Consider the following 72,089-nt stretch of genomic DNA (forward strand, 5'->3'; position numbering starts at 1 on the left):
GATGGGCTTCCTCAAATTGCCCTAGGTCTTCGTGAGCAAGCAAGTTGGATGCACACCCACTTAGTTTCTTTTTGAGATTTCATACACTTATAGCTCTAGTGCATCTGTTGCATTGAAATCCCTACTCACTTGCATCGATATCAATTGATGAGCATCTCCATAGCCCATTAATTTGCCTAGTTGATGTCAGACTTTCTCATCCTTTTTTATCTTCTCCACAACCACCATATTCTATTCCACCTATAGTGCTATATCCATGGCTCACGCTCATGTATTGCGTGAAAGTTGAAAATGTTGAGAACACCAAAAGTATGAAACAGTTTCTTGACTAATATCGGGGCTGTGCATGATGAAACACTTTGTGTGATGAAGATGGAGCATAGCCAGACTATATTATTTTGTAGGGATAACTTTCTTTGGCCATGTTATTTTGTGAAGACAAGATTGCTTTATTAGTATGCTTGAAGTATTATTGTTTTTATGTCAATATTAAACTTTTTTTGAATCTTATGGATCTGAATATTCTTGCCACAATAAAGAAGATTGCATTGATTAATATGTTAGGTAGCATTCCACATCAAAAATTCTATTTTTATCATTTACCTACTCGAGGACGAGCAGGAATTAAGCTTGGGGATGCTTGATACGTCTCCAACGTATCTATGATCTTTATTGTTCCATGCTATTATATTATCTATTTTGGATGTTTGATATGCATTAATATGCTATTTTATATTATTTTTCGGACTAACTTATTAACCCAGAGCCAGTGCTAGTTTCTGTTTTTCCTTGTTTTTGACCTTCACGAAAAAGGAATATCAACTGGAGTCCAAACAGAATAAAACTTTACGATGATTTTTCTTGGACCAGAAGACACCTATGTGACTTGGGGAGAGGGCCAGAAGAGTCCTCAGGAGGCCACAAGCCTCTAGGGCACGCCCAGGGGGGCCCTGGCTTGTGGGCCCCTTGGGAGTCCTCCAACCCTAATTCCAGTGCTATATATTCTCAAATATTCCCCCAACATCAGAAGCATCCACCAAAATACTTTTTTGCCGCTACAAGCCTCTGTTTCCGTGAGATCCCATCTTGGGGCATTTTCCAGCACCCTGCCGGAGGGGATTCGATCACGGAGGGCCTCTACATCAACCTTGTTGCCCTTCCAATGAAGCGTGGGTACTTTACCACGGACCTAAGGGTCCATAGCTAGTAGCTAGATGGCTTCTTCTCTCTCTTTGATCTTCAATACAATGTTCTACTCGATGTTCCTGGAGTTCTATGATCAGATTATCTATGAATATTATTTGAGTCTTCTCTGAACTGTTTTATGCATGATTAAGATATCTTTGTATTTCTCTTCGAACTATCGGTTTGGTTTGGCCAACTAGATTGGTTTTTCTTGCAATGGGAGAGGTGCTTAGTTTTGGGCCCAATCTTGTGGTGTTCTCACCCAGTGACAGAAGGGGTAGCGAGGCACGTATTGCCTTGTTGCCATCGAGGATAAAAAGATGGGGTTTATATCATATTGCTTGAGTTTATCCATCTACATCATGTCATCTTACTTAAAGCGTTGCTCTATTCTTATGCACTTAATAGTCTAGATGCAGGCAAGAGTCGGCCGATGTGTGGAGTAATAGTAGTAGATGCAGGATTGTTTCGGTCTACTTGTCACGGATGTGATGCCTATATTCATGATCATCGCCTTAGATATCGTCATAACTATGCGCTTTTCTATCAATTGCTCAACAGTAATTTGTTTACCCACCATATGTTTTCTTGTAAGAGAGAAGCCTCTAGTGAAACCTATGGCCCCCAGGTCTATTTTCCATCATATATTTTCAGATCTATAAACCAAAAAAACCCAAAAATACCTTGCTGCAATTTATTTATATTTACTTTAGTTTGCTCTTTTATTTATTTTTTATACCTATCTATATTAGATCTCACTCTTGTTCGCGACCGTAAAGGGACTGACAACCCCTTTTTCGCATCGTGTGCAAGTGTTTGTTATTTTGTGCAGGTGCATATATTGGGGACTTGCGTGTGCCTCCTACTGGATTGATACCTTGGTTCTTAACTGAGAGAAATACTTATCTCTACTTTGCTGCATCACCCTTTTCTCTTCAAGGGAAAAATCAATGCAAACTCAAGAAGTAGCAAGGCATAGGTTCACTAGTGGCATCTTTCTCTCTCAAAAACAGGAGAATAGCATGGTAAACAACCTATAGTTGGGCAATTGAAAAGATTGCAATATTTATGACTATGACCATTCATGGCATAATCTCATATATGCATTACATTCATGGTAAGTAGACCCTTAATCCAATTGCATCTACTACTAATAGTCCACCCCAAAACCGCTATCCACCATGCATCTCAAGGTATTAAGTTTACAAGAAATAAAGTATCGCAATAAGAAAGATGACATAATGTAGACAAAAAGAAGTCAATCAATATAACAAAACCCCGTCGTTTTATTCTTAGTGGCAACAATACTATATATGCCCTGGCCCTTCTTGTCACTGGGTCAGAAAACCGCAAGATTGAACCCACTACAAAGTACCAGTCCCACTGAAGAAAAGACCCATCGAACTTGGACAAAGAAGATAGATAGATCCAAGATCATGCAAAGCTATTTAATTATACAACAATAAAACATCAAAAGATTCAATTAGCCAAACTCAAAATATTTAAGTGAAGTGCAAAGAGAATTCTATAAATCCATACTCAATAGATATAAGTGAAGTGCATAGAGCATTCTATAAATCAACCAAGGACCATAAAGAGTCATCCCAACCAGGATGGTAATTTTTTATTCAAAATAAAAAGAAACTACACTCCAAGAATTTACGCATATTATGTGATCAAATAAAAACTTATGTCCAACCGAGACATACCGATAGTTGTTGAAAAATATGAAGGGGATGCCAGGGCATTGATACGTCTCCATCGTATCTATAATTTTTGATCGGTCCATGCCAATATTATACAACTTTCACATACTTTTGGCAACAATTTATATGATTTATTGGACTAACATATTGATCCAGTGTCTAGTGCCAGTTCCTGTTTATTGCATGTTTTCTCATTTCATAGAATATCCATATCAAACAAAGTCCAAACATGATAAAAAATTTACGGAGATTTATTTTGGAATATATGTGAATTTTTGGAAGAAGAATAAATGAAAGACGGTGCTCGAGGGGCCCACTAGGCATCAGGACACGCCTGGGGGCAGCCGCGCCCTGGTGGGTAGTGGGCACCTCGTAAGGCGGTTGCTGCCTTTCTTTCGCCACAACAAATATAATTTGTGGATAAAAATCCCCTCAAAATTTCAGCCCAGTCGGAGTTGTGGATCTGCGAGAATTTAAGAAACGATGAAGGGCCAGAAAATAGGAACGCGAAACAGAAGAGAATAGAGAGAGAGAGAGAGAGAAAGAAAGAGATCCAATCTAGGAGGGGCTCCTACCCCTTCGCCGCCATGGCGGCCATGGACCAGAGGGGGAGCTCTCCTCCCGTCTAGGGGGAGGCCAAGGAATAATAAGAAGGAGGGGGCTCTCCCCCTCTCCCCCGGTGGCGCTGAGACGCCACCGGGGCAATCATCATGACGGCGATCTACACCAACAACTTCGCCACCATCATCACCAACTCTCTCCCCCTCTATGCAGCGGTGTAACACCTCTTCCCCCCGCTGTAATCTCTACTTAAACATGGTGCTTAATGCTATATATTATTAACCAATGATGTATGGCCATCCTATGATGTTTGACTGGATTCATTTTATCCTATGGGTTGATTGATGATCGTGATTGGTTTGAGTTGTATGTTTTATTTTGGTGTTGTCCTATGGTACCCTCCATGTCGCGCAAGCATGAGGGATTCCCATTGTGGGGTGTTGCAATACGTTCATGATTCGCTTATGGTGGGTGGCGTGAGTGACTGAAACACATACCCGAGTAGGTGGGTTGTTGCGTATGGGATAAAGAGGACTTGATACTTAATGCTATGGCTGGGTTTTACCTTAATTATCTTTAGTAGTTGTGGATGCTTGCTAGAGTTCCAATCATAAGTGCATATGATCCAAGTACGGAAAGTATGTTAGCTCATGTCTCTCCCTCATATAAAATTGCAATAATGATTACATGTTTAGTTATCGATTGCCTAGGGAAAAAATACTTCTCTTGTGTTATAAAAATCTTTCTACTAAACAACTAACTATTATTATATCACAAAGTACTCCTGGTTTTATTCTTATAAAGTATTCTAGCATCATAACTACAAAATAGTTTCATACTTGTTCTAGGTAAAGCAAATGTTTAGCGTGCATAGAGTTGTATCGGTGGTCGATTGAACTTGAAGGGAATATAAATCCTACCTTTAGCTCCGTGTTGGGTTCGACACTCTTATTTATCGAAAAAGCTACAGTTGATCCCATATACTTTTGGGTTATCAATACCATCTTCTGGCGCCGTTGCCGGGGAACAATAACGTGGGGTGAATATTCTCATGTGTGCTTGTTTGCTTTATCACTATGTAGTTTTTATTTTGTGCTCTTGTTTTCTATATTTAGTTATGGGTATTTAACACAAAATACCAAAAATATAGTTGTACATGATAAACCAATGGTGGAAGAAAACCACCCAAAATATATCATATTGTTGAAGCTTTCTACTTGGATCATCTTTGATCCCTATGTACTCGTGTTGAAAACCCAACTAGCTTAGTTGAGGGAAAATCATTAGATGAGCATGCTCATTATGTGCGACACCGCTTATGTCAAAAAGGGAAACTTTTATGGCATCATATTAATACTATGCATTTTTATGCTTGGAATTTATGCGAAAAATATGATTTTACTTGTTGTTCTGAAGACCCTAAGAAACACCTTCCCTACCAATGTGAGTTTAGTCATAATGGAATCGTATCTTCTTATGCTAAAGGTGATTATAGTTACTATGATATGGAACAAATTGAAGAACTTGTTGCTTTTAGGGGTGCTTATGAAATTGCTTCTTTGATTGAAAAGTATGATATTACTATTTACAAATCTGAAAATTCTATCATACTTAAATATTGCTATGAAAATTATGCTTCTAATGCTTATGTTAAACCATATATTGAGGACTCCTCCGCTGTCTAGGAAGAGATTAATATTTTGCAGGAAACTATGGAAGAAAAAATTGATGAAATTGTGAGCTCATTAGATGAAAAATATGAGGAGGAGAGCGAAGAACAAAAGGAGGAAGAGCGAATTGATCACCCATGCCCACCTTCTAATGAGTGTAACTCTTTATCCCATGCATTATTTAATTTCCCTTCATGCTTACCGAAGGATGAATGCTATGATGATTGCTGTGATCCCATGGATTCATTTGAAATATCACCCTTTGATGAAATTCATGCTTGTTATGCTTGTGTCCAAGATGCCAATATGAATTATGCTTATGGGGATAAACTTGATGTTGTTCCTTATGTTAAACATGAAATTGTTGCTATTGCACCCATACATGATAGTCCTATTATCTTTTTGAAATCTGCCAACTACACTATATCAGAGAAGTTTGTGCTTATTAAGGATTATATTGATGGGTTGCGTTTTACCACCACACATGATGATTTGAATGAATATAATATGTATGTGCTTGCTACTCCTACTTGCAATTATTATGAGAGAGGAACTACATCTCAACCTCTCTATGTTTCCAACATAATAAAATTGCAAGAAACTGCTTATGCTATGCATTGGACTTTACTTTGTGTTAATGAGTTGTTCTTTTATGACATGTCGATGCATAGGAAGACAGTTAAACATCGTCATTGCATGATATGTGTTGATTTGTGATCACTACTAAATTACAAATCATTGGCAATTAAAATTGGCTTTGATATACCTTCGTATCCGGGTGGATCAATTACTTGAGCATTATATGCCTAGCTTAATGGCTTTAAAGAAAGCGCTGCCAGGGAGACAACCCGGAAGTTTTAGAGAGTCATTTACTACTGTTGTGTGATTTTAAAAAAGTTTAAAAACAAAAAAATAGAGGGGAACCTTAAACTTTTCAAAAAGGAAAGAGAAAGTAAGAAAGATGAGCACCGTTGAAGTGGGAGAGCTCCTTGAACTTTGTTCATGCCCATGGAAACTTTGAAAATATTGAATTATAGAAATTTTTCAACAAAAATAATTATATCCTTGTAAAAATCCATTGTATTATAAAAATAATATGCTAAGATTTGCCTTTAGGATGTTTAGATTGCTTGTTTGGTATGTGCGGTGCAAAAACATAAATTTTGCTATAGTGCGTGAATTTACATTTTTTTTACTCGAACATGCAAAAATTCTGAATTTTCTACACGGTGCTTCTATGAATTTTTTTATTTTGTCCTAATTTTTTAGAATTTTTGGACTTACAGAAGTATGGTCAATGTTCATATTACTACATACTGTTCTGTTTTTGACAGATTCTATTTTTGTTGCATTTTTACTTGTTTCGATGAATCTGTAGATTGTATCGGTGGGTATTATCCATGGGGAAGTTATAATATAGTATCTATAATTCAATAACAAAATATTAATGGGTTTGCAACAATACTTAAGGTAGTGATTTGCATTATTATACTAACGGATCTCACGAATGTTTTGTTAAGTTTTGTGTCAATGAAGTGTTCGAAGATCGAGGAGGTTTCGATATGAGGAGAAGGAAGAAAGACAAGAGTTCAAGCCTGGGGATTCCCAATGCACCCCAAGTAAATATTCAAGGAGACTCAAGCATCTAAGCTTGGGGATGCCCTGGAAGGCATCCAATCTTTCTTCAACAAGTATCGATATGTTTCGCTTTTTGTTTTGTTCACATGATATGCGTAAATTCTTGGAGCGTTGTGTGCTTTTTATTTTTCTTTTAGTGATGCACCATGTTGGTAGGAGATAGTCCTTGGTTGGTTTATAGAATGCTCTTTGCACTTCACTTATATCATTTGAGTATGGCTTTATAGAATGCTGCATGTGCTTCACTTATATCATTTGAAGTTTGGATTGCCTATTTCTCTACATCTAGAAAACCGTCAGTTGTAGAATGCTCTTTTGGTTCACTTATATTTGTTAGAGCATGGTCTTTTGCAGAAATAATTAAACTCTCTTGCTTCACTTATACTCCCTCTGTAAACTAATATAGAGCATTTAGATCACTAAAGTAGTGATCTAAACGATCTTATATTAGTTTACGAAGGGAGTATCTATTTAGAGAGTCAACAGGAATTTGTCATTCACATGGTTAGTCATAAAATCCTACATGAAACTTGTAGATCACTGAATATGATATGTGTCGTGGGAAACCACGGCCACCTATGGGACCAAGGGCCCCTTGCTGGTTCGGCAGGGGGGATGTCATGTTGCACAAAGAGCAGAAGAGCATGGGGCAGCACGACAAAGATCACACAGGCAATTTTAACCAGGTTCGGGCCACCATGAGGCGTAAAACCCTAGTCCTGCTTTGGTGGATTGATGATGGAAGAATGGCGGTGGAGCGTAGTACACTTGCTCGGCAGGGTTGCCTCAGGGGGCCAATGGCTACGCGCGTATGAATGTGTGGGTATCCAACCTTCTTACCCTTTCTACGGTTGCCATGGGCCTCCTTTTATAGGTTAAGGGGTCACCATAATGGCAAAGTAGTTATTATGCACTGATAAGATGGCAAACAATGATATCATACCTGACCCTGCAGGATGATAGGGTGCATTAAATGCGCCGCTCAATGTCACATCATCGCTTGCCCGACAAGCCTTGCCGGGCTGCTTTGCCAGCTTCACTCCTGCTCGCTTGACACGTTGCAGGACGGGTGTCATTCGTAGGCATCTCTTGTGGAAAGAGGCTGTCGTGTGGCGAATGGCTGCCACTTAATCACCTTGTGGCTTGACACCACACTGATTGACGACGTCGGTCGAGGCGGAGTAGTTAGGTGAGGTGGTTTTGCCTCCGTGAGTCCCGGTAGGCCCTGTCGGGACGTTTTCTTCTGGGGGTGACCCCGCCCTTGCCGATCTCACCTGCCCAGCAAGGGAGGCTTTTCTCCTGGTCGTATCATGCTTCCCTTGCTTGACCTTGGTGCTCTTGATTTGCATGTTGGTCCTTTGAAGATCTTGGTCTCTTGTACTCTAGCATGGCCTCGGCTTGTCCGTGCAAGAGTCAGGGGAAATATATACCCATGTCTGTTTTTCCCGACATAAGCCCCCGGGCCTGAGCCACACGTGTTGGCACGACACATTGGGTTAGGCCCCAAACTGTGCACGAACACGTGGTAGGAGAGGGCTGCATATGCCGGTTCGCCATGGTGACTAGTCAATCCAACATCCACTTCGCGCAATTACTGCACGTCGTGAGGTCGTGGGACTGTTGCAGTTAAGGTAAAACAGTAACTTTCTGAAGCACCACGCCTCTGTTCCGCACTTCCCCCTTAAAAATAGGGAAAAGCGGAGCGACACGGTTCACCTGTCACTCACCCCACCCTTCCCTCATCTTCCTCTGCAAGCCAAATCACCGCCCCTCCTCCCTCTTTCTCTTACCCGCCGCTGCCCCTTTCACCGGACCCCCTATCCCATTCGCATAGCCACTCACAGGAATGGGGAAGAAGCCTACGGAAAAGGGGAAGCAGACGGCCACGGCGAAGGAGGTGGCCGCCGAGGGGAGCAAGAGGGCGGCGGAGTTGAATAGGAAGCGGAGGGGAGACATCGTCTTCCTTCCGTCAAATCTGGATGGCCCAGTTCTCAAGCAAGGTACGGGTATTTGGTGGGGAGGCCCGTCCAAAAAGGGCATAGGGCGCCCAATGTTCCGGCAGAGGGGAAATAAGATCCGCCAGACTACCGATTCTTTTGGGCTTATTTCATCTATGGCCTATGTCCCCCTTTCTCGGGGTTCTTCGAGGCGGTCATGACCATCTATGGATTCCACCTCCTTGACTTCACGCCAAATGCAATGGCGACCATGGCCATTTTTGCCCACTTGTGCGAGAACTTTGTCAGAGTCGCCCCCAATGTGGATCTGTTCAGGCACTATTTCGTTCCGCGAGTGGAGAACAAGGGTCATCACTCCGGGAAGATCAGCTGGATGCCACGGGTGGTAAGGAAGCTTTGGTATTACATCCCTGGTAAGTAGCGCGAGAGGTGGGACGAATGGAGAGGGTATTGGTGCTGGATTTAGGACAAGGAAGCCCTTGATTTCTGCGAGGTGCGGATGGAATGCGTCGAGCGCGGCAAGGAATGGAGCGCTTATGGCCTCACCAACGATAGGCTGCGCCTGGAAATAAATAGGATCACCCATTTGAAGACTGCCGGGTTGACCATCGAGCATGTGGGGGCAGATTTTCTCCTCCGCCGCATTTCGCCGCTGCAGCAGAAGGACATGCCCGCTTGGCTGTATGGAGATGCTGGGGACAGGGTGAGGTTTCTTCCGGGATTGGCAAACAACTTGCCAGTTTACGCCCACGCCTGGTTGTGTGACCAGTTGTTTGGCCGCTTTGAGATGTTCAAGCTCCCGGCAATAGTTATCCCTCTGAACATCAATTCAGCCCGGGACCAGATACTAAAATGGATGCCGGATTGCAATGCCCATGGAGTGGAAAGAGATTGGCATCTACCCACTCTTGATGAAGAGCTTGAGTGGTCCGGTTCTCTAGTGGAGAGGGCTACCAGGGCCGAAACCAGGATGTATAAGCGCACCTTCTCCGTGGAGGGGGCGTGTATCCTGAGGAGGATCGAGGAGGACAAAGCTGCCCGTCTTGCGAAGATGGCAAGGGCCGTGACGACCGGGAAGGGCAAGGGGAAAGAAGATGGGAGTTCTTCCCACGGTGGCAGTGAGGCGCATGCCACGGAAGAGGCTGTCGGGGAAGAACTTGCCGGTGATGCTCCTGTCGGGAATGAGTTTGCCAGGCTCAATGCCCTAGCCATAGCGGCAATGCAGCTCCAAGAGGGGGAGGAGGATATTGGTGAGGTGGCGGAGCTCGAGGTGGAATGGCTCGCGGCTAGGTCCCAATCTCCCGATCCGGTCTTGGATCAGCACCCTCGTAGGCGTACTGCTAACCGGGGGCGGTGGCTCCCAATCCAGCGCCTGCCGCCAAGAGGGTGAAGAAGACCACCACCAAGGTCACCAAGGTTGATGTGGCGTGTCGCCAATCCCCTCGCTGTGCTCGGATCAAGACTTCCCCTGCCAAGCAATTGGCGGATGTGGAAGTTGATTCCAGCTCCCACTCCGGCTCGAGTTCTTCACAGTGCTCGCCTCCCTTGGAGCCCCCGGTGCCACGCCGAGCGACAAAGTTGTCGGAGATTTCTGCCCCTCCGCCCCCGAAGAGAGGAAGGGAGCCCTCGCCTCCCATGGAGTTCAACTTGAACTCCATGCTCATTGAAGAAGAGTAAGGAAGATTTTTCCTTTCATAAATAGCTTCGGTATACTTGATTACCCTTGTTGACTAACCTTTTGTTCTACTGTTGCCGACAGGGAAGTGGAGGAGGACACAAAAACCCTCATCCACCGTCCACGGAAGAGGCTCCGACGCGTCGGGTCGCCGAAGACCATAGAGAGCCCGGCCTTGGCGAGGAGCGATGCTAAGATCCCGTGTCGAGCCCCCAGTCCAGCCCTCGGCTCGGAAGTGGAGGACCGGACTCTTCCGCTTGAGGTGATGGGGACGGCCTTCCCACTCCCTCGGCCGGAGGGGACGGTGAGACGACGTAGAGCGAGCCCCTTATGAAGGGGCATGTCTCCGCCGCCAACCGAGCCGAAGAATCCCCAACAGAGCCTTCCGTGGATGAAACCGCGCAGAGAGCTGCCGCGACTGCCGTGGTAGGGGTGAAGTACATGGCCCGGCAAGAGACGCTGTCGGGGAAACTGAGGTCCCTGCTCGACAGACTTCTCCAGGTACTCAACTTATGCTCTTTTTTCTTTCTTGCCCTGATCACTTCTCCTTGTTTCCCCATTACTTGAAACTTCTGTCTCTTCATTGTTCGCTTGTCCTCTCATCCGCAGACCCCCAAACTGAAGAGCCAAAACTACTAGAGGTGGTAGCCGACATAGGAAGGGCTACTGCGGATGAGACCATTGAGATTGCTTCTGCAGAGGGACACGACCTCGCTGCCAGGAATGCCCAGGATTCCTCGGTGGTGGTGGAGCATTTTTCGGAGGACGCCCCGGAGGAGGAAGTGGTGGTCGAGGTGAAAGTTCCTCTCCAAACCATGGGTCTGCTTCCCTCCTCCGGGATTGTTATGAAGACCCTGCCACCCCTTCAAACACGCTGGCCATGGTGTTGTCGCAGTATGGGACTAGAGCCCCCGGCCCATCTTCGACAATGGGTGTGGAGCTCAACAAAGAGTTCAACGCCTTCTGGCACTGATGTATCAGGGAGTTGGGGAGGCAGATAATTCAACCGCCGTCGCTTTGGACTTGTCCTTCCTGGAGTCCGTGGCGGCGGGTGTAAAGGAGATGCAGGCCCGACACAACTAGAAGTGGCAGATGCTCAAGGAGCGGCGTGAGTCCGCCAGCAAAGTGGACCAAAAGCTGAAGGACAAATGCTTGGAGTTGCGCGAATGGCATGATAAGCAGTTCAAGGTGCTCATGAGGCAGCAAGAGACCCTTCTGATGACAAGGGAAGACATCTTGGCCCGTGAGACCCGCCTGGCAGATCGCAAGGCACTCCTGGACGCCAGAGAGAAAGAGATCTCTCTTCGGGAGGATAAGCTCAAGGCCACCCTTCGTGCCAAGGACGATGAGTTGGAGGCTCTTGTGCAGCAGTGTACCAAAGAGATAGAAGACAAGCATGGAGCTGCACTGGATGCCCTTGTCGCTGACTCTGCTGCTCAACTAAAGAAGCTCACTGAAGATCTGGTTGCCGCGTCTGCCACCAAGACTCACTTCGACCGGCAGGTGGCTAAGCTGACCGAGGACCTTGCCGGGAGCACCAAGGAGGTGGAGGCTCTCAAAGAAGAAGCACGAAAGGCGGAGGTCCTTCTTACTGACGTGCAGGCGCAGCTCTCCTCCAAGGACCAAAACCTCGAGACTGTGAATGGCACCATCACCGATATGAAGGCCAGGATCGGCTCCTTGCAGAGCATGGTAGAGTCCAGCGAGTCTCGCCAGTAGCTGTTGTCCAAGGATTTGGATACTGCCCAGTGCCTCCAAAAAGGTGCGAAAGACAAGCTGAAGAACCAATTCGAGCAGGTTAACCTTTGGATCAAGAGCCTGATCAACATCGCCGAGCGCCTTGCTGTCCCAACTGCGGTGATGGGCATGGATGGCCCAACTATCTCGGTCAACAAGCACGAGGTTCCAAGCACCAAGCTGGGAGTATTCTTTAATGAGTTGATCAAGAAGCTGAAGGTGCATGAAGAGGGGAGGGTCGAGCATTTCGCGACCGACTCCCGGAAGCTTGCCCATGACGCCCTCTTCATGGTCTTGAGCAATATTGCATGCCGCTATCCGAACCTCGACCTTGATGACGGATTCAAGAAGCCGCCAGTGGTCGCCGATGTTACAGCTGCCAAGGAGAAAGCCGCTTCTTGGGCCGCCAGGGACCTCCACGTCCAAACGGCTTCACCCGGCCACCAAACTAAGTAATGGGATGTTGTTGCTCCTGTGTTACCCTATAACAAAACATGATGTATGCTTTGTGTTTAGGCACTATATCTTTTTCGTTTGCATGGAACTGATATTTTCTGTTGAATCTTAAATGCGCGTTTATCCCTTTGAGCTCTATATGCTTGCATTCTCATGATCAATCCCTATGTCTGTTCTGGATGCCTGCCGGTATCATATTGCCGTGATTGTCGTAAGGGTCTGGCCCTTAACATTCATCTTGGTGTGGATGCGTCTCGGCAGGTTTTTCCTAGGTAGCTCTCGACGCGGCCTCTCGTCCTGCGAGCATGGCTCAAGACAGGACGATGGTGCGATCAAAGAAACTAGCCAAGGTTCCATCACATGAGGGTTTTCACGATACGAACGCTTATTAAAGCCAAGGGATAAACGACCTCAAAAATCTAAAATGCATCAATAAGAAACAATGATGTAGACTTAGCTTTTGTTTTTAGTTCCTTTTCCCTCTGCCAGACCACGCGCACTTGGCGTACTCGCGACGTCCGGAGGAGTGGAAGCCAAACAGGCAGCTCTCTCATTCCCGGTAGGGACCGATACGCATCAAGTGTGCTTGGCGGGCAGTGGGGTATGGTGTCAGGCTCTTCTAGCCCCTCCTTTTTTCCCTTCCCATTCAAAACAGCCAGGCGGCTGCTATCGCATGGATCATGCCAACGCAGATGGCCTTGTCGGAGCACGCTTGTCGGGGCATCAACCAACGGATTCATACCAGCGTTTTACTCAAGATTTCCTGAACTGGGGTAAATACTGGACCGATCATCGCACGGTAGTCGTCGACATTGATGATGCCAGGCCCAAAGCGGCTCGACTGCTAGCCGCTGCTGACAAAGGGAAGGGGCGGAAAAGAGAGACCTTGCGCCTGCGTGCCTTGCCCCCTTTTCCCGAACAGCGCCTGAACAGTGGGCATGCCGCATGGGCCGTCGAGGGGAGCATATCACCGCCAGCAGCAATCTTCATCGTAGTCGCGGCTACGGCGGGATGTGGTGATGAATAATGCGGCTGCGGGGCGGCCCCGCTTGGTCTTCGCATCTTCGTAGGCGCCATGGACGCCAAGAGCTTCGAGCGGGTTACCACAGATAGGGCGTGCTGCTCACGCTTTCAGGTCCGCACAAGTGATCCCCCTACTTGGCGTGCCAAAGATGTCGTGGGAAACCACGGCCACCTGACCAAGGGCCCCTTGCTGGTTTGGCAGGGAGGATGTCACATTGCACAAAGCGCAGAAGAGCGTGGGGCAGCACAATAGAGATCAGACGGGCAATTTTACCCAGGTTCGGGCCGCCGTGAGGCATAAAACCCTGCTCCTGCTTTGGTGGATTGATGATGGAAGAATGGTGGTGGAGCGTAGTACACTTGCCCGGCAGGGTTGCCTCAGGGCGCCAGTGGCTACACGCGTATGAATGTGTGGGTATCCAACCTTCTAACCCTTTCTACGGTTGCCATGGGCCTCCTTTTATAGGTTAAGGGGTCAGCACAATGGCAAAGTAGTCATTATCCACTTATAAGATGGCAAACAGTGCTATCATACCTAACCCTGCAGGCTGACAGGGTGCATTAAATGCGCCGCTCAATGTCACATCATCGCTTGCCTGGCAAGCCTTGCCGGGCTGCTTTGGCAGCTTCACTCCTGCTCGCTTAACACGTTGCAGGATGGGTGTCGTTCGTAGGCATCTCTTGTGGAAAGAGGCTGCCATCTGGCGAATGGCTGCCACTTAATCACCTTGCGGCTTGACACCGCACTGATTGACGACGTCGGTCGAGGCAGAGTAGTTGGGTGAGATGGTTTTGCCTCCGTGAGTCTCGGCAGGCCCTGCCATAACGTCTTGGACATTTTCTTCCGGGGTTGACCCCGCCCACACCGAGCTTGCCTGCCGGCAAGGGAGGCTTTTCTCCTCGTGGTATCTTGCTTCCCTGGCTTGACCTTGGTCCTCTTGATCTGCATGTTGGTCCTTTGAATATCTTGGTCTCTTGTACTCTGGCATGGCCTCGGCTTGTCCGTGCATGAGTCAGGAGAAATATATACCCTTGTTTGTTTTCCCCGACAATATGTTTGATTCCTTGCAATAGTTTTGCAATATAGAGATGATAATATGTGGGAGGTACTCGTGATTATGAATCTAATGCTTTATGTGATCTAGGTGCTAGCGTTTCCACTATACCAAAATCTTTAGGTGATGTGCTAGGCCTTGTTGATATGGATGAATGTTCCCTTAATTTGCACTTAGCGGATTCAACTATTAAGAAACCATTGGGTAGAATAAATGATGTGCTTATTCTTTCTAATAGGAATTATGTGCTCGTGGATTTAATTGTGCTTGGTATTGAATGTAATTCGTCTTGTCCTATAATACTTGGTAGGCCTTTCCTACAAACCATAGGAGCTATTATCGATATGAAAGAAGGAAATATAAGATTCCAGTTCCCATTAAACAAAAGGATGGAGCACTTCCCTAGAAAGAGAATTAAACCACCATATGAATCTATTATGAGGGCCACCTATGAAATTAATGTGAAATATGATAATACTTGAAACAATGCCTTACGCCTAGCTAGGGGCGTAAAAGATTAGCGCTTGTTGGGAGGAAATCCAATAGTTATCTTGTTTTTCTTGTTTTTCTTTATGTTTTTGAGTGTAGACACAATTATGCTACTATTATGATTGTGTTCTTATCTTTTAATTAGTGCTTGTGCCAAGTAAAGCCTTTGGGGTGATTTGGTTGATTGTTGACTTGATTCTGTGAAAAAATAGAAACTTTTAAGCCCGGTACTAGAATTTTCATAATTCACTGGTACAGGATAAAATTCTGAATGTTTACACATTATTGATATAAAAATTGACCATGTTGTCCAAATTGTTCATAGTTTTCGTAGTTACAGAAGTATAGTATTTGTTCAGATCATTACAGACTATTCTATTTTAGACAGATTCTGTTTTCTGTTGCATAGTTTACTTGTTTTAATGATGCCATGGATTACAACGGGGGGTATAAGTCATGGAGAAGTTAGAATACAGTGAGTATTATGCAAGAATAAAATATTAATGGGTTCATAACAGTACCTAAGGTTTACGATTTGCTTATTATACTAACGGATCTCATGAGGTTTCTGTTGAGTTTTGTGTGCTGAAGTTTTCAAGTTTTGGGTGAGATCACGATGGATGAAGGAATAAGGAGCGGCAAGACCCTAAGCCTGGGGATTCCCAAGGAACCCAAAGGTAATATTCAAGGAGACTCAAGCATCTATGCTTGGGGATGCCCCGGTTGGCATGCCCTATTACGTGTACAATCCATCGGTATACTACTTGGAGCTATATTTTAATTCATCACATGATATGAGTTTTTCTTGGAGCGTCTTGTATGATGGTAGTCTTTGCTTTTTTTTTATTTTTAGTTTTCCACAATCATTGTTTGCTGCACACACACCTTTTTAGAGGGACACACATTTCTTCGTGATTTGTTAGAATACTCTATGTGCTTCATTTATATCTTTTGAGCTAGGCAGTTACTCTAGTGCTTCACTTATATCTTTTAGAGCATGGTGGTGGTTATATTTTAAAGAAATAGTTACACTCTCATTCTTCACTTATATATTTTTGAGGCAGTCTAATAAATAGTAATGGCAATATGCACGTGTTATGAAATTGGTCCTGATATGATAGGTATTCATGAGGGATATAATAAAAACTTTCATGTAGTTCACCGAATATGATAAGTTTGATTCCTTGCAATAGTTTTGCAATATTGAGATGGTAGTATGTGGGAGTACTAGTGAATAATTGTGGTTTATTAAGAATATTGGTGTTAAGGTTTGTGATGCCCGAAGCATGCACATATAGTCTCCTGTTATGCGATGAAGTTGGGGCATGATTTATTATTGAGTGTTCCTTATGAGTGGCGGTCGGGGACGATAGATGGTCTTTTCGTACCAATCTACCCACCCTAGGGGCATGCGTAGTAGTACTTTGCTTCGAGGGCTAATGAACTTTCACAATAAGTATGTGAATTCTTTATGACTACTATGAGTCCATGGATTATACGCACTCTCATCTTTCTGCCATTTGCTAGCCTCTCCGGTACCGTACATTGCCCTTTCTCACCTCGAGAGTTGGTGCAAACTTCGCCGATGCATCGAAACCCCGTGATATGATATGCTCTATCACACATAAGCCTCCTTATATCTTCCTCAAAACAACCACCATACCTACCTATCATGGTATTTCCATAGCCATTTTGAGATATATTGCCATGCAACTTCCACCACTCCGTTTTTATGACATACACATTCATTGTCATATTGCTTTGCATGATCATAGAGTGGACATAGTATTTGTGGCTCAGCCACCATTCATCATTATCATACATGTTACGCTAGCATCATTGCACATTCCGGTACACTACCAGAGGCATACATATAGAGTCATATTGTTCTAGTATCGAGTTGTAATATTGAGTTGTAAGTAATTAAAAGTGTGATGACCATCATTATTAGAGCATTGTCCCAATGAGGAAAGGATGATGGAGACTATGAGTCCCCCACAAGTCGGGATGAGAAACCGAAAGGAAAATAAAATAAAATAAAATAAAAAGAGAAAAAAGAGGCCAGAAAGAGCCCAACAAAAAATGAGAGAAAAAGATAGAAGGGGCAATGTTGCTATCCTTTCCACACTTGTGCTTCAGCGTAACACCATGTTTTTCGTATAGGGAGTCTCCTATGTTGTCACTTTCATATCGTAGTGGGAATTTTTCATTATAGAACTTGGCTTGTATATCCTGATGATGGGCTTCCTCAAATGCCAGAGGTCTTCATGAGCAATCAAGTTGGATGCACACCCACTTAGTTTTCAGTATGAGATTTCATACACTTATAGCTCTTAGTGCATTCGTTGCATGGCAATCCCTACTCCTCACATTGACATCAATTGACGGGCATCTCCATAGCTTGTTGATTAGCCGCGTTGATGTGAGACTATCTTCCTTTTCTAACTCCCCCTTATTGATCTCTATCACCACATTCTATTTCACCCATAGTGTGCTATGTCAATGGCTCATGCTCATGTATTGTGTGGGGTTGAAAAAGTTGAAGCACGTTAAAAAGTATGAAGCAATTGCTCGGCTTGTCATCGGGGTAGTTCATGATTAATACTTTGTGTTATGAAGACCAAGCATGACAAGATTATATGATTTTGTAGGGATATTGTTCTTTAGCATTTTTATTTTTAAAGGCATGATTGTTTGTTAGTATGTCTGAGTATTGATGTCTTTATATCAAATTATAGACTATTGATTTGAATCATTCAGATCTTAATATTCATACGTAAAAGAAAGATTACATGATAAACATGTTAGGTAGAATTCCATCAAAAGTTCTATTTTTATCGTTTACCTACTCAAGGACGAGCAAGAACTAAGCTTGGGGATGCTTGAGTACGTCTCCAATGCATCTATAATTTCTTATTGTTCCATGCTATTATAGTATAAACCTTGGATTCTTTATATGTTATTTTATATCATTTTTGGGACTAACCTATTAACCCAGTGCCTGGTGCTAGTTGTTATATTTTGCTTGTTCTTGGTTTTCCAAAAAATCAATATCAAATGGATTCCAAGCGCTACGAAACTTATTGATGATTTTTTTCTGAACAAGAGAGACCCTAGAAGCTTAGTGAGTAGACCAGACGACAATCGAGGAGATAGCAAGGCAACATGGCGTGCCATGTTGCATTGTGGGCCCCATGAGGCTTCATTTGACCTAATTCCACTTCTATGAATTCTCAAATATTGGGAAACCAACAGAGAGCCACCCAAAACCCTTTTTCCGCTACCGCAAGTTTCTGTTCTTCCGGGATCCCATCTGGAGGCCTTTTCCGGTGCTCTATCAGAGGGGGAATCAATCACGGAGGGCTTCTACATCGTCCTTTCTTCCTTTCGGTGATGCATGAGTAGTTCACCACAGACCTACAGGTCCATCGGTGGTAGCTAGATGGTCTTTTCTCTCTCTTTGATCTTCAATATAATGTTCTCCTGGATGTTCTTTGATTTCTATTTGATGTAATCTTATTTGCGGTGTGTTTGTTGGGATCCGATGAATTGTGTGTTTATGATCTGAATATTCATGCGAAGTAACTGAGTCTTTTCTGAACTTAATTATGCATGATTGTTATAGCTTTTATCTTTGGTTTGGCCAACTAGATTGATTTATCTTTAGTGCGATATTGATGAATCTTGCGGTGCTCCATATCCGAGTGATACAAAGGGACAAGACACGTATTTGTATTGTTTCCATTAAGGTTAAAACGATGGGGTTATTCATATTGATTGTGTTTACTTTGTCTACATCATGTCATTTTGCTTAAGGCGTTACTCTGTTTTCATACTTAATACCATAGATGCATGCTCGATGGCGGCCGATTGGTGGAGTAATAGTAGTAGATGCAGACAGAAGTCGGTCTACTTGTCTCGGACATGATGCCTATATTCATGATCATTGCCTTGGATATCGTCATAACTACGCGCTTTCTATCAATTGCCCAACAGTAGTTTGTTCACCCACACTATATGTTGTGTGTTTAAGAGAGAAGCCTTTAGTGAAAACTATGGCCCCAGGGTCTACTTTTATCATATTACAAAAACCTAAATTCCGTTGCTGCAATTTTTTGTTTTTTATCTTGTTTTGCAATTTATCTATCTACCACTAAAAGATTTGATCATTTCAAGTAATGAGTTCAAGGGGATTGACAACCCTCTTGCCCGTTTGGGTGCAAGTATTTGCTTTTGTGTGTGCAGGTGCTGTTCGCGAGGCTTTGTGTGATTCTCATATTGGTTCGATAAACTTGGTTCTCACCAAGGGGATACTTATATCTATTGTACCGCATCTCCCCTCCTCTTCATGGAAAACCCCAATGTAGCTCACAAGTAGCAGCTTTTCCCCATGAAATTAGTTTTCTTGCAGAGAAAGAAGAGCCCCAATGGACCTTCACAGCTCCCTCACGGGTCCCTCATGCGGGTGGGGCCAATGACACCCCGGGAGACCATGTGCACCCACAGGCACCGCCTTACGACGATTCCTTTATCCAAAATCAGATATTTTCCGTACAAAAATTCAAAAAAAAATCAGCTCAGTCCGGCTTTGTGAATTTTTGATGTGTTTTTCCAAAAACTATAGGAACAGGAACTGGACTTTGGTACTGGATTGATAGGTTAGTTCAAATAAATATTGTGCCAAAACATAAATAAATGATGTAAATATAGTATGAATACTTCAGAAATTATAGATACGTTGGAGACATATCAGTGAGTGACATAGCATGACATGCCTACTAGATGGAAAGAACGATAATGACCTTTGGACATTGCGGTCTGGCTAGATGGCGTGTTTTGTCATGTTTACCTGGCCTTTGGACGCTGCAGCCATGCCAGTTGGTGTATGTGGTTGCACGCTCTTGGCGACTGCGCTCCCCTAGGACTAATCATCTATTCGGTTTGCTTTGCCTCCTTCTGCTCATGTGGTTTTAGGTGGGGGTTCTCGGTTCCAATGCCTCAGGTCATTTGACATGGGTGGTCGGTCGAGCATTGTATCGATCCGATTATTGGGTTGCCCTGGCAAGACAACGAAGCACATGGCCAACAATCGTTGTTGTTGCCGTTGCAAATATACAAGGCAATTACAAACTCAATATTAATATAATCACTTACATGCAATTCACCAGAAACATCATTCAAATGGTTCACCTAATTTCTTGATTGTTGTTTTTCTGTCGCATTTACAAGATGAGGAAAGGCCGAAGCATGAAAAAAATCTTAGAGTCCATTCCCCTGCTCAAGCAAACAGCTTATGTGTTGCCAAAAAATCCATGGCATTGATCATCGTCAAGGCAAATATAAATGTGGTATAAACATAATCATTTGCAGATGGTTGAAAAAACAACCCTTCAAATTGTTTTATTCACTTTCGGGTAGTTTGTCTCTTCACCAATGGCACAACGGTTCATTATAAAAAAAACTTGACCAAGAGAGATTAGTGCCTTGTTTTTTGAAACAAGGAGCACCCCACAATCGGTTTGTATTAATTACCATAACAAATTTTTACGTTTGTTATTAGCACTTGTGGCTTGTTTTTAATTAACAAGGAATAACCCTTCCACTAGAAAACCAAGAAACAACCAAGGAACACACCCTATGGAGCAGGTGTAGTGGGACTAAACATCACATATGATATAAATAGTGAAATTTATAGTAAAAACAATAGTTGCATGCATATATGTGTACATGTATAACATAATAATACAATGACCTGAATGTAAAGTTCCAACAAGCATGCACATTTTGACCTTATTCCAGGATGCATTTGATATACTTCATTTTAGCTGAATTTATTTATGAAGCTGATTATATGTGCACTAATTTCCTTTGGTTTTTCTTCATTAATGAAATGTGCGACATCCTTCATTATCACCACATCATCCAGTAATGGAACAAACTTTTTGAAGCCTCCTTTGTTTATGAAATTTTGTGCGTCTGCAGTATTGTATGTTAGATCCAAATCACCAACAATGAACTTGGTTGGCACCTTTATCTCAGCTCCGGTCCATGGTGAAGTTAGATCCCATGTTCTGCACAGAAACAAACCAAATATGGTTGTTTAGACCAAAACATTGTGTGGTGTCACTGAGTCATCCTAGAAATACTTTTTGTGACTATTTCTTTGGGAGATCTAGAGTAATTATGTCTCTACGAGTGTATTGTGGATGACGTACACCATTGATTTATAATAAAACTTAACAATGTGGCATTGTTACCAAAAAAATAGAAAAGTATAAAGTTTTGCGCAAGTAAATGACAATATTAATATATCATGTGTCCTAAATTACAACGTTTGCTCCATTATAGCAAAGGTGAATTTGCTTGTGAGACAATCTTTACAAACTTATGATAAATATTTCTTGGGACACCTTTTGGAGAAACCTTCTCTTATTCATTTAATCACCTCTAAATGAATTAATTATTGTTTTTGAAAAAGCAGAATTTATAGTATTGTGTATATTATTAGTTTTCTTATCTAGAACAGAATTCAAACATAATTGTGTATGTATGTACGTCATTTCAAATATTGATGATATATCTAATTAGAAATCCAACCCCTCTTTCTCCCAAAAAAAACCCTATACCTATAAAAAATATCATTATGCAAAACATTTAAAGCCTTGAATCATATTTTAAGTTCAGATCCACATATTTACGTTAAGGTAATAGTTATAATTATAATTATTCATAAAGTTAAAATCTAAAGGGAAAAGATTCCAAGGTAAGCAACTTATAATTACTTATTCAAAGCACGGTAGTAGTTCAATCCCCCGGTGAAACCAGACTTGTCAAACTCGGTCGTGTAGTACTTGATGTCCTCCTCCGTGATCCAACTCGGCAAGGGCACCTCCTCATCTGGTGAGCCCCATCCGCTCTTCGGGATGAAAAGTGGGCCAGGAGTTCGATAAGCGAAAAACTTTCTTAGCACCAACTCTGTACCAAGGCGCCTAAATTCTGCTTCAACTGCTCCAGGCTCCTATAAATTAGATTTACAAGTAGCTCAATCATAATTTTTAATGCAACTCCAGAGACAATATGAGAGTTGAAAATGAAATGACTTTAGTTAGTGCATCTTTGATTCATGTGATTCTCAAAAGCTAGCAATAGAATAAAACGTAGTATCACATTGTTATGTCATGTTGAATTCTACATGGCTAGAGAACTATAAGAATATAAAACAAAGAGTGTTTGGCAATATATAGATAATTAAAGGAAGTGTAATAAGTTGTTTGAGTCGATGGAAAGTTTCTCTAAAACATAATGCAATGCCATCCTTAGGATTTTTTGTTGGGGATTCCATGAATCCTAGGATTTAAACAACATACATGTGAAAATTCCTAAGGATCAAAATCCTCCTAATATCCTATGAATATCCTTTGAGGCAAAGATCCATTATAGCCTCGCCACACCAGAGAAGATGCCACATACGTGATAGGGGAATAAAACATTGCGTTCCTTTGTCACAAAATTACACAAGAGTCAACCAATCTTATGGAATGGTAGATTGATAGAAACAAGAAGTAGTAAATAGAATGGTAACTTGGAGAGTACCTTCATCACTAGCATGAAAACACTTTTAGCTAAGGAGGAATTTAATTATTTTTACATTGTACAACATGTATCTGTCTGATTCAATTATTAACTAAATTTTAGAACAAGTGTCAGAGTTTCATACGGTCAGTGCCGTCGGGAGGATGGAGAGATTGTTCGAAGGAGCGCATGCGGTATAATTGGAATGTAAGATGTTACAATGAGAGGATTTGCCCAGGTTCGGGGCCTCTGGAAAGGAGGTAATACCCTACTCCTGCCTTGGTTGTCTTTATTTCCAACGGTGGTCGACAGAGATCTAAAGGATCGCTGGCGAGATCTTCTCTTGTGGTTATAACTCACCCTGCTGGTGGCTCAGGGTGGCATCCATCCTAGGGTTTTTTCTCTCTTCTTTTTTCCCACTGCGCCTATCCTTAACCTTCGCCTTGTATACCGACATGGCTAGGGTTACATTTCTTAACTTGAGATGGGTCCAGGGTTGACTACTCGAATGGCCTCGTGTCACGATGTCATCAACATTCAAAATGTCATGGTGTCGCTTCAGGGCCGACGGTCAAGCCCATGTGCCTCTATAAAGCCTGGGTAGCTAGGGCGAGTGAGCATAGGAAGCCTTGCCCTTATTCCGATGCTTTTGTTTCTTCCGAGCCAGTGGTGGCTTAGTTTTCAGTGGGCGAAGAATGACCAGCCGGGGGTTTGGAGTAGATGACTCTGACAGGTACCGATGAAGATAGGGCGGGCCTTCGTCCTCCCTCCCCACAAGGCACAGTGCTGGTGTTCTAGGATTCCCTCCCTCTATGATGTTTCTTGAACAGAACAATGTCGTTGTCGAGGGGAACATGGAGGCCTCCAATTCTTCCATGGCCATGCCCTCCGATCGCCTCGCCGTGGACGAGGTGGAGAAGGAGGATTTGGGTATCTTATCTTACACGCTGGCAAACCTGAATTCAAGAGTTGTGCCTATGTCAAGGGAGGCCACCTGGCGGCCTAGAAGGAGAGGCATCTCTCTGGGCTTTCCTCGATAGTGTCCTTTGAGTAAAGTTTCTTCACATGGTCTTTAGAGCATTTGGTTCCACACGAGTGTCAGCCTCTCAGGTGTTCATCGCCTTCACCGAATGGCTTGCCTGATTTGGGGGCCAAAGCTGCCCAGGACGCCATTCCATTGTGTGTCGCACTCAAGCGCATTCAGCACATGAAGGATCTCCTCGCATATGTTGAAGCATAAGAGATCAAGGAGTACTCTCATTGTGGAGCTGATGCTCCAGAGGGCAAGGTGAGCATGGCCTCGTCACCCTTCCCAGATGGGTCACCTAGCATAATCCACCGGGCGAGGATGCCATGGACGACAGCTGCCGACGAGTAGAATACAGTGTATTCAGTTGGCTCCCAGCTGGGGGAATCTAGCTAATGGCCCATTTTTGGGCATATCATTAATTCCTTTAGAGTATTGAGTGGCGTTTGGTAGGCCGACGAAGTCTGCCCCCAACTGGTGTCCTGTGGGTAACACCCTCACTTCTTGTCCGAGAACCGTGTCCTAAACCATGATGCATGAAGTCTCTCATGGGAGGGGTTCATCTTTCGACCCACGGGGTGCACCTCGTTATAACCCTTCACTCAGTGTGCCCGTAGAGTTGAGGACCCAATGGTCATCTGTCAGAACCCTATATGAACTGAAAAGCCAACCTCATGTGGCTATATAGGGTTGTGCAAAAGATGAACATCATTCCCATTGTGAAAATGAGGCCTTCCTCCTTTGGGATGCCCAAGTGGTCATTTTCCTTGCCATAGTGTAACACCCCGGATATGATTTACCTAATATGTACTCCAACTCTTGCCGTTTCCGGCCTTAAGTTATTTTATTTTCTCGGGTTCGGGTTTTTGTCTCCGTGTGTTGTTGTCGTTGTCATGCATCTCATATCACGTCATCATGTGCATTGCATTTGCATACGTGTTCGTCTCATGCATTTGAGCATTTTCCCCGTTGTCCGTTTTGCATTCCGGTGCTCCGTTCTCCTCCGGTGGTCATTTCTACCTTTCTTTCGTGTGTGGGGATTAAACATTTCCGGATTGGACCAAGACTTGCCAAGCGGCTTTGGTTTACTACCGGTAGACCGCATGTCAAGTTTCGTACCATTTGGACTTCGTTTGATGCTCCAACGGTTAACCGAGGGACCGAGAAGGCCTTGTGTGTTTTGCAGCCCAACACCCCTCCAATTTGGCCCAAAACCCATCAAAACCCTCTCCATCATCTAGAGCGTTCGATCACGATCGCGTGGCCCAAAACCGCACTCCATTTGGAGCTTCCTAGCTCCTCCTACCTATAAAACTAGCACCCCCTCCGAAATTCTCCTTCTCCTTCCCCCGAAACCCTAGTCCCCTTCGTCTCCACGCGCCGGCGGACATTTTTCCGTCCGGCCGGACATGTCCGCCGCCCTTACCGCGCCATGTGTCGCTCCCTGACTGGGCGAGCCGCCGTGCCCACTTCGCCGCCCCACCGGCCCGTCGAAGCCCGCCGCAGGCCCTCCCGGCCCGTGCCCCGATCTGCTCTGCCCCGCGCCTCGCGCCTCCAGCCGCCGCCGTCTTCGTCGGGTCCGGCCGCCGCGCCGCCTCCCGGCCCGCTCCGCCGCCAAGCCGAGCCGTCGTCCCGCTCCGTCCCCAGCCGCGCCTCGCCGCCCCGCCGACGTCCTCCTCCTTCGGCCGGCGAGCCCTCCGAACCTCGCGCCGCTACAGTGCCCTCCAGATCCAAATCGGGATCGGTTGACCTTTTGCCCCGAAACCCTAACTTTTTGCATTTTTCATCATGCTATAACTCCGCATCCGTAGCTCCGTTTTGGGCATATAGCATATCAAAATGTTCACCTCAGAGAGTACATCATTTCATCTCATTGCCTCATTTTCATTTGAGTTCATCTTGATACCCGAAATGCTGTTGGAACAATGCTATTTGAGATACTTGTCAGATCTACTGCTCCAATTAGCTATTTGTCATTTTTGCCATAATTATTGTGTGCATGATATGCCCCTGAGCTCTTCATGTGTTTTGTTATATGTTTTGCCATCTATCCAGAGGTGCAACCCATGTATTTTTGTGATGTTTGTGGTGACTAGCACAAGCTTGCAAAGTAGAGCATTTGTTAACGCTGATTTCAGGGACTTAATAATTCCACTAAGTCCTAGATCTGTTTATCTCAATATGCCATATGTTCATGTTGTTTCCTAGTGATCCGTGCCTCTTTTGAGGATGATCAGTAAGGATGTTTTGTTATTCTTGTAGTGCTCTATCCATCCATGTCTTTGTTTGCAATTATGGAGCACCCTAGCTTGAGTCAATCGAGCTCTACTTTTACTATTTCGTGAATCTGGGCAGATTGTCTACTTGTTAGCGATTTTGCCGAGGATGTTGTAGTTGATCCGTGCATGCTATGTTATTATTCTTGCCATGTCTAGCTTGTATAATGTGTATTCTTGATGGGTGTATGCTTAGATTGTCATGACTTGCTCTGTAGTAAGTGTATCGAGCTCGTAAACATGCCTACTTGATATCTGTTTTTGCATGTTCCAGTTTTTCACTAAGTCTAAGAACTGCTTATGTTTTTGCCATGTTCTCATGCTTGCAAATGTATTTTCTGATCCCTTTTGGCTCAAGGTCACTAAGGGACTTTTGTTAAGCTCTTTGAATAGCTCCATGCCATGCTTTACTTTGCTATGTTCAGTACCTGTAGCATATATTTTTTCATGCTCTAAAGTGTGCTACCTGATCTGAAATTCCAGACAAGTATTGATTTCACTAAGTCTGAAATCTGTTTACCAAATGCATTTTTGCCATGCTTGTTTGAACCTGTTAATGGATGAATTGACCATAGCTCAGTGTTCATCTTTTGTTAAGCATCATGAATGGATACCTGCCATGTATTTTGTTGCCATGTTTGAGTGCTGTACCATGTTCATCTTGTTGCATTTAGATGGCTACTTGCTGTAAATCGCAGAGCGGTGCCATATTTGAATTGCTTGCCATTTCCAAACCGTGACTCCGATTCCGGCGTTCTTTATATCGTTTTCAAGCGAAATCATCTCACCTTTCCAGTGGCACACTTGGATTTCCATGTTGAGGCCAGGTTCATTCATTCCTTGTCAAATCTTGCATATGCATCACATATCGCATCCCGCATAGCATACCATATTTGCATCATGTTGTTTGAGCTTTGCACGTGGTTGATTGTGTTCCGTTTGCTTGTTTTGTCTTGTTTGGATAGAGCCGGGAGACGAGTTCGCTAACGAGGAGCCCGTTGAGTTTGCTTTCGAGGATCCGGTCAACTCTGATAACTTTGCAGGCAAGATGATCATACCCTCGAAATCACTACTATCTTTGCTTTGCTAGATGCTCGCTCTTTTGCTATGCCTATGCTATGATGCCTACCACTTGCTTATCATGCCTCCCTATCTGCCATGTCAAACCTCTAACCCACCATGTCCTAGCAAACCATTGATTGGCTATGTTACCGCTTTGCTCAGCCCCTCTTATAGCGTTGCTAGTTGCAGGTGAAGATTGGAGGCCGTTCCTTGTTGGAACATTATTTACTTGTTGGGATATCATTATATTATCTTGTTATCTTAATGCATCTATATACTTGGTAAAGGGTTGAAGGCTCGGCCTCTCGCCTAGTGTTTTGTTCCACTCTTGCCGCCCTAGTTTCCGTCATATCGGTGTTATGTTCCCGGATTTTGCGTTCCTTACGTGGTTGGGTGATAATGGGAACCCCTTGATAGTTCGCCTTGAATAAAGATTTTCCAGCAATGCCCAACCTTGGTTTTACCATTTGCCACCTAGCCTCTTTTTCCCTTGGGTTTCTGGAGCCCGAGGGTCATCTTATTTAAACCCCCCCGGGCCAGTGCTCCTCTGAGTGTTGGTCCAAACTAGAGTCCTGTGCAGTGCCCCCTCAGGGAAACTCGAGGTTTGGTTTTAGTTGTATGGAGAGCTCATCTGAGTGTGCCCTGAGAACGAGATATGTGCAGCTCCTATCAGGATTTGTCGGCACATTCGGGCGGTGTTGCTGGATTTGTTTTAACTTGTCGAAGTGTCTTGAGGAATCGGGATGCCGAGTCTGATCGGAATGTCTCAGGAGAAAGTCTATTCCTTCATTGATCGTGAGAGCTTGTCATGGGCTAAGTTGGGACTCCCCTGCAGGGATTTGAACTTTCGAAAGCCATGCCCGCGGTTATGGGCAGATGGGAATTTGTTAATGTCTGGTTGTAGATAACTTGAACCTTAACTTAATTAAAATGAATCAACTGTGTGAGTTACCGTGATGGTCTCTTCTCGGCGGAGTCTGGGAAGTGAACACGGTGTTGGAGTAATGCTTGCCGCAGGTTGCTCTCTAGTTACTCGTTCGCGCTTTGCCTTTCTCTTCTTGCTCTCTTTTGCGAACAGGTTAGCCACCATATATGCTAGTCGCTTGCTGCAGCTCCACATATTTACATTGCCTTACCTATAAGGTTAAATAGTCTTGATCGCGAGGGTGCAAGATTGCTGAGTCCCTGTGGCTCACAGATTACTTCCAAAACAGATGCAGGGCCCGATGACTCCGTTCCAGATGACGCGCTTGAGCTCAAGTGGGAGTTCGACGAGGACTCACGCCGTTACTATGTGTCTTTCCCTGACGATTAGTAGTGGTGCCCAGTGCCCAGTTGGGGCGATCGGGACCGTGTCGCATGTTGGGGTTATCTTTTATTTTGGCGCCGTAGTCGGGCCATGAGTGTTTGATTGATGTAATGCTATTTATGTACTTTGATTGACGTGGCGAGTGTAAGCCAACTATGTATCTCCCCTTTTATTATCTATATTACATGGGATGTTGTGAAGATTGCCTAACTTGCGACATTGCTTTCAATGCGGTTATGCCTCTAAGTCATGCCTCGACACGTGGGAGATATAGCCGCATCGAGGGCGTTACAAGTTGGTAATCAGAGCCTTCCCCGCCCTTAGGAGCCCCCGCTGCTTGATCGTTTTTAGTGGCCGAGTTGAGTCTAGAAAAATGTTTTGAGTCATTTAGGAATTATATATCGGAGAGCTAGGAATTCTTTTTACTCCCCAGTCTCCTCATCGCTCTGGTAAGGCATCCTGACGTAGAGTTTTGACTATTCTCTTCTCAAATTTCACTAAAAAAAATTTAGGATCACGCGGGTATCTTGGAATCGTTCCGATGGTTTTGTGATGAGAACATTGTACTTGGTGCCTCCTGTCTTTAGGGGTTGTGGCAGTGTCCCAGGGAGTTGAGCTCCGAGGTGTTGTCGTCACAATTTTATCGTTGCAGTTCTGGAATACCTGAGTTTAGTACGCCGACATCGAAAATCTCTTTTATGCAGTTCGTTGGTGAGATAACCTCGACGCCACTCAGTACTGGGGCGGGAGTTCGGGAGTATTGTCATAATTTGTATAACGGATACTTTTCGAAGGTTGAGGTAGATGGTTTCCGAAATTTTTCTCGGTTATGTGTTGAAGGATGGATACAGCTGGATGTAGGAATTGCTAGATTTGGGTGAGATATTATGCTTCCCCTGTGTCCCCAACACCTGATTGCATAACCGGAAAGGTTCGGGAGTTTCATAGGTGGGAATTCTTGTAGCTCTAGTTCTTCTTCCACGGATATTTGGTTTGAGATTGGGATTTCTTACCAAGTATTCGTTCTTGATCCGTACCTTGTTGATTTATTCCTCTACCTAAATTCTAAGTGGCTTCTCAATTTATGGATATGTGACCATTTCAAGTGGAATGCATTCGTTCATTTTGTTCGGATGTGAAGACTATATGTTGCAATTCCAACCCGTTTGATTCAGCTTCATTTTATCTGGCAATGTGCTAACGGTTGTCACCCTCTTCAGGATGGCTCCCGCTAAAAGCAGCAATCAGAATCAGAATCAGGATCCGCCACCACCTCCACCTCCTCCGGAGGCATGGCAAGCTGTGATGGCCACAACCAATGCAAACACGCAGTTGATCATGCAAATTCTTCAAGAGCGCAATCAAGCGAACCAAGGCAACCAAGGCAACAATCAGAATCACTTTGCTACACTCAACCAGTTCCTTGCTAACGGGCCAAAGACTTTCAGCAATTGTGTTGAGGCAACTGATGCTGACAATTGGCTCGTGGATCTGTGCAAGCATTTTGAGTGCAGTAACGTCAGGCCTGAGGACTTTGTCAAGTTCGCTTCTTTCCAACTCAAAGACCAAGCTGCAGAATGGTTCCAGCAATACAAGGATTCCAGAGGAGGCCGTGTGATTACCTGAGATGAATTCCGTCAAGACTTCAAAGCTCATCATATCCCTCAGAGCGTGGTTGAAAGCAAGCGTGAGGAATTCTGCAACCTGAAGCAAGGCTCTTTGTCTGTCTATGACTACAACAAATTGTTTCAGAAGCTCGCCCACTTTGCTAAGCAGGACGTCCATGACGAGAAGAGCATGATGTACCAGTTCAGGGGTGGTCTCAGAGAAGAAATCCAGCTAGCTCTTATTCTCTTTGAGCCCTTGAGGTACGATGAGTTCTGCAACATGGCATTGAAGCAAGAGGCTGCTCAACTGAGGTGTGATGCTTTCAAGAAGCGAGTCAGAGATGCTACTCCTTCTTTCTCTACTCAAGTGGCCAAGCAGCAGAAGTTTTGGCTTCCTTCCCCTCCGTTTCATCAGCCGTATCAGAAGAGCAAAGGTGGCAGTGGATCTTCCCACCCACCCAACCCTGGCTTTCAGAACAAGACTTCGTCTCAAGCTTCAAGATCGAGTGCTCCGTATCACCGTCCGCTTTCTGAGGTCACGTGCAACAAGTGCCAACAGAAGGGTTACTATGCCAACAAATGCTTCAACCAGAGGTGTGTCCCTCCTCCTCCTCCTGTGAGATCGGCAAGTACAGCTGTGGTCAAGCATAACCCCAAGCACTCTAAGGTCAACTTGCTGAATGCAGCTCAAGCAGAGGACTCGTCAGATGTCATCATGGGTAACCTTCCTGTTAACGATATTCCTGCAAAAGTTCTTTTTGACACTGGTGCATCGCATTGTTTCATTTCCAAATTTTTTGCATCGAATTATGAGTGCGATTATCAGTATCTGCAAAATTCTTTGCAAATCGTGTCACCGGGCAAGCAAATGACAGCTAATTTCTGCGTCTCGGATATTACTATCACGTTGGGCGACTACAAATTTCTAGCTTCCCCTATTGTTCTAGGCGACTCGGATATTGATCTTATTCTCGGAATGGACTGGCTTTCTAAGCACAAGGCGCATCTTGATTGTGCAGCCAGGCAGATTCAATTGACTCATTCGTCTGAGGATGTAATTGTCTTTGCCGCTCGTGATGATACCATCCGCCTGTTTTCTCTCAATGAGAAGGGTGAACTGGATGCCATCTCGCAAATTCCAGTCGTTTGCGAATATCAAGACGTCTTTCCAGAAGAGCTTCCAGGAATGCCTCCGCACCGGCCAGTTGAATTCGTCATCGATCTTGAGCCTGGCACGGAACCGGTGTGCAAACATCCTTACAAGCTCGGACCTGAAGAGTTGAAGGAGCGGAAGAAGCAACTCGATATTCAAGAGAGAATGGGTCTCATCCGACCTAGTTCTTCTCCGTGGGGTTGTGGTGTTCTTTTTGTGAAGAAGAAGGATGGAACGGACTGACTTTGTGTTGACTACCGTCCATTGAACAAGAAGACTATCAAGAACAAGTACCCATTTCCCAATATCAACGAGCTGTTCAAACAACTCAAAGGTGCCCAAGTATTCTCCAAGCTTGATCTCCGTATAGGTTATCACCAGATTCAAATCTGTGAGCAAGATATTCCCAAGACGGCTTTGAGGACAAGCTTTGGTTCATATGAATACACTGTCATGTCTTTTGGCCTCGTCAACGCTCCTCCAACTTTCTCTCGCATGATGAACTTCATCTTCAACGCCTACACCAATGACTTCGTTTTGGTCTATCTCGACGACATTCTGGTCTTTTCGAAGAACAAGGAAGATCATGCCAAGCACTTGCGTTTGGTTCTCGATAAGCTCAGGGAACACCAGTTCTACACCAAGTTCTCCAAGTGCGAATTTTGGTTCGATGAGGTTCTTTATCTTGGTCATATCATCTCTGCCAAGGGCATTGCGGTGCATCCTGAGAAGGTGTCTGCAATTGTTAATTGGGAACCACCTCAGAACGTGAAGCAACTCCGTAGCTTCCTCGGTCTCGCAAGCTACTGTCGAAGATTCGTTGAAAACTTTTCTAAGATCGCGAAGCCTCTGTCAAATCTTCTCCATAAGCACGTCAAGTACGTTTGGTCTCCAGAGTGTGACATTGCTTTCAATACTTTGAAAGGGAAATTGATCACTGCTCCAGTTCTGACTCCTCTTGATGAATCCAAACCGTACGAGGTCTTTTGCGATGCCTCTCTCCAAGGTCTCGCGCAGTGTTGATGCAAGAGAATAAAGTTGTGGCTTATACCTCTCGCCAGTTGAAGCCCAATGAGAAGAACTACCCCACTCATGACCTCGAGTTGGCGGCAGTTGTGCATGCTCTTTTGACTCGAAGACATCTCTTATTAGGAAGAAAAGTGGACATTTTCACTGATCACAAGAGTCTCAAGTACATCTTCACTCAGCCTAATCTCAACCTCAGGCAAACTCGATGGGTCGAAATGATTCAAGAGTATAATCCGAGTATCGAGTATACTTCAGGCAAGGCCAATGTGATTGCTGACGCATTGAGCAGGAAGGCTTATTGCAACAGTCTGATTCTCAAGCCTTATCTACCCGAGCTTTGTGAAGCTTTCCGCAAACTTAATCTGCAAGTTGTTCCTCAAGGTTTCCTCACCAACCTTCAAGTCTCTCCTACCTTGGAAGACCAGATTCGCCAAGCCCAGCTTCTTGATGCTATGGTGAAAAAGGTGAAGGTTGGGATTGCCAAGAGTCAACCCAAGTATAAGTGCTACCGCCTTGATGACAAGGACACTCTCTTCTTCGATGATCGTATTGTTGTGCCCAAAGGTGACCTTCGTAAAGTGATCATGAACGAGGCTCACAATTCTCTCCTCTCCATCCACCCTGGAAGCACGAAGATGTATCAGGACCTCAAGCAGGCTTATTGGTGGACTCGAATGAAGCGCGAGATTGCTCAGTTCGTGAATGAATGTGATGTCTGCAGAAGAGTGAAGGCAGAACACCAAAGGCCAGCTGGTCTCCTCCAACCTCTTGCCATTCTAGAATGGAAGTTTGACCACATTGAGATGGACTTCGTGACTGGGTTTTCAAAGTCCAAACGTGGCAATGATGCTATATTCGTTGGCATCGACAAACTCACTAAAGTGGCTCACTTTCTGCCTATCAAAGAGTCTATCACTGCAGCTCAATTGGCGGAGCTCTATACCTCTCGAATTGTCTCTCTGCACGGTATTTCGCAAGTGATCTCTTCAAACCGTGACAGCATCTTTACCTCCAAGTTTTGTGATTCTTTTCAGAAGGCCATGGGCACCAACATCCGCTTCAGCACAGCTTTCCATCCGCAAACTAGCGGTCAAGTCGAGCGTGTCAACCAGATTCTTGAAGATATGCTCAGGGCTTGTGTGATCTCATTCGGCATGAAATGGGAGGATTGTCTTCCATATGCTGAATTCTCCTACAACAACAGTTTTCAAGCAAGTTCGGGCAAGGCCCCATTTGAAATTCTGTATGGCAGGAAGTGTCGTACCCCTCTCAACTGGGCTGAAACCGGTGAACGTCAACTTCTGAAAAATGACTTAATCACAAAGGTAGAGATAATGTGCAAAGTCATTCGAGATAACCTCAAAGCAGTCCAATCCCGCCAGAAGAGTTACTATGATAATAAGCACCGTGATTTGGCTTTCGAGATCGGAGATCATGTTTACCTCCGCGTCTCTCCAATGAAAGGTACTCATCGCTTCGGTATCAAAGAGAAGCTTGCCCCTAGATACGTGGGACCTTTCAAGATCGTCAGCAAGAGAGGCGATCTCGCCTATCAACTTGAGCTTTCTTCAAACTTTGCAAATATGAATGACGTGTTCCATGTCTCTCAGCTTCGAAAGTGCTTCAAGACTCCTGAACGCACCGTCAACTTCGAAGACATTGAGCTCCAATAAGATCTCTCTTATCATGAGCACCCCGTTGCTATTCTTGAAGAGACTTAACGCAAGACTCGCAACAAGTCAATCAAATTCCTCAAAGTCAAGTGGTCACACCATTCCGACCGTGAAGCCACCTGGGAACGCGAGGATCACCTCCGTTCTGAGTACCCGGCGTTCTTTCAGTCCTAGATCTCGAGACAAGATCCTTTCATAGTGGTGGAGTGTTGTAACAACCCGGATATGATTTACCGAATATGTACTCCAACTCTTGTTGTTTCCGGCCTTAAGTTATTTTATTTTCTCGGGTTCGAGTTTTTGTCTCCGTGTGTTGTTGTCATTGTCATGCATCTCATATAATGTCATCATGTGCATTGCATTTGCATATGTGTTCGTCTCATGCATTCGAGCATTTTCCCCGTTGTCCGTTTTGCATTCCGGCGCTCCGTTCTCCTCTGGTGGTCATTTCTACCTTTCTTTCGTGTGTGGGGATTAAACATTTCCGAATTGGACCGAGACTTGCCAAGCGGCCTTAGTTTACTACCGATAGACCGCCTGTCAAGTTTCGTACCATCTGGACTTCGTTTGATGCTCCAACGGTTAACCGAGGGACCGAGAAGGCCTCGTGTGTGTTGCAGCCCAACACCCCTCCAATTTGGCCCAAAACCCACCAAAACACTCTCCATCATCTAGAGCGTTCGATCACGATCGCGTGGCCGAAAACCGTACTCCATTTGGAGCTTCCTAACTCCTCCTACCTATAAAACTAGCACCCCCTCCGAAATTCTCCTTCTCCTTCCTCTGAAACCCTAGTCCCCTTCGTCTCCACGCGCCGGCGGACATTTTTCCGTCCGGCCGGACATGTCCGCCGCCCTTACCGCGCCACGTGTCGCTCCCTGACTGAGCGAGCCACCGCGCCCACTTCGCCGCCCCACCGGCCCGCCGAAGCCCGCCACAGGCCCTCCCGGCCCGCGCCCCGATCTGCTCCGAAATGCTGTTGGAAGAATGCTATTTGAGATACTTGTCAGATCTGCTGCTCCAATTAGCTATTTGTCATTTTTGCCATAATTATTGTGTGCATGATATGCCCCTGAGCTCTTCATGTGTTTTGTTATATGTTTTGCCATTTATCTAGAGGTACAACCCATGTATTTTTGTGATGTGTGTGGTGACTAGCACAAACTTGCAAAGTAGAGCATTTGTTAATGCTGATTTCAGGGAATTAGTAATTCCACTAAGTCCTTGATCTGTTTATCTCTATATGCCATATGTTCATATTGTTTCCTAGTGATCCGTGCCTCTTTTGAGGATGATCAGTAAGGATGTTTTGTTATTCTTGTAGTGCTTTATCCATCCATGTCTTTGTTTGCAATTATGGAGCACTCTAACTTGAGTCAATCGAGCTCTACTTTTACTATTTCGTGAATCTGGGCAGATTGTCTACTTGTTAGCAATTTTGCCGAGGATGTTGTAGTTGATCCGTACATGCTATGTTATTGTTCTTGCCATGTCTAGCTTGTATAATGTGTATTCTTGATGGGTGTATGCTTAGATTGTCATGACTTGCTCTATAGTGAGTGCATCGAGCTCGTAAACATGCCTACTTGATATCTGTTTTTGCATGTTCCAGTTTTTCACTAAGTCTGAGAACTGCTTATGTTTTTGCCATGTTCTCATGCTTGCAAATGTATTTTCTGATCCCTTTTGGCTCGAGGTCACTAAGGGACTTTTGTTAAGCTCTTTGAGTAGCTCCATGCCATGATTTACTTTGCTATGTTCATTACCTGTAGCATATATTTTTTCATGCTCTAAAGTGTGCTACCTGATCTGAAATTCCAGACAAGTGTTGATTTCACTAAGTCTGAAATCTGTTTACCAAATGCATTTTTGCCATACTTGTTTGAACCTGTTAATGGATGAATTGATCGTAGCTCAGTGTTCATCTTTTGTTAAGAATCATGAATGGATCCCTGCCATGTATTTTGTTGCCATGTTTGAGTGCTGTAGCATGTTCATCTTGTTGCATTTAGATGGCTACTTGCTGTAAATTGCAGAGCGGTGCCATATTTGAATTGCTTCCCGTTTCCAAACCGTGACTCCGATTCCGGCGTTCTTTATATCGTTTTCAAGCGAAATCATCTCACCTTTTTAGTGGAACACTTGGATTTCCAAGTTGAGGCCAGGTTCATTCATTCCTTGTCAAATCTTGCATATGCATCACATATCGCACCCCGCATAGCATACCATGTTTGCATCATGTTGTTTGAGCTTTGCACGTGGTTGATTGTGTTCCGTTTGCTTGTTTTGTCTTGTTTGGGTAGAGCCGGGAGACGAGTTCGCTAACGAGGAGCCCGTTGAGTTTGCTTTCGAGGATCCGGTCAACTCTGACAACTTTGCAGGCAAGATGATCATACCCTCAAAATCACTACTATCTTTGCTTTGCTAGATGCTCGCTCTTTTGCTATGCCTATGCTACGATGCCTACCACTTGCTTATCATGCCTCCCTATCTGCCATGTCAAACCTCTAACCCACCATGTCCTAGCAAACCGTTGATTGGTTATGTTACCGCTTTGCTCAGCCCCTCTTATAGCGTTGCTAATTGCAGGTGAAGATTGGAGGCCGTTCCTTGTTGGAACATTATTTACTTGTTGGGATATCATTATATTATCTTGTTATCTTAATGCATCTATATACTTGGTAAAGGGTGGAAGGCTCGGCCTCTCGCCTAGTGTTTTGTTCCACTCTTGCCGCCCTAGTTTTCGTCATATCGGTGTTATGTTCCCAGATTTTGCGTTCCTTATGCGGTTGGGTGGTAATGGGAACCCCTTGATAGTTCGCCTTGAATAAAGATTTTCCAGCAATGCCCAACCTTGGTTTTACCATTTGCCACCTAGCCTCTTTTTCCCTTAGGTTTCCGGAGCCCGAGGGTCATCTTATTTAAACCCCCCCCCCGGGCCAGTGCTCCTCTGAGTGTTGGTCCAAACTAGAGTCCTGTGCAGTGCCTTCTCAGGGAAACTCGAGGTTTGGTTTTAGTTGTATGGAGAGCTCATCTGAGTGTGCCCTAAGAACGAGATATGTGCAGCTCCTATCGGGATTTGTCGGCACATTCGGGCGGTGTTGCTGGATTTGTTTTAACTTGTCGAAGTGTCTTGAGGAACCGGGATGCCGAGTCTGATCGGAATGTCTTGGGAGAAGGTATATTCCTTCATTGACCGTGAGAGCTTGTCATGGGCTAAGTTGGGACTCCCCTGCAGGGATTTAAACTTTCGAAAGCCATGCCCGCGGTTATGGGCAGATGGGAATTTGTTAATGTCCAGTTGTAGATAACTTGAATCTTAACTTAATTAAAATGAATCAACTGTGTGAGTTACCGTGATGGTCTCTTCTTGGCGGAGTCCGGAAAGTGAACACGGTGTTGGAGTAATGCTTGCCGTAGGTTGCTCTCTAGTTACTCGTTCGCGCTTTGCCTCTCTCTTCTCGTTCTCTTTTGCGAACAGGTTAGCCACCATATATGCTAGTCACTTGCTGCAGCTCCACATATTTACCTTGCCTTATCTATAAGCTTAAATAGTCTTGATCGCGAGGGTGCGAGATTGCTGAGTCCCTGTGGCTCACAGATTACTTCCAAAACAGATGCAGAGCCCGATGACTTCGTTCCAGATGACGCGCTTGAGCTCAAGTGGGAGTTCGACGAGGACTCACGCCGTTACTATGTTTCTTTCCCTGACGATCAGTAGTGGTGCCCAGTTGGGGCGATCGGGACCGTGTCGCATGTTGGGGTTATCTTTTATTTTGGCGCTGTAGTCGGGTCATGAGTGTTTGATTGATGTAATGATATTTATGTATTTTGATTGACGTGGCGAGTGTAAGCCAACTATGTATCTCCCCTTTTATTATTTATATTACATGGGATGTTGTGAAGATTGTCTAACTTGCGACATTGCTTTTAATGCGATTATGCCTCTAAATCGTGCCTCGACAAGTGAGTGATATAGCCGCATCGAGGACGTTACACATTGCTAGAATGATGGCGCACTCGAAGAATCCTTCACCGCATGATACACCATTTGCGGGCCTTGGCCAACTTAGGTTTCATGTGTTTCACTGCATCACATTACCAAAGGACGAATATGTAGCTTCTCAAGCTGGACGCCAATGGGAAAACACCAAGTGGTAGCGTGTTTCTCATTAGCCTGATCTTTTCACTCGAGGTAGACATCTCAACCACCGCAAGAATTGCACCAGAGTGGGCCCATGCACCAGGAGCTCAGGGCTCGAGAGTTTGCCATTCTATTGGTCCTCGGTGCTATGTCGACCCTTACCGATGGACCAAATCCTTCTTAGGAGATCATCCGCGGGAGGCATTAGACCTCTTTATCACCATTCCGGGTGAACGTTCCGGCTAGACCCCCCTCCTCACGCTGGCTAAGAAGATGACAATCTTATGTTCTCTGCCTAGAGCTTGGCCTGTGAAGTCTGCACGCCTCGCCCACCGTATGATGAGGGATATGTTAGGGCTTTGGGGACCACATTTCTCCTTTTGGGGCTTGTCGAACATTTTGACGGAAGAAGTCCGAACGCTGCCTCGCACGGGCCTTCTCCCAGGAGCGGCGGACCGCAAGCCGAACGACCATCTCCTTCTCGGGGCCGCATGGGATGAGTTCAGGGTCAGGATCTAAAAGTGAAGGAGTCGGATCCGGTGGCAGCCATGCCGGAGATGGTTGGAGATCGTCGAACAGGAGCTTGGGTGGCAGAGGGGAGTGGAGTGAAGTGAAGTGGCTAGGGTTTGGTCCGGCCAGGGGTGGGGAGGAATATATGTGAGGTCGAGTGGACCAGCGTAAATTGGGTCCAACATGGTGGACGTGCCCGGACGTTCCATATCCTCTTCATATTTGAGCTGAATATGTGGGGTGTCAGTTAGTCTGGATGTTTGAGACCTGTTGAAGAGTTCATTTGGATCGAATTTTCATGACCGGTCAGTAACCGGACCGTATACGCAGACGTTTGAGGCATCCGACTGCATATGCTACGAGGGGTGCTGGATTGCTTGATGGTACGAAGATTGAACAATAAGTGTTGTATGTGGAGCAGTTTCGTTCAATTTATGTTTATATATGGTCCTTGTTTGCTTTTTTACTTTGGTTCTACTGATCTGTTACTTCTGTATAGATCGTTGGTTGTCGGTGATTGTGCTAGGAGCATCCTTAATTGGGTCATCCGTCGGGGATTGTGCCGCATGCTGTACTATTCTCTTATCTAATGATGAATATATACAGCTCTTCTGCATGGTTAAATAAAAAATACTAATAAAACTAGACTTTTGCATGGTATCTAGTACAGTACATACCTGGAAGCGGCAGACGTAGTAGTCATCTCCGTACAGAGCCCTGAAGGCGTCCACGGGCTTCACCGCCGGGTTCCGAGGGTTGAAGGCGACGCTCAAGGCGACCAGTGCCTTCACCCTATCCGGCCGGAACAGGCAGAGGCTCCAGGCTATCAAGGCGCCCCAGTCGTGCGCCACCACGAAGACCTGCTTCTGGCCGAGGGAGTCGACGAGCGCGACGAGGTCGCCGACGACATGCAGCGCGGTGTACTGGTCCGGGCCGCCGGAGGGCGCGTCGGAGTCACCGTAGCCGCGCATGTCGGGCGCGACGGCGCGGTAGCCCGCCGCGGCCAGCGCGGGCATCTGGTGCCGCCAGGTGTACCACAGCTCCGGGAACCCGTGCAGCAGCAGCACCACGGGCGCGCCCGCCGGCCCGGCCTCCGCGACGTGCAGGCGCACCCCGTTCACGTCGACGTTGCGGTGCGTGATCACGCCGTCGGAGGCCATCTCTGGGCTCGGGAGCGGTGCCGGACTGACGACGGAGCAACGCAGGAGCAGCAGAGCTTGTTGAGGCAAGGCTTTGGTGGTGGGTTGTGGCTGGACGCGACGGGCCGGGCCGCGCTATAAGGCGTGTGGGTGGATCGCACGCGGGGGTACTTGTTAAGAGGGCGACATAGAGCGAGGGGGTTGCGTGCCCGAGCATTGCACGACATCTCGCATCCTCCTGCGGGTTCCTTTCCTGGTGCATGCACCGGCACCCGGCTCAGGAAATTTTGCTACAGGCTGCCAGGGTAGGTATGCATGTGTATCTTTGTTGGCATGCACCTTATTTGATAGTGATGTTTCCGTTAATTTCAATGGAAATCTCCGGACGCCCGGCACTCGATCACTTGATATTGTGATAGTGGTTTTTCGTCAATTTCAATGGAAAATCTCCGTACGCCCCAAACGTGTGGATCGCTGTGGTCTTACAGTGTGACTTGAATTCTTGAACCCAATTCAGTCTTTAAAGTGACACGTGCACGAATCGAGAATCACCGGCCAATTCTCGACCGAACGTTCGTGTTCCGTTTGCACCTGCACTTGTACACGAGTGCGATTTTGTTTTCCACTCGGCACACAAACAGCATTATTAGAACACAAGATGGCACTTGCTCTAAAAGAAAGAAAAAAAAGATGACACGCTCGCCTATTTCATTCCAAGTAGTCCCTCTCATCGCAAATCTGTCTTACAGCGCACCTTTCTTTTCCAACATCATTGAAGGCTTACAAATGTACACCTCTATTTGTCTGCAAACACGTCTCAACATGTCCATGGATTGTCAAGTCGGTGCCGATCGTTCAATGGTAGCCATAAATATAGCCTACTCATTTGTTTCTCTTTTTTTTCTCCAAGTCATCTTTCTTGAAAATAATCAAAAATAAATACTACAATGCAATAATAATTCAAATATAAATATTACAATCCAGACATCATGTTTCAAAATAACATAGCTTAAACTAAAAAAACATTTATTCGCCCACATGTTCTAATTGTTTCCGTGAAGCACCGACAAATGCATCATGTCACATCCCAAAATTTTCAAATTATGATGCGAGCATGTCATTCATAAGCATGCCATGATTTCAATGCATTTTCGGGTTTGGGGATAAATTTGGCTATTCTATAAACCCTAATTTAATTATAGAATTATTTAAATGGTCCATATCGAGTCCATTTGCAGAAATGAATTTCCAAACATGCGTTGGGTCTGGAAATATTTTCCTATAAACTATAATAGCCCTACTGTCTTTGTGCATGTTTCTGAATTTTTAGAATTTGAATTCGTATTGTTTAAACAGAATTTGAATGGGTATTATGTAAACCCAAATGCAAATTATAGGTCAGATCTGTAAGAAAAAGGAAATGGCTACTGTAGCCATTCACTGGGATTAACGGTGCAGACCAGCTGGCCACCTCACCCAATTCATATTAGCATGGCCGAACCGGTACGCGCAGCGCGGTTAAGTCATGCACAGATGATGTGTATCGCCTGCTGCGAGCGCTAGCAACGGGCAGACAAATCAATCGTGCTACACGCGCTTGCAAGCTAGCCGATTTGAAACGTTTTCGGACAGGGTTTTCTTTTATTTTTTATTTTTTTTATTACTGATTAGCAAATATGTCCGTGTGTTGCAATGGGAAAGTAAATATTTTTTTATCCAAGCAATTATTCTCATTTCGATTCAACTTTGGTTCTGAATCGTAATAATGATGGCGTGCACCTACGGCCAAGCTCAGATAGCAATCAGTCGGTGTCGTTCAACATTACGGAGGACGCATCTATTAATTAAGTCTATTTAAGAAAGTCTATATGTGACACCGTCACATGCCAGCGGATAAAACACAAATTAAGATCTTATATATCGATTCCAATAATAACGTCCATGACTATCACAAGAATTGTTTGGATATTTTCAAAATAAATCTTCATCTACTTCTGATGTTCATAAGTTTTATAAGTGTATGTATTTGCTACAAAATTTATTTGTGTATTCACTATAAAAAGAATTGTGTAGTCCATTGATAAGTACGTGTGCGAATTTCATCAAAAAGATTACGTACGTAGGGTCTTCGATCATAGGACATGTACAGAGAGAGAAGCTGCAGGAAGTACAACATGCCTATGGATTGTAATTGATTCGTGTTATCGTTTCCCTCACTCTGTCCTTGCTAAGTAGCACAAAGCAATGTGTGTTGCACGTTCATTTGCAATACGAATCGATGCCTGTACGAAGTAATGACGGATCATGCGCCAATTATTTGGGTTGCACCTCAAATAGCATTTCGTTTAATTAATTAATAGATAAAAATAACATCATATTCAGATTCTACACAGTTTTCTAATCAAATTTTATATAAAACATGTTGAAATTAGAGTTGGGGTTTAAAAGATATGATTATTTTGAAAAATATTTATTCCAGATGTACTGCAGGTTGATTGACCCAAATATTAGGGGGTTTTACCTAAAAATTTAGAAAATGCTTGGTCTTCTGTTTTCTTTTCTTTTTTCCTTTTATATTTTTTATATTATTTATTTTTCAAGTTAAAAAATTAAATAAAGTTCAGAATCCCCAAAATATGTTTTAAATTTATGAAAAAATACATTTTGAATTTTTTGTGTTTTCCCAAAAATACGGGAAAACCAAACGGGCTAGCCCACACCATGTTGTGAGCGATAACTCAATCGGGCGCAGGGGGGATCGCTCGCGCCGGGTGAGCCCCAGACGGTCTGGCCCAGCAGCGCGGGAGGCCACGACCTGTTATTTATTTATTAGTTACTCAAAAAATTATTTACGTATTATTCTGTTTTCTGTTCATCATACTTTAAAATATTGTGCATACAAAAAAAATCTTTAAAAAAAATTTGAAAAATATTGCACAAGCATTTGAAAAAATGTTGAATAAGTATTAAATTTTGTTGAACAAGTATTTGCAAATTTTGAGTAAGTATTAAAAAATTTGAACAAGTATTTGAAAAATATTGAATACAGATTAGAAAGTGTTGAGCGAGTATTTGAAAAATGTTGAATAAGTATTAAAAATGTTGAACAAGTATTTGAAAAAATGTTGAATAAGTATCAAAAATGTTGAACAAGTATTTGAAAAAAGTTTCAAATACTTATTCAACATTTTTCAGTTGCTTATTCAACATTTTTCAGTTGCTTATTCAACATTTGTATACAAAAATGTTGATCATTTATTAATATTTTTTTTGAAATATACAAAAAAGTAGAGTGAAAAAAACAAACATAAGAAAAAAAAACAAAAAATGGAGAAGAAAAAAGAAAACCAAACAAAAAAAGAGAAGAAAAAATAAAATAAAATAAAAAAGAAAGAAAGAAAACAAAGTGCAAAAAAGAATGAAGAAAATTGAGAAGAAAAAGGAAAGAAAAAAAGAAAAAAGAAAAACAGGAAAAATATAGAAAATTGGCTGAAAACCAGATCTTCACTTCAACTATGTTTGCGCCGAGCTACTTAGCAAGAACCCAATGCTAGCGTAGTGGTCAGGAGCGAGGCGCATCATCCCGGAGACTAGCATTCAATCCGTGAGTCCTCCACCTTTTTCTCTGTTGTTTTTAAGTGGAGGAGAAGAAAATGGGTTGACCCATTTCGTACGACGGAGCATGATTCCTTGAAAAAGCAAGAAATAGCTCTTGCGTAGGCAAAACGTACAAATTTGACCTTAGATTGAAACTATTTCACAAATTAAACTGTTCTTAAAAGTATTTCATCCGGCTGATCTCTAATGTGCAGCGCCTGACATTAAGGCGCTGCACTCTACTGTGCAACGCCTAACATTTAGGCGCCACACTGTGTAGCGCCTGACATTAAGGCGCTGCACTCTACTGTGCAACGCCTAATACTTAGGCGCCACACTGTGCAGCGCCTAACTCTAAGGAGTTGCACTACACTGTGCAGCGCCTGGCTGTAAGGAGTTGCACAGTAGAGTGCAGCGCTGTTGGGGAACGTAGCAGAAATTCAAAATTTTCTACGCATCACCAAGATCAATCTATGGAGTAATCTAGCAACAAGGGGAAGGAGAGTGCATCTACATACCCTTGTAGATCGCTAAGCGGAAGCGTTCAAGTGAACGGGGTTGATGGAGTCGTACTCGTCGTGATCCAAATCACCTATGATCCTAGTGCCGAACGGACGGCACCTCCGTGTTCAACACACGTACAGTCCGGTGACGTCTCCTACGCCTTGATCCAGCAAGGGGAGAAGAAGAGGTTGGGGAAGACTTCGTCCAGCAGCAGCACGATGGCGTGGTGGTGGTGGAGGAGCGTGGTACTCCAGCAGGGCTTCGCCAAGCACCGCAAGAGACGAGGAGGGAGAGGGGTAGGGCTGCGCCAAGGAGATGTTCTCGTGTGTATGGCAGCCCAAAACCCCCACTATATATAGGGGAAAGGGAAGGGCTGCGCCCCCACCTAGGTTTCCACCCCTAGGGGTGGCGGCCAGCCCTAGATCCCATCTAGAGGGCGGCCAAGGGGGGAGAGAGGGGGGGCGCACCACTAGGTGGGCCTTAGGCCCATCTGAGCCTAGGGTTTCCCCCTTTTCCCTTCTCTCTTCGCCTTGGGCCCTGGTGGGGGGGCGCACCAGCCCACCTGGGGCTGGTCCCCTCTCACACTTGGCCCACGCAGCTCGATAGCCCCACCTGGTGGACCCCTGGGACCCTCCCGGTGGTCCCGGTACGTTATCGATAGCACCCGAAACTTTTCCGGTGACCAAAACAGGACTTCCCACATATAAATCTTTACCTCCGGACCATTCCGGAACTCCTCGTGATGTCCGGGATCTCATCCGAGACTCCAAACAACATTCGGTAACCACGTATATCTATTCCCTATAACCCTAGCGTCATCGAACCTTAAGTGTGTAGACCCTACGGGTTCGGGAGTCATGCAGACATGGCCGAGACAACTCTCCGGTCAATAACCAACAGCGGGATCTGGATACCCATGTTGGCTCCCACATGCTCCACGATGATCTCATCGGATGAACCACGATGTCAAGGACTTAATCAATCCCGTATATAATTCCCTTTGTCTAGCGGTACGATACTTGCCCGAGATTCGATCGTCGGTATTCCGATACCTTGTTCAATCTCGTTACTGGCAAGTCTCTTTACTCGTTCCGTAACACATCATCCCGTGATCAACTCCTTGGTCACATTGTGCACATTATGATGATGTCCTACCGAGTGGGCCCAGAGATACCTCTCCGTTTACACGGAGTGACAAATCCCAGTCTCGATTCGTGCCAACCCAACAGACACTTTCGGAGATACCTGTAGTGTACTTTTATAGCCACCCAGTTATGTTGTGACGTTTGGCACACCCAAAGCACTCCTACGGTATCCGGGAGTTGCACAATCTCATGGTCTAAGAAAATGATACTTGACATTAGAAAAGCTTTAGCATACGAACTACACGATCTTTGTGCTAGGCTTAGGATTGGGTCTTGTCCATCACATCATTCTCCTAATGATGTGATTCCGTTATCAACGACATCCAATGTCCATGGTCAGGAAACCATAACCATTTATTGATCAACGAGCTAGTCAACTAGAGGCTTACTAGGGACATGGTGTTGTCTATGTATCCACACATGTATCTGAGTTTCCTATCAATACAATTCTAGCATGGATAATAAAAAATTATCATGAACAAGGAAATATAATAATAACCAATTTATTATTGCCTCTAGGGCATATTTTCAACAAGCGCCTTGTTGTTGGGCGCTGCACAAAAGGGTCAGCAGTGTGAAATATTTTTTAAAACAGTTTAGTTTGTGAAATACTTTCGTTTTAAGATCAAATTTGCCAATTTTGCCTCTCGCGCACTACATCAGGGTCGTTGCGGGGGATACACATCAACTCCCCTAAATCTTCAGCGAGAGGAGGCTATCGTCTCGCTTAAAGCAAGAAATAGCTTTCGACTGAAGCAACTCGCAATCCATCAATTACAACCGCCTATGTGGCTACTCCGGTGTGTTGGGAAACATAATAGAAAACAAAAACATTCGTGCCTATGAATAAAACCCAGGACACACTATGACAATGCCCGATTCTGCACTAGTGGTGATTTTAGTGTGCTTCAATCTCGACGGGCCATCGTACGGTATCCTGCCTTTTTCTCTGTTGTTTTTAAGTGGAGGAGAAGAAAATGGGTTGACTCATTTCATACGACGGAGCAAGATTCCTTGAGAAAGCAAGAAATAGCTCTCGCGCACTACATCAGGGTCGTTGCGGGGGATACACATCAACTCCCCTAAATCTTCAGCGAGAGGAGGCTATCGTCTCGCTTAAAGCAAGAAATAGCTTTCGACTGAAGCAACTCGCAATCCATCAATTACAACCGCCTATGTGGCTACTCCGGTGTGTTGGGAAACATAATAGAAAACAAAAACATTCGTGCCTATGAATAAAACCCAGGACACACTATGACAATGCCCGATTCTGCACTAGTGGTGATTTTAGTGTGCTTCAATCTCGACGGGCCATCGTACGGTATCCTGCCTTTTTCTCTGTTGTTTTTAAGTGGAGGAGAAGAAAATGGGTTGACTCATTTCATACGACGGAGCAAGATTCCTTGAGAAAGCAAGAAATAGCTCTCGCGCACTACATCAGGGTCGTTGCGGGGGATACACATCAACTCCCCTAAATCTTCAGCGAGAGGAGGCTATCGTCTCGCTTAAAGCAAGAAATAGCTTTCGACTGAAGCAACTCGCAATCCTCAATTACAACCGCCTAAGTGGCTACTCCGGCGTGTTGGGAAACATGATAGAAAACAAAAACATTCATGCCTATGAATAAAACCTAGGACCAACTATGACAATGCCCGATTCTGCACTAGTGGTGATTTTAGTGTGCTTCAATCTCGACGGGCCATCGTACGGTAACCTGCCAGAATTTGAAGCACCAAGAAATTATGGGAGGTCATGACTATTTGTGTGATCATGCACACCATGATCATAGAGGATGAACGTGAGGACAAAATCTTCGTCCAAGGGTTCCAATTTCAGGATGAAAATATTGTGACTGAGCATGGAGTACCCGCAACGTTTGCATCATTCACCCAATTTTATCATGAACTGCGTGATTGGACAACTAACATTCAACTTCAAAATGATTTGATTAAGCATACATGGACTCACCTTGGCAACCTATCGATGTGACAGCTCTTTTTCTTTTTTAATATATTTATGATTTTTTTATTTGGTTTGTAAACTACGAGATTTTTATTTGATTTAAAGTATGTGATTTAAACTTTGGGCAATGTTTAGATTTGTATGCAAAAAAAGTGCGTAAAAATATGGACGCATACTGGCCGCGCGGATGAAATGTATCGGTCGGTCAGGCACACTGGCCTGCAAACACATGGACGAGGCCGGACGCCGCCCCTATGGCCAACCCAAACAGACAAAAACCAGATCAAATCCGCGCCGTGCGTTGGAGTTGCCCTTACGCGCTCCCATAGTCGTGTCTTGGTTTCATATGAAATTCTTCCGTGACATTGGGGGGATATCATAGAAAACTAACATTCAAAGAAAAATCATGAAAATCACATTTGAAAATTTCTAAAAATAATTCTGGAAAAAATACGGGATGTTAGCGTGATGTTTTATTATCACGCAAAAATTTCAAATTGAAACACATTATGAGATGTCACCCGAACATGCCGTATATTATCGAGATTTTGTTGAAACTTAAAAAAAAATCATGCGGTTTTTATCGATTTTCACCGAACGTTGGTTTCATAGTATGATATTCTCCCTCGTGACGTTTGAGTCTGATGACCGAGAGCACACCTTTGACCAGAGAAGGAGGTGCGATGGCATCAAAAGTTGCAAAGCTGAACGAGTCCCAAAGCGGTGCTCTGCCCCCTCCTGCATCTCTCCCGATGAACACGAAACAGCACCGAGCACGAACAAAATTTCCAGGATCGCACTGCTCGGGAGAAGAGCGGCAGAAGCAGCAGATCGCTAGAATCTTTACCCCTCCCGCAGCAACAGTAAATGGTACGCCCTCTCTCTCTTTCCCTCTGCACAGCCATAACCGCATGTATAGCCTTTGGCTCTATCTGAACAACCGCAGCAGCGATCGCAGCCACGCATGCACTGCCAAGAAATAAAGGAGGAGATCGACTGAAACAGCCACCGAGCCCATCTTTTCTCTCGAGGATATGCTCGAGAAGGACCAAGGATTTGGGCGCAGTCAAACATACCTTTCGTCGAATGCCAGATGACAAAAACATGTGATGTTGGTACCATGAAGTACTCCTCCAAATTTGATTACTTCAAATTTGATTAATATCGATTTCATTTGAAGAAATACTAGATGGACCAATGCATTTAGAAATACATTACTTGTACACTATTTGATTTAGGCTCCCGCTGGCTGGCATAGTTTCGTGGCTGGAGCTCGTGCCACGCCGGGCTGCCAAAAGGATCTAGGAGACCTCAACCTGGCATTACTGACGGACAAAACAGAGGACTAGGGACATAACTGTAGTTACTTCTTTTTCTACAGGGGAGGCTAGATTGCAAAGTGGAGTAGGCTCGTACGACTAGCACGCTGTAGAAAATCGTACTAATCCTGAAATTGTCGCAGACCCTAAACTAGGGTTCAAAATCCTCACCCGATCACTCCTTAATCCAGAGTCGACACTGGCAAAATTGAACAGAAGCAGGCAATTGCCCATGTCATGAGGCCAACTCCACCGCACGACCTCAAACGGACGTCCGGTTTGCCCGAATTTTGTTCATTTGGGGCGGCAATGGATTCACCCATGTCCGCGTCTGTCCAATGGGTCGCGGATGCGCCCAGCGCGCGGCTGCACCCTAAATCTTGTCCGTATTAGACGTGTTTAAAGAAACATAAAAACTTAATAAAATGACTTTAAAAAATAAATAAACGCAGTTTAAAAAACTTAAAACTTAAGTTACGGTTCATGGCCACAAAACGGCCCAGTTTCACGTTTAACTTGACATGATTAAATATAAAAAGGAAAATAATAAAGGGCCGCAGCTAGCGCCCTCCTGCCCGTGCCCATCGATGCCGTCGCCGTCTTCAGTGGCCGCCGACGTCGTCGTCGTCGCTGACGAGGTCCATGTAGGCCGGCGGCGTCCAGAGGTGGGCCGACGGTGCGTGGTAGACGGGGGCGGGCTGGACGGCGGGAGGTGCCTACACGACCTCCTCCCGTGGCGACGCCTCCCGCTCCGGTGACCGCGGCGGAGTGGCGCACCAGTTGACGCCCACGGCGGCGGCCATCTCCGGTGCAGTGCAGGACCAGACCCACCCCTGGCCCACCAGACCCGGATGGAACGCGGCCACCGGCTCCTCCTCCATTGCCTCCTCCGCGGCTACCATCTCCAGCTCGGGGATGGCTACCTCGCCGGCGGCGGAGCGGGCCATCATCTCCTTCAGGCCCTCCCATTGCCGCTCATCGTGCGTGTACATAGAGTCCTCCATCACACGCGCCATGAGACGGGCCTCCTCTTCCTCTGTCATGCGAGGAGGTGGTGGTGGAGATGGCGACGGCGACGGCGACGGCGGGGCGTACCTGTCGTCGTAGTACAGGTCATCGGGAAGGAGGCGGCAGCGGCGCTCGATCTCTTCACGGCGCGCACGACCTCTCGCCGGGATCGGCACACGATTGGCGGACAGGTGCCAGTTGTTGGGGAGGTGGACGTCGCTCCAGGGAAGCGGCGTCCTCGTCTCCCAATAACGGCGGCACACCGACGCGCGAATGTAGTGCCGGTCGCGCTCGCCGGCGAACGTGGGGGCGATGGAGAAAGCGGGCGGCGCGGGGGGGCCGGCGTGCTGGTGATGTGGCCTCCTTCACGGAGCCGGCACGGCGCCCCGACGAGGAGCCGGCCTCGCGGTCGTGCTTCCCCTTACGGTTCCAGAAGCCCATGGCTTCGAGATGGCCGGCCGGCGAGCTCGAGGACAAGGAAAGGCTAGGGTTTAGCGTTGTCGGGTTTCGAGGAGGCCGCGGGATGGAGTGAGGCAGTGTGGACGACGACCGGTCCACGGGTTCCTCATTTAAGAAGGACGGCGACCTTCCACTGGGCCGATGACAGGTGAGACCGGCCACCCGTGCGCATTGATGTTGGCGGATGGAAGGTAGGTGGCCGCCCCGCCAGGCGGACGAGTGGCGCGTCCGTTCGGTATCCGTGGCGATCCAAACCCGACACAAAGATACGCTCGAAATGGATCGGCCCGGACACAAAACGGATCAGATGAATCTGGGCCGTCACGCGCTGGGCTGCCTCGTTTGTCTGTTTTACCCAAACGGATGGGACCGGACAGAATGAGGTCGCACGGTGGAGTTGTCCTGATCAAGTGACACATGCATTGGAAAACAAAGACCGGAAGACACCTTGCGTTGCGTGATCACCATGCTTTCATTTTTGTTAAATTGTTGTGGGAGGGGTAGTACTAGTAGAAGGTCGAACTGAGAATTAAAGTAAGAGTAAGAAGCATCATTGCATAGAAAAGTTGCTGTAAAAAGGCCACGGATTCGTGATGAAAAATATTACAGGATGAAACCGGAAGAAAGAACGGGACATCGACGTAACCTTTTCATTCTTCCGGATTCTTGTTGAACTATCCAAAATAAATTCTTGCGACGCTGAGATTTTTCCGACATGAGCACTAAAAGTCTAAAAAACTAGTCCACAAAATGTCTTCACCCATAATTTTACATGCATTGCATACTCCACAAATCGCCTCAAGTGCAAAGCCTGCAACACGTACCGTAGACAAAATGCTTTCCCACGGTGATCGATTGCAGTTTCTTCGGATCTCCTAGTAATTCTGATGCGACGCCATTGCTAAAGAACGACCTTGCTTGAAGATGGTCGAAGCAATCATGGCCTGACGCCGCTCCAGCTCCCCAAGTTGTCTCCGGGTCCGGGCAAGTGGTAGCTCCCAACATTCCCTTCAAGATTGCACAACGGCAAGCCAAGCCCACCGGCCTCGCCTCCGGTCACCTCCGACGACTGCGACGCCGCGGGCTGCTGCGGTAAGGCGCCGGGGGACTGCGCTGCTGCGGCTGCTCCCTGCGCCTCTGTGGCTGCGGTGGCCGTGCCGGCCTCCTCTGCCTCCCCCTCCAGCGGTAGGCGCTCGTAGACGGCATTGGCGAACGACGCGGCCATGAGGAACACGGGCCCCGCGGCGACGAGCTGGCCGACCACGCTGCCGCCGACGACCTGCCCCTGCCAGCCGGCGAGGTACACGGCGAGGCTGCTGGCAGCCGGGGGTGCCGGCGGCGGCAGCACCGTGCCCGTCAGCGACAGGATCTCGAACTGCCCCTGCAGGGTGGCAACGAGGCCGCCAGGCGACGACGACGACGGCGCGCCGGGCTGACGAAGCGCGACGTTGGTGACGACCCCGGCGCCGCTGAGCACGCAGACGCCGCGCCGGCGGCGGCGCGCGTACTCGGCTAGGCACTCGACGATGTCGGCGCCGTCGGCGACCTCGAGGATGTGGGAGTGGAACGCGTTGGGGCTGTCCCACATCACGATGATGGGCGGCTTGGGCTTGTTCTTGGACCCCGGCGGCCTCCCCCGCGGGCGCCGCATCGGCCGCGCGGGCCCCCCGCCGCCGTCCGCCAGCACCATGGCCGATGAGGAGGGCTGCTGCTGGTCGGCGCCGCCCCCGTGTTGCCCGGCCCCGGCGCCGGAGGCGGGGCTCCTGACCGGCGACGCCATGGAGTGATGCTCCGCCTTGACATGCGCGATGGGGGAGAACGGCGTCGACTGCTGCTGCTGCGCGAGGAGGAGGTCGAGGTAGTGCGACGCGCCCCGGGGCTCGCCGGCGCCAGGGTCCATCCCGGCCATGGCGCTCCCATCGGCGCGCTCCCACCCGTTGCTCGCCGCCAGCTTCTTGATCTCTTGAGCCTCCGCCTGGTATTTCTGGCCAGCGCGGCGCGACGCCGCACAAGCAAAAGCGATAGTGTACCGTGGCCGTAGGCGGTGGAGTTTGGAGCCGAGACAGTGGCACCGATGAGGACATATTCAGCGCTAGACCAGGGCATTGACCGGGCGGGCAGGGCCGGGTTTCAGGCCAGGCCTTGCAAAGGCCGACAACAAAATGCCAAGCCCAGCCCGTAGCCATGGAAATGGCTATTTTGGTAATACAAATTAATAAAAAAAAATCAGGATTAAATCATGTAACTTTATTCAAGCATGAAAACCATTAAGGTGATTCTAGAAAAAACCATTAAGGCAAAATGCTTTGGATCGAAGATCCAAAAAAGAAAAAACTACTAGCTCTGTTCACTAATGTAAGATGGTTTGTCAAATGTCTTACATTAGTGAATAGAGCGTGTACAAAATAATTTCTCAAATTAGAAATTACAATAAAATCTCCTGCATGCATCTTCTTGGAAATAATTTTTGGAATACAAAATCTCCTGCCTTCAACAAAGACACTGCAATTAAACTAGAGTATTAACATAGTCGCTTGTACACGAACTTGATTATTGACAAAAGTACCAGAAAGCCCCTGATTCGCCCCAAAAAGATGGAAAATCATGAACAGTAAACATATTTGGTTGAGGATGAGCCCTTGAAAGTGCAGCCTGTAGATTGTTAAGGGATTGGCTAGGGGTAAGTCGACTAAAAATTCTATTTGGGCAGTCGACTTGTCGAGATTGCTTCTTCAACCTCCAGCTCTCGCCTTCTTCTTCTTCCCCAACTATTGAATGTACCATCGGCTGGATCACTACCACCCGTGGCCAGTGGCGCTCCCGCGTCGGCCTTGTCACCCCACCCTTCCCTCAATCTCCTCCCCCCGTCATGCTACCGTCGTGCCCGACGAAGAGAATTAGGTTAAAGTTTCGGCCATGGCTATTTTCTCTCTCTTTTAAGTACCTAATTGCCTATTTTTATGTAAAACCCTCCTAAATCATGCCGGCTAGGTTTTTTTAGGCTCTTAGGTCGGCTACAACTAGAAAGTGAGGCTCAAGCCCAGCTCTAACATGGAGCTTTTGGGCCGGCATTGGTTTATTCAACGCTATCAAGGGCCGCTGTCATTCCTTCCTAAGGAAAATTACAAATCATAATTAATTTTTGAGTTGTTGATTGTTTTTCAAGATAGAGGCAAATCAATATCAGATGTATTAGTCGCTATTTGAAATGTAAACTTTAAATTTCATTGACAGATCTAAGTGGTATGTGGAGAAGATTCTCAAAGAAAAAAAGTGGTATGTGGGGTTTCGTTTTGACTGGGTTTGATATGAATATGGGTATCAGGGGTTTGGACTGAAGGAAATATGCCCTAGAGGCAATAATAAAGTTGTTATTTTATATTTCCTTGTTCATGATAAAGGTTTATTATTCATACTAGAATTGTATTGATCGGAAACCTAGATACATGTGTGAATACATAAACAAACACCGTGTCCCTAGTGAGCCCCTACTTGACTAGCTCGTTGATCAAAGATGGTTAAGGTTTCCTAACCATGGACATGAATTGTCATTTGATAACGGGATCACATCATTAGGAGAATGATGTGATGGACAAGACCCATCCGTTAGCTTAGCATAATGATCGTTCAGTTTTATTGATATTGCTTTTTTCATGTCAAATACATATTCCTTTGACTATGAGATTATGCAACTTCCGGATACCAGAGGAATGCCTTATGTGCTATCAAACGTCACAACGTAACTGGGTGATTATAAAGATGCTCTACAGGTATCTCCGAAGGTGTTTGTTGAGTTGGCATAGATCGAGATTAGGATTTGTCACTTCGAGTATCAGAGAGGTATCTTTGGGCCCTCTCGGTAATACACATCATAAGCCTGCAAGAAAATGACTAAGGAGTTAGTCACGAGGTGATGTATTACGGAACGAGTAAATAAACTTGCAGGTAACGAGATTGAACTAGATATGAAGATACCGACGGTCGAATCTCGGGCAAGTAACATATCGATGGACAAAGGGAATTACGTATGTTGTCATAACGGTTCGACCGATAAAGATCATCGTAGAATATTTAGGAGCCAATATCGGCATCCAGGTTTAGGTATTGGTTATTGACCGGAGAGGTGTCTTGGTCATGTCTACATAGTTCTCAAACCCGTAGGGTCCGCACGCTTAACGTTCGATGACGATATAGTATTATATGAGTTATGTGATTTGGTGACCGAATATTGTTCGGAGTACCATATGAGATCACGGACATGATGAGGAGTCTCGAAATGGTCGAGAGGTAAAGATTGATATATAGGACGATGGTATTTGTGAAGAAAATATGCCCTAGAGGCAATAATAATGTTATTATTTTATTTCCTTATATCATGATAAATGTTTATTATTCATGCTAGAATTGTATTATCCGGAAACATAATACTTGTGTGAATACATAGACAAACCAAACGTCACCAGTATGCCTCTACTTGACTAGCTCATTAATCAAAGATGGTTATGTTTCCTAACCATAGACATGTGTTGTCATTTGATTAACGGGATCACATTATTAGGAGAATGATGTGATTGACATGACCCATTCCATTAGCTTAGCACCCGATCGTTTAGTATGTTGCTATTGCTTTCTTCATGACTTATACATGTTCCTATGACTATGAGATTATGCAACTCCCGTTTGCCATAGGAACACTTTGTGTGCTACCAAACGTCACAACGTAACTGGGTGATTATAAAGGAGCTCTACAGGTGTCTCCAAAGGTACATGTTGGGTTGGTGTATTTCGAGATTAGGATTTGTCACTCCAATTGTCGGAGAGGTATCTCTGGGCCCTCTCGGTAATGCACATCACATAAGCCTTGCAAGCATTTCAACTAATGAGTTAGTTGCGAGATGATGTATTACGGAACGAGTAAAGAGACTTGCCGGCAACGAGATTGAACTAGATATTGGATACCGACGATCGAATCTCGGGCAAGTAAAATACCGATGACAAAGGGAACAACGTATGTTGTTATGCGGTCTGACCGATAAAGATCTTCGTAGAATACGTAGGAGCCAATATGAGCATCCAGGTTCCGCTATTGGTTATTGACCAGAGACGTGTCTCGGTCATGTCTACATTGTTCTCGAACCCGTAGGGTCCGCACGCTTAAGGTTTCGATGACAGTTATATTATGAGTTTATGATTTTTGATGTACCGAAGTTAGTTCGGAGTCCCGGATGTGATCACGGACATAACGAGGAGTCTCGAAATGGTCGAGACATAAAGATTGATATATTAGACGGCTATATTCGGACACCGGAAGTGTTCCGGGTGATTTCGGAGAAAACTGGAGAGCCGGAGGGTTACGGGAACCCTACCGGGAGAAGTAATGGGCCATATGGGCCTTAGTGGAGAGAGAGAGGGGCAGCCAGGGTGGGCCACGCGCCTGCTCCCCCCTGGTCCGAATTGGACTAGGAGAGGGGGGGGCGCCCCCCTTTCCTTCTCCCTCCCCACTTCCTTCCCCCTCCTAGGAGTCCTACTCCTACTAGGAGGAGGACTCCTCCTGGCGCGCCAATAGGGGCCGGCCGCCCTCCTCCCCTTGCTCCTTTATATACGGGGGCAGGGGGCACCCCTAGACACACAAGTTGATCCATGTGATCATATTCTTAGCCGTGTGCGGTGCCCCCTTCCACCATAATCCTCGATAATATTGTAGCGCTGCTTAGGCGAAGCCCTACGACGGTAGTACATCAAGATCGTCACCACGCCGTCGTGCTGACGGAACTCTACCCCGACACTTTGCTGGATCGGAGTCCGGGGATCGTCATCGAGCTGAACGTGTGCTAAAACTCGGAGGTGCCGTAGTTTCGGTGCTTGATCGGTCGGGCCGTGAAGACGTACGACTACATCAACCACGTTGTGCTAACGCTTCCGCTGTCGGTCTACAAGGGTACGTAGATCACACTCTCCCCTCTCGTTGCTATGCATCACCATGATCTTGCGTGTGCGTAGGAAAATTTTGAAATTACTACGTTCCCCAACAGTGGCATCCGAGCCTAGGTTTTATGTGTTGATGTTATATGCACGAGTAGAACACAAGTGAGTTGTGGGCGATATAAGTCATACTTCTTACGAGCATGTCATACTTTGGTTCGGCGGTATTGTTGGACGAAGCGGTCCGGACCGACATTACGCGTACGCTTACGCGAGACCGGTTCTCCCGACGTGCTTTGCACAAAGGTGGCTAGCGGGTGACAGTTTCTCCAAGTTTAGTTGAACCGAGTGTGGCTACGCCCGGTCCTTGCGAAGGTTAAAACAACACCAACTTGACAAACTATCGTTGTGGTTTTGATGCGTAGGTAAGATTGGTTCTTGCTTAAGCCCGTAGCAGCCACGTAAAACTTGCAACAACAAAGTAGAGGACGTCTAACTTGTTTTTGTAGGGCATGTTGTGATGTGATATGGTCAAGACATGATGCTAAATTTTATTGTATGAGATGATCATGTTTTGTAACCAAGTTATCGGCAACTGGCAGGAGCCATATGGTTGTCGCTTTATTGTATGCAATGCAATTGCGATGTAATGCTTTACTTTATCACTAAGCGGTAGCGATTGTCGTGGAAGCATAAGATTGGCGAGACGACAACGAGGCTACGATGGTGATCAAGGTGTCGCGCCGGTGACGATGGTGATCACGATGGTGCTTCGAAGATGGAGATCACAAGCACAAGATGATGATGACCATATCATATCACTTATATTGATTGCATGTGATGCTTATCTTTTATGCATCTTATCTTGCTTTGATTGACGGTAGCATTTTAAGATGATCTCTCACTAATTATCAAGAAGTGTTCTCCCTGAGTATGCACCGTTGCGAAAGTTCTTCGTGCTGAGACACCACGTGATGATCGGGTGTGATAGGCTCTACGTTCAAATACAACGGGTGCAAAACAGTTGCACACGCAGAATACTCAGGTTATACTTGACGAGCCAAGCATATACAGATATGGCCTCGTAACATGGAGACCGAAAGGTCGAGCGTGAATCATATAGTAGATATGATCAACATAGCGATGTTCACCAATTAAACTACTCCATCTCACGTGATGATCGGACATGGTTTAGTTGATTTGGATCACGTAATCACTTAGAGGATTAGAGGGATGTCTATCTAAGTGGGAGTTCTTTAGTAATATGATTAATTGAACCTAAATTTATCATGAACTTAGTACCTGATAGTATCTTGCTTGTTTATGTTTGATTGTAGATAGATGGCTCGTGCTGTTGTTCCGTTGAATTTTAATGCGTTCCTTGAGAAAGCAAAGTTGAAAGATGATGGTAGCAATTACACGGACTGGGTCCGTAACTTGAGGATTATCCTCATTGCTGCACAGAAGAATTACGTCCTGGAAGCACCGCTGGGTGCCAGGCCTGCTGCTGGAGCAACACCAGATGTTATGAACGTCTGGCAGAGCAAAGCTGATGACTACTCGATAGTTCAGTGTGCCATGCTTTACGGCTTAGAATCGGGACTTCAACGAAGTTTTGAACGTCATGGAGCATATGAGATGTTCCAGGAGTTGAAGTTAATATTTCAAGCAAATGCCCGGATTGAGAGATATGAAGTCTCCAATAAGTTCTATAGCTGCAAGATGGAGGAGAACAGTTCGGTCAGTGAGCATATACTCAAAATGTCTGGGTATAATAATCACTTGATTCAATTGGGAGTTAATCTTCCAGATGATTGCGTCATTGACAGAATTCTCCAATCACTGCCACCAAGCTACAAGAGCTTCGTGATGAACTATAATATGCAAGGGATGAATAAGACTATTCCCGAGCTCTTCGCAATGCTGAAAGCTGCGGAGGTAGAAATCAAGAAGGAGCATCAAGTGTTGATGGTCAATAAGACTACTAGTTTCAAGAAAAAGGGCAAAGGGAAGAAGAAGGGGAACTTCAAAAAGAACAGCAAGCAAGTTGCTACTCAAGAGAAGAAACCCAAACCTGGACCTAAGCCTGAAACTGAGTACTTCTACTGCAAGCAGACTGGTCACTGGAAGCGGAACTGCCCCAAGTATTTGGCAGATAAGAAGGGTGGCAAGGTGAACAAAGGTATATGTGATATACATGTTATTGATGTGTACCTTACTAATGCTCGCAGTAGCACCTGGGTATTTGATACTGGTTCTGTTGCTAACATTTGCAACTCAAAACAGGGACTACATATTAAGCGAAGATTGGCTAAGGACGAGGTGACGATGCGCGTGGGAAATGGTTCCAAAGTCGATGTGATCGCGGTCGGCACGCTACCTCTACGTCTACCTTCGGGATTAGTATTAGACCTAAATAATTGTTATTTGGTGCCAGCGTTAAGCATGAACATTACATCTGGATCTTGTTTGATGCGAGACGGTTATTCATTTAAATCAGAGAATAATGGTTGTTCTATTTATATAAGTAATATCTTTTATGGTCATGCACCCTTAAAGAGTGGTCTATTCTTATTAAATCTCGATAGTAGTGACACACATATTCATAATGTTGAAACCAAAAGATGCAGAGTTGATAATGATAGTGCAACTTATTTGTGGCACTGCCGTTTGGGTCATATCGGTGTAAAGCGCATGAAGAAACTCCATACTAATGGGCTTTTGGAACCACTTGATTATGAATCACTTGGTACTTGCGAACCGTGCCTTATGGGTAAGATGAAAAAACACCGTTCTCCGGTACTATGGAGAGAGCAACAGATTTGTTGGAAATCATACATACAGATGTATATGGTCCGATGAATGTTGAGGCTCGTGGCGGATATCGTTATTTTCTCACCTTCACAGATGACTTAAGCAGATATGGGTATATCTACTTAATGAAACATAAGTCTGAAACATTTGAAAAGTTCAAAGAATTTCAGAGTGAAGTTGAAAATCATCGTAACAATAAAATAAAATTCCTGTGATCTGATCGTGGAGGAGAATATTTGAGTTACGAGTTTGGTGTACATTTGAAACAATGCGGAATAGTTTCGCAACTCACGCCACCCGGAACACCACAGTGTAATGATGTGTCCGAACGTCGTAATCGTACTTTACTAGATATGGTGCGATCTATGATGTCTCTTATTGATTTACTGCTATCGTTTTGGGGTTATGCTCTAGAGACGGCCGCATTCACGTTAAATAGGGCACCATCAAAATCCGTTAAGACGACACCTTATGAACTATGGTTTGGCAAGAAACCAAAGTTGTCGTTTCTGAAAGTTTGGGGTTGCGATGCTTATGTGAAAAAGCTTCAACCTGATAAGCTCGAACCCAAATCGGAGAAATTTGTCTTCATAGGATATCCAAAGGAAACTATTGAATACACCTTCTATCACAGATCCGAAGGCAAAACTTTTGTTGTTAAATTCGGAAACTTTCTAGAGAAGGAGTTTCTCTCGAAAGAAGTGAGTGGGAGGAAAGTAGAACTTGATGAGGTACCTATACCTGCTCCATTATTGGAAAGTAGTACATCACAGAAACCAGTTTCTGTGACACCTACACCAATTAGTGAGGAAGCTAATGATGTGAGGAAGCTAATGATGATGATCATGAACTTCAAACAAGACTACTGAACCTCGTAGATCAACCAGAGTGAGATCCGCACCAGAGTGGTACGGTAATCCTGTTCTGGAAGTCATGCTACTAGATCATGATGAACCTACGAACTATGAAGAAGCGATGGTGAGCCCAGATTCCGCAAAATGGCTTGAAGCCATGAAATCTGAGATGGGATCCATGTATGAGAACAAAGTATGGACTTTGGTTGACTTGCCCATGATCGGCAAGCAATTGAGAATAAATGGATCTTCAAGAAGAAGACTGACGCTGACGGTAATGTTACTGTCTACAAAGCTCGACTTGTCGCAAAAGGTTTTCGACAAGTTCAAGGGATTGACTACGATGAGACCTTCTCACCCGTAGCGATGCTTAAGTCTGTCCGAATCATGTTAGCAATTGCCGCGTTTTATGATTATGAAATTTGGCAGATGGATGTCAAAACTGCATTCCTGAATGGATTTCTGGAAGAAGAGTTGTATATGATGCAACCGGGTTTTGTCGATCCAAAGGGAGCTAACAAAGTGTGCAAGCTCCAGCGATCCATTTATGGACTGGTGCAAGCCTCTCGGAGTTGGAATAAACGCTTTGATAGTGTGATCAAAGCATTTGGTTTTATACAGACTTTTGGAGAAGCCTGTATTTACAAGAAAGTGAGTGGGAGCTCTGTAGCATTTCTGATATTATATGTGGATGACATATTACTAATTGAATGATATAGAATTTCTGGATAGCATAAAGGGATACTTGAATAAGAGTTTTTCAATGATTTCAATGAAAGACCTCGGTGAAGCTGCTTACATATTGGGCATTAAGATCTATAGAGACAGATCAAGACGCTTAATTGGACTTTCACAAAGCACATACCTTGACAAAGTTTTCAAAAAGTTCAAAATGGATCAAGCAAAGAAAGGATTCTTGCCTGTGTTACAAGGTGTGAAATTGAGTAAGACTCAATGCCCAACCAATGCAGAAGATAGAGAGAAAATGAAAGATGTTCCCTATGCTTCAGCCATAGGCTCTATCATGTATGCAATGCTGTGTACCAGACCTGATGTGTGTCTTGCTATAAGTCTAGCAGGCAGGTACCAAAGTAATCCAGGAGTGGATCACTGGACAGCGGTTAAGAACATCCTGAAATACCTGAAAAGGACTAAGGGTATGTTTCTCATATATGGAGGTGACAAAGAGCTCATCGTAAATGGTTACGTTGATGCAAGCTTTGACACTGATCCGGACGATTCTAAATCGCAAACCGGATACGTATTTACATTAAACGGTGGAGCTGTCAGTTGGTGCAGTTCTAAACAAAGCGTTGTGGCGGGATCTACATGTGAAGCGGAGTACATAGCTGCTTCGGAAGCAGCAAACGAAGGAGTCTGGATGAAGGAGTTCATATCCGATCTAGGAGTCATACCTAGTGCATCGGGTCCAATGAAAATCTTTTGTGACAATACTGGTGCAATTGCCTTGGCAAAGGAATCCAAATTTCACAAGAGAACCAAGCACATCAAGATACGCTTCAATTCCATCCGGGATCTAGTCCAGGTGGGAGACATAGAGATTTGCAAGATACATACGGATCTGAATGTAGCAGACCCGTTGACTAAGCCTCTTCCACGAGCAAAACATGATCAGCACCAAAGCTCCATGGGTGTTAGAATCATTACTGTGTAATCTAGATTATTGACTCTAGTGCAAGTGGGAGACTGAAGGAAATATGCCCTAGAGGCAATAATAATGTTATTATTTTATTTCCTTATATCATGATAAATGTTTATTATTCATGCTAGAATTGTATTATCCGGAAACATAATACTTGTGTGAATACATAGACAAACCAAACGTCACTAGTATGCCTCTACTTGACTAGCTCATTAATCAAAGATGGTTATGTTTCCTAACCATAGACATGTGTTGTCATTTGATTAATGGGATCACATTATTAGGAGAATGATCTGATTGACATGACCCATTCCATTAGCTTAGCACCCGATCATTTAGTATGTTGCTATTGCTTTCTTCATGACTTATACATGTTCCTATGACTATGAGATTATGCAACTCCCGTTTGCCGGAGGAACACTTTGTGTGCTACCAAACGTCACAACGTAACTGGGTGATTATAAAGGAGCTCTACAGGTGTCTCCAAAGGTACATGTTGGGTTGGCGTATTTCGAGATTAGGATTTGTCACTCCGATTGTCGGAGAGGTATCTCTGGGCCCTCTCGGTAATGCACATCACATAAGCCTTGCAAGCATTTCAACTAATGAGTTAGTTGCGAGATGATGTATTACGAAACGAGTAAAGAGACTTGCCGGTAACGAGATTGAACTAGGTATTGAGATACCGACGATCGAATCTCGGGCAAGTGAAATACCGATGACAAAGGGAACAACGTATGTTGTTATGCGGTCTGACCGATAAAGATCTTCGTAGAATATGTAGGAGCCAATATGAGCATCCAGGTTCCGCTATTGGTTATTGACTGGAGACGTGTCTCGGTCATGTCTACATTGTTCTCGAACCCGTAGGGTCCGCACGCTTAAGGTTTCGATGACAGTTATATTATGAGTTTATGAGTTTTGATGTACCGAAGTTAGTTCGGAGTCCCGGATGTGATCAAGGACATAACGAGGAGTCTCGAAATGGTCGAGACATAAAGATTAATATATTAGACGGCTATATTCGGACACCGGAAGTGTTCCGGGTGATTTCAGAGAAAACCGGAGAGCCGGAGGGTTACCGGAACCCTACCGGGAGAAGTAATGGGCCATATGGGCCTTAGTGGAGAGAGAGAGGGGCAGCCAGGGTGGGCCGCGCGCCTCCTCCCCCCTGGTCTGAATTGGACTAGGAGAGGGGGGGCGGCGCCCCCCTTTCCTTCTCCCTCCCCACTTCCTTCCGAATTAGGAGAGGGGGTCCGAATTGGACTCCTACTAGGAGGAGGACTCCTCCTGGCGCGCCAATAGGGGCTGACCGGCCTCCTCCCCTTGCTCCTTTATATACGGGGGCAGGGGGCACCCCTAGACACACAAGTTGATCCATGTGATCATATTCTTAGCCGTGTGTGGTGCCCCCTTCCACCATAATCCTCGATAATATTGTAGCGGTGCTTAGGCGAAGCCCTGCGACGGTAGTACATCAAGATCGTCACCACGCCGTCGTGCTGACGGAAGTCTACCCCGACACTTTGCTGGATCGGAGTCCGGGGATCTTCGTCGAGCTGAACATGTGCTAAAACTCGGAGGTGCCGTAGTTTCGGTGCTTGATCGGTCGGGCCGTGAAGACGTACGGCTACATCAACCGCGTTGTGCTAACGCTTCCGCTGTCGGTCTACAAGGGTACGTAGATCACACTCTCCCCTCTCGTTGCTATGCATCACCATGATCTTGCGTGTGCGTTGGAAAATTTTGAAATTACTACATTGCCCAACAATTTGGACACCGGAAGTGTTTCCGAGGGTACCAGGTACTTATCGGGTCACCGGAAAGGAGTTTCGGGCACCCCCGGCAAAGATATGGGCCTTATGGGCCAAGTGAGGGAACACACCAGCCATGGTGCGCCCCTATAGAGGCCAGCCCTATGAGGAGGAGAAGGAAAGAGGGGAGGGCAAGGAAAGTGTGGATTAGGATTCCTACTTCCTTCCCTCTCCCCTCTCTTTCCTTCCACCTCTGTTATATATGGTAGGGGGGCGGGTTGGGAGGGACTCCAAGTAGGATTCCTCCTACTTGCATGCCTTCTATGGCTGCTCCTCCCTCCCTCCCACCTATATATATATGAGGTGGGGGCGCCTAGCACATAAAAGACAATTTCCTAGCCGTGTGCGGCGCCCCCCACCACCGTTTACACCCTCAGTCATATCTTCGTAGTGCTTAGGCAAAGCCCTGCGAGGAGCACTTCACCATCACTGTCACCATGCCATCGTGCTGACGAAACTCATCTACTACCTTAACGTCTTGCTGGATCAAGAAGGCGGGGGACGTCGCCGAGCTGAATGTGTGCAGAACTCGGAGGTGTCGTGCGTTCGGTACTTGATCGGTCGGAGCTAGAAGAAGTTTGACTGCATCGACCGCGTTGTCAAATGCTTCCGCTTACGGTCTACAAGGGTACGTAGACACGCCCTCCCCCTCATTGCTATGCATCTCCATGGATAGATCATTACATGTGCGTAGGAATTTTTTTGTTTTCCATGCAACGTTTCCCAATAGTGGCATCAGAGCCAGGTCTATGCGTAGATGATATGCACGTGTAGAACACGAAGAGTTGTGGGTGGTGATAGTTGATACGTCTCCAACGTATCTATAATTTTTTATTGTTCCATGCTATATTATATTCTGTTTTGGGCATCATTGGGCTTTATTATACACTTTTATATTATTTTTGGGACTAACCTATTAACCGTAGGCCCAGCCCAGAATTGTTGTTTTTTTTTGCCTATTTTAGGGTTTCGCAGAAAAAATATATCAAACGGAGTCCAAACAGAATGAAACCTTCGGGAACGTGATTTTCGGAATGAACATGATCCAGAGGACTTGGACCTTACGTCAAGACATCAACCAGGAGGCCACGAGGTAGTGGGGCACGCCTACCCCCCAGGCGCACCATCCACCCTCGTGGGCCCCCTGTTGCTCCACCGACGTACTCCTTCCTCCTATATATACCTATGTATCCCCAAACAACCAGATACGGAGCCAAAACCCTAATTCCACCGCTGTAACTTTCTGTATCCACGAGATCCCATCTTAGGGCCTGTTCCGGAGCTCTGCCGGAGGGGGCATCGATCACGGAGGGCTTCTACATCAACACCATAGCCTTTCTGATGAAGTGTGAGTAGTTTACTTCAGACCTACGGGTCCATAGTTAGTAGCTATATGGCTTCTTCTCTCTTTTTGGATCTCAATACAATGTTATCCCCCTCTCTTGTGGAGATCTATTCGATGTAATCTTTTTTCTGCGGTGTGTTTGTTGAGATCGATGAATTGTGGGTTTATGATCAAGTCTATCTATGAATAATATTTGGATCTTCTCTGAATTGTTTTATGTATTCCGAAAATCACGTTCCTGAAGGTTTCATTCCGTTTGGACTCCGTTTGATATTCCTTTTCTTCGAAACCCTAAAACAGGCAAAAAACAGCGATTCTAGGCTGGGCCTCCAGTTAATAGGTTAGTCCCAAAATTAATATAAAAGTGGATAATAAAGCCCAATAATGTCCAAAACAGTAGATAATATAGCATGGAGCAATCAAAAATTATAGATACGTTGGAGACGTATCAAGCATCCCCAAGCTTAATTCCTGCTTGTCCTCGAGTAGGTAAATGATAAAAACAGAATTTTTGATGCGGAGTGCTACTTGGCATAATTTTAATGTAATTCTTCTTAATTGTGGTATGAATACTCAGATCTGAAAGATTCAAGACAAAAGTTCATATTGACATAAAAATAATAATACTTCAAGCATACTAACAAAGCAATTATGTCTTCTCAAAATAACATGGCTAAAGAAAGCTATCCCAACAAAATCATATAGTCTGGCTATGCTCTATATTCACCACACAAAATATTTAAATCATGCACAACCCGATGACAAGCCAAGCAATTGTTTCATACTTTTGAAATTCTCAAAAAAAATCAATTTTCACGCAATACATGAGCGTGAGCCATGGATATAGCACTATAGGTGGAATAGAGTGGTGGTTGTGGAGATGACAAAAAGGGAGAAGATAGTCTCACATCAACTAGGCGTATCATCGGGCTATGGAGATGCCCATCAATAGATATCAATGTGAGTGAGTAGGGATTGCCATGCAACGGATGCACTAGAGCTATAAGTATATGAAAGCTCAAAAAGAAACTAAGTGGGTGTGCATCCAACTTGCTTGCTCATGAAGACCTAGGGCATTTTGAGGAAGCCCATCATTGGAATATACAAGCCAAGTTATATAATGAAAAATTCCCACTAGTATATGAAAGTGACAACATGAGAGACTCTCTACTATGAAGATCATGGTGCTACTTTGAAGCACAAGTGTGGTAAAAGGATAGTAACATTGTCCCTTCTCTCTTTTTCTCTCATTTTTTTATTTTTTTATTTGGGCCTTTTCTCTTTTTATGGCCTCTTTTCTTTCTCTTTTTTTATTTGGGCTTCTTTGGCCTCTTTTATTTATTTTTCGTCCGGAGTCTCATCCCGACTTGTGGGGGAATCATAGTCTCCATCATCCTTTCCTCACTGGGACAATGCTCTAATAATGATGATCATCACACTTTTATTTTTCTTACAACTCAACAATTACAACTCGATACTCAGAACAAAATATGACTCTATATGAATGCCTCCGGCGGTGTACCGGGATATGCAATGATGCATGAGTGACATGTATGAAAGAATTATGAATGGTGGCTTTGCCACAAATACGATGTCAACTACATGATCATGCTAAGCAATATGACAATGATGGAGTGTGTCATAAACGGAACAGTGGAAAGTTGCATGGCAATATATCTCGGAATGGCTATGGAAATGCCATAATAGGTAGGTATGGTGGCTGTTTTGAGGAAGGTATATGGTGGGTGTATGATACCGGCGAAAGGTGCGCGGTATTAGTGAGGCTAGCAAAGGTGGAAGGGTGAGAGTGCGTATAATCCATGGACTCAACATTAGTCATAAAGAACTCATATACTTATTGCAAAAATCTACAAGTTATCAAAGCAAAGTATTACGCGCATGCTCCTAGGGGGATAGATTGGTAGGAAAAGACCATCGCTCGTCCCCGACCGCCACTCATAAGGAAGACAATCAATAAATAAATCATGCTCCGACTTCATCACATAACGGTTCACCATACGTGCATGCTACGTGAATCACAAACTTCAACACAAGTATTTCTCAAATTCACAACTACTCAACTAGCATGACTTTAATATCATCATCTCCATATCTCAAAACAATTATCAAGTATCAAACTTATCATAGTATTCAACACACTCATAAGAAAGTTTTATTATTAATCTTGCATAGCAAGCATATTAGGATTTTAAGCAAATTACCATGCTATTAAGACTCTCAAAATAATCTAAGTGAAGCATGAGAGATCAATAGTTTCTATAAAACAAATCCACCATTGTGCTCTAAAAGATATAAGTGAAGCACTAGAGCAAAATTATATAACTCAAAAGATATAAGCGAAGCACATAGAGTATTCTAACAAATTCCAAATCATATATGGCTCTCTCAAAAGGTGTGTACAGAAAGGATGATTGTGGTAAACTAACAAGAAAAGACTCAAATCATACAAGACGCTCCAAGCAAAACACATATCATGTGGTAAATAAAAATATAGCTCCAAGTAAAGTTACCGATAGAAGTAGACGAAAGAGGGGATGCCTTCCGGGGCATCCCCAAGCTTTGGCTTTTAGGTGTCCTTAGATTATCTTGGGGGTGCCATGGGCATCCCCAAGCTTAGGCTCTTGCCACTCCTTGTTCCATAATCCATCAAATCTTTACCCAAAACTTGAAAACTTCACAACACAAAACTTAAAGTAGAAAATCTCGTGAGCTCCGTTAGCGAAAGAAAACAAAAGACCACTTCAAGTTACTGTAATGAACTCATTATTTATTTATATGGGTGTTATACCTACTGTATTCCAACTTCTCTATGGTTTATAAACTATTTTACTAGCCATAGATTCATCAAAATAAGCAAACAACACACGAAAAACAGAATCTGTCAAAAACATAACAGTCTGTAGTAATCTGTAGCTAGTGCAAGATCTGAACCCCAAAAATTCTAAAATAAATTGCTGGACGTGAGGAATTTATCTATTAACCATCTGCAAAAATAATTAACTAAATATCACTTTCCAAATAAAAATGACAGCAGTTCTCGTGAGCGCTAAAGTTTCTGTTTTTTACAGCAAGTTCACCAAGACTTTCCCCAAGTCTTCCCAGCGGTTCTACTTGGAACAAACACTAATTAAACACAAAACACAACCAAAACAGAGGCTAGATAATTTATTTATTACTAAACAGGAGCAAAAAGCAAGGAATAAAAATAAAATTGGTTTGTCTCCCAACAAGCGCTATCGTTTAACGCCCCTAGCTAGGCATAACAAGCAAGAATAGATCTAGGTATTGCCATCTTTGGTAGGCAATCCATAAGTAGCTCTCATAATAGATTCATAAGGTAATTTAATTTTTCTTTCTTGGAAAGTGTTCCATGCCTTTCCTTAATGGAAATTGGAATCTAATATTTCCTTCCTTCATATCAATAATTGCACCAATCGTTCTAAGGAAAGGTCTACCAAGAATAATAGGACATGAAGGATTGCAATCTATGTCAAGAACGATAAAATCTCCGAGCACATAATTATTATCTGCAACAATAAGAACATCATTAATTCTTCCCATAGGTTTCTTAATAGTGGAATCCGCAAGGTGCAAGTTTAGAGAGCAATCATCAAAATCACGGAAACCTAACAAATCACACGAAGTCTTTGGAATCGTGGAAACACTAGCAGCCAAATCACATAAAGCATAGCATTCATGATCTTTAATTTTAATTTTAATAGTCGGTTCCCACTCATCATAAAGTTTTCTAGGGATTGAAACTTCCAATTCAAGTTTTTCTTCATAAGATTGCATCAAGGCATCAACGATATGTTTAGTAAATGCTTTATTTTGACTATAAGCGTGAGGAGAATTTAGCACGGATTGCAACAAGGAAATACAATCAATCAAAGAGCAATTTTCATAGTTAAATTCCTTGAAATCCATAATAGTGGGTTTAGCAACATCTAGGGTTTTAATTTCTTCAATCCCACTTTTATCAAATTTAGCATCAAGATCAAAAGATTCAGAATTCTTGGAACGCCTTCTAGGTAAAGGTGGATCATATTCAGTCCCATCATTATCAAGATTCATATTGAAAAACAAAGATTTAATAGGGGACACATCAATAACTTTTAGATATTCATCATTATTTTCATAGGAACTAGAAGAACACGCTTTTATAAAGGCGTCTTTCTTAGCACGCATCCTAGCGGTTCTTTCTTTGCACTCGTCAATGGAAATTCTCATGGATTTGAGAGACTAATTGTATCATGCTTAGGTGGAATAGATATAAGTTTCAAAGAATCAACATCAAGAGCAATTCTATCAACGTTCCTAGCCAAATCATCAATCTTAAGCCATTTTTCCTCAATCATAGCATTAAAATTCTTTTGCGAAGTAATAAATTCTTTAATATTAGATTCAAAATAAGAGGGCATCTTATTATAATTTCCATAAGAATTGTTGTAGAATTACCATAATTATTAGAGGGATTACTAGGATAAGGCCTAGGATTGAAATTTCCTCTATACGCGTTGTTACCAAAATTGTTCCTACCAACAACTTTCACATCCATAGATTCATTATTATTCTCAATCAAAGTAGACAAGGGCATATCATTAGGATTAGAAGAAACACTCTTATTAGCAAATAATTTCATAAGTTCATCCATCTTTCCACTCAAAACATTAATTTCTTCTATCGCATGCACCTTTTTATTAGTAGATCTTTCAGTATGCCATTGAGAATAATTAACCATAATATTATCTAGGTGTTTAGTAGCTTCTCCTAAAGTGATTTCCATAAAAGTGCCTCCCGTGGCTGAATCTAAAAGATTTCTAGAAGCAAAATTCAATCCGGCATAAAAGTTTTGTAGAATCATCCACAAATTTAAACCATGAGTGGGGCAATTACGTATCATTAATTTCTTTCTCTCCCAAGCTTGTGCAATATGTTCATGATCAAGTTGCTTAAAATTCATAATATCGTTTCTAAGAGAGATGATCTTAGCGGGAGGAAAATACTTAGATATAAAAGCATCTTTGCACTTATTCCATGAATCAATACTATTTTTAGGCAAAGACGAAAACCAAGCTTTAGCACGATCTCTAAGCGAAAAAGGAAATAGCTTCAATTTAACAATATCATTATCCACATCTTTCTTCTTTTGCATGTCACACAAATCAACGAAGCTATTTATATGGGTAGCGGCATCTTCACTAGGAAGGCCGGAGAACGGATCTTTCATAACAAGATTCAGCAAAGCAGCATTAATTTCACAAGATTCAGCATCGGTAAGAGGAGCAATCGGAGTGCTAATAAAATCATTGTTGTTGGTATTGGTGAAGTCACAAAATTTAGTATTATCTTGAGCCATCGTGACAAGCAAGTAAACTAACACACAAGCAAACAAAAAGCAAGCGAACAAAAAGAGGCAAATAGAGAGGGAGGATAGAGAGAGGGGGGGGGCAAATAAAACGGTAAGAGTGAAGTGGGGGGAGAGGAAAACGAGAGGCAAATGGCAAATAATGTAATGCGGGAGATAAGGGTATGTGATGGGTACTTGGTATGTTGACTTTTGCGTAGACCTCCCCGGCAACGGCGCCAGAAATCCTTCTTGCTACCTCTTTTAGCACTACGTTGGTTTTCCCCGAAGAGGAAGGAATGATGCAGCAAAGTAGCATAAGTATTTCCCTCAGTTTTTGAGAACCAAGGTATCAATCCAGTAGGAGGCTACGCGCGAGTCCCTTGCACCTGCACAAAACAAATAAATCCTCGCAACCAACGCAAATAGGGGTTGTCAATCCCTATAGTGCCACTTACGAGAGTGAGATCTGATAGATATTATAAGATAATATTTTTGGTATTTTTATGATAAAGATGCAAAGTAAAATAAAGGCAAAGTAAATAACTAAGTAGTAGGAGATTGATATGATAAATATAGACCCGGGGGCCATAGGTTTCACTAGTGGCTTCTCTCGAGAGCATAAGTATTCTACGGTGGGTGAACAAATTACTATTGAGAAATTGACAGAATTGAGCATAGTTATGAGAATATCTAGGTATGATCATGTATATAGGCATCACGTCTGAGACAAGTAGACCGACTCCTGCCTGCATCTACTACTATTACTCCACTCATCGACCGCTATCCAGCATGCATCTAGAGTATTAAGTTAAAAACAAAGTAACGCCTTAAGCCAAATGACATGATGTCGAGGGATAGACTCATGCAATATGAAGAAAACCCCACCTTCTTATCCTCGATGGCAACAATACAATACGTGCCTTGCTGCCCTTACTGTCACCGGGAAAGGACACCGCAAGATTGAACCCAAAGCTAAGCACTTCTCCCATTGCAAGAAAGATCAATCTAGTAGGCCAAACCAAACTGATAATTCGAAGAGACTTTCAAAGATAACCAATCATACATAAAAGAATTCAGAGAAGATTCAAATATTATTCGTAGATAGACTTGATCATAAACCCACAATTCATCGATCTCAACAAACACACCGCAAAAAGAAGATTACATCGAATAGATCTCCACAAGAGAGGGGGAGAACATTGTATTGAGATCCAAAAAGAGAGAAGAAGCCATCTAGCTAATAACTATGGACCCGTAGGTCTGAAGTAAACTACTCACACTTCATCGGAGAGGCTATGGTGTTGATGTAGAAGCCCTCCGTGATCGATGCCCCCTCCGGCGGAGCTCCGGAACAGGCCCCAAGATGGGATCTCGTGGATACAGAAAGTTACGGTGGTGGAATTAGGGTTTTGGCTCCGTATCTGATCGTTTGGGGGTACGTGGGTATATATAGGAGGAAGAAGTACGTCGGTGGAGCAACAGGGGGGCCCACGAGGGTGGAGGGCGCGCCTGGGGGGGGGGGGTAGGCGCGCCCCCCTACCTCATGGCCTCCTGTTACGTGGCTTGACGTAGGGTCCAAGTCTCCTGAGTTGTATTTTATGAGAAAATCACGTTCCCGAAGGTTTAATTTCGTTTGGACTCCGTTTGATATTCCTTTTCTGCGAAACCCTAAAACAGGCAAAAAACAACGATTCTGGGCTGGGCCTCTGGTTAATAAGTTAGTCCCAAAATTAATATAGAAGTGGATAATAAAGCCCAATAATGTCCAAAACAGTAGATAATATAGCATGGAGCAATCAAAAATTATAGATACGTTGGAGACGTATCATAGAGCATATGAGATGTTCCAGGGCCGTACCAGGGAAATTGGAGGCCCTGTGCATATCAAGATTAGGCCATATGTGTGAAAGAAAAACAATAATATTTTTTATCGACCACTGCAATTTTTCACAGGGAATTACACCAGTTGGAAGCATGTACAAACTCAAAGACCCGGCGATATTGGAGATGGGCACCTAAGGTGGCTTGGCTAAAATATTTCCAACGGTTATTTAGTGTGGTATTAGTGCTTGAGTTAAAACCTTGATTAACAAACAATTTGGGGCCCCTCCGATGCTGGGGGCCCTGTTCAGTCGCTCCTGTTGCACATGCGGGCATACGGCCTTGAGATGTTCCAGGAGCTGAAATTGGTATTTCAGACTCATGCCCGTGTCGAGAGGTACGAGATCTATGACAAGTACTTTGCCTACAAAATGGAGGAGAATAGCTCAGCCAGTGAGCATGTACTCAGAATGTCTGGGTACTACAATCGCTTGAATCAAGTGGGAGTTAATCTTCCAGATAAGATAGTGATTGACAGAGTTCTCTAGTCACTATCACCAAGCTACTAGAACTTCGTGATGAACTACAATATGCAAGGGATGACGAAAATGATTCCCGAGCTTTTCGCGATGCTGAAATCAGTGAAAGGTAGAAATCAAGAAAGAGCATCAAGTGTTGATGGTAAACAAGACCACTAGTTTCAAGAAAAAAGGGCAAGGGAAAGCAAAGGGAACTTCAAGAAGAATGGCAAGCAAGTTGCCTCTCCCATGAAGAAGCCCAAAACCGGACCCAAGCCTGAAACTGAGTGCCTCTACTGCAAAGGAAATGATCACTATA

The 72,089-nt window shown here is 44.6% G+C and overlaps 2 protein-coding genes across 2 annotated transcripts; both read right to left on the reverse strand.

Moving 5' to 3' along the window:
* Positions 1 to 20,824: 20,824 nt before the first annotated feature.
* Positions 20,825 to 39,808, reverse strand: LOC125523906 (epoxide hydrolase A-like). The gene is made up of 3 exons (XM_048688971.1): positions 39,193 to 39,808; positions 21,936 to 22,171; positions 20,825 to 21,224 (listed from the first exon to the last, which is right to left on the reverse strand). The coding sequence occupies exons 1-3, from the start codon at positions 39,673 to 39,675 to the stop codon at positions 20,975 to 20,977; spliced, it is 969 nt and encodes a 322-aa protein (XP_048544928.1). The 5' UTR covers positions 39,676 to 39,808; the 3' UTR covers positions 20,825 to 20,974.
* A 10,366-nt stretch (positions 39,809 to 50,174) lies between these two features.
* LOC125520890 (AT-hook motif nuclear-localized protein 25-like) lies at positions 50,175 to 51,715 on the reverse strand. The gene has a single exon (XM_048685931.1). The coding sequence runs from the start codon at positions 51,555 to 51,557 to the stop codon at positions 50,586 to 50,588; it is 972 nt and encodes a 323-aa protein (XP_048541888.1). The 5' UTR covers positions 51,558 to 51,715; the 3' UTR covers positions 50,175 to 50,585.
* Positions 51,716 to 72,089: the final 20,374 nt, after the last annotated feature.

Source organism: Triticum urartu, chromosome 7, assembly GCF_003073215.2.
Source record: "Triticum urartu cultivar G1812 chromosome 7, Tu2.1, whole genome shotgun sequence".
NCBI lineage: Eukaryota > Viridiplantae > Streptophyta > Magnoliopsida > Poales > Poaceae > Triticum > Triticum urartu.

What these genes read in the sequence shown, in the direction of transcription:
- LOC125520890 (XM_048685931.1), bottom strand. Translation starts at nt 51,557, where the DNA reads ATGGCCGGGATGGACCCTGGCGCCGGCGAGCCCCGGGGCGCGTCGCAC.
- LOC125523906 (XM_048688971.1), bottom strand. Translation starts at nt 39,675, where the DNA reads ATGGCCTCCGACGGCGTGATCACGCACCGCAACGTCGACGTGAACGGG. An exon ending in ACTACGTCTGCCGCTTCCAG is followed by an intron (nt 22,172 to 39,192) that starts GTATGTACTGTA and finishes TCTAATTTATAG; the next exon opens with GAGCCTGGAGCAGTTGAAGC. An exon ending in TACTACCGTGCTTTGAATAA is followed by an intron (nt 21,225 to 21,935) that starts GTAATTATAAGT and finishes GTTTCTGTGCAG; the next exon opens with AACATGGGATCTAACTTCAC.